Source organism: Amblyomma mixtum, chromosome 5 (genome assembly GCF_055824585.1).
Source record: "Amblyomma mixtum isolate Tamu chromosome 5, ASM5582458v1, whole genome shotgun sequence".
In the NCBI taxonomy this organism is placed as follows: domain Eukaryota; kingdom Metazoa; phylum Arthropoda; class Arachnida; order Ixodida; family Ixodidae; genus Amblyomma; species Amblyomma mixtum.
The window spans coordinates 132,425,141-132,495,459 of NC_143016.1; the positions used below are offsets into that span (position 1 = coordinate 132,425,141).

The 70,319-nt window shown below is 44.5% G+C and overlaps 5 protein-coding genes across 7 annotated transcripts; 3 read left to right on the forward strand and 2 right to left on the reverse strand.

Moving 5' to 3' along the window:
• Positions 1-26,527: 26,527 nt before the first annotated feature.
• Positions 26,528-31,947, reverse strand: LOC149343743 (uncharacterized). Its single transcript, XM_089546043.1, has 3 exons — positions 31,923-31,947; positions 30,385-30,464; positions 26,528-26,876 (listed from the first exon to the last, which is right to left on the reverse strand). The coding sequence occupies exons 2-3, from the start codon at positions 30,452-30,454 to the stop codon at positions 26,611-26,613; spliced, it is 336 nt and encodes a 111-aa protein (XP_089402169.1). The 5' UTR covers positions 30,455-30,464; positions 31,923-31,947; the 3' UTR covers positions 26,528-26,610.
• A 3,046-nt stretch (positions 31,948-34,993) lies between these two features.
• LOC149343744 (uncharacterized) lies at positions 34,994-37,197 on the forward strand. Its single transcript, XM_089542452.1, has 5 exons — positions 34,994-35,016; positions 35,445-35,510; positions 35,899-35,911; positions 36,066-36,109; positions 36,880-37,197. Exons 2-5 carry the CDS (start codon positions 35,462-35,464, stop codon positions 37,140-37,142), a joined length of 369 nt encoding a protein of 122 aa, XP_089398578.1. The 5' UTR covers positions 34,994-35,016; positions 35,445-35,461; the 3' UTR covers positions 37,143-37,197.
• Positions 37,198-48,424: 11,227 nt separating this feature from the next.
• Positions 48,425-50,735, forward strand: LOC149343745 (uncharacterized). Of its 3 annotated transcripts, none has more exons than XM_089542456.1 (5): positions 48,425-48,806; positions 49,223-49,292; positions 49,638-49,650; positions 49,808-49,851; positions 50,377-50,735. In XM_089542456.1, exons 2-5 carry the CDS (start codon positions 49,244-49,246, stop codon positions 50,619-50,621), a joined length of 351 nt encoding a protein of 116 aa, XP_089398582.1. In that variant the 5' UTR covers positions 48,425-48,806; positions 49,223-49,243; the 3' UTR covers positions 50,622-50,735. The 3 variants fall into 3 exon arrangements, with proteins under 3 accessions (XP_089398582.1, XP_089398581.1, XP_089398579.1); XM_089542455.1 differs by having other exon boundaries at positions 48,679-48,806; positions 49,227-49,292; positions 50,374-50,733; XM_089542453.1 differs by having other exon boundaries at positions 48,683-48,806; positions 50,374-50,732.
• A 3,094-nt stretch (positions 50,736-53,829) lies between these two features.
• LOC149343746 (uncharacterized) lies at positions 53,830-59,614 on the reverse strand. Its single transcript, XM_089542457.1, has 2 exons — positions 59,545-59,614; positions 53,830-54,164 (listed from the first exon to the last, which is right to left on the reverse strand). Exons 1-2 carry the CDS (start codon positions 59,612-59,614, stop codon positions 53,899-53,901), a joined length of 336 nt encoding a protein of 111 aa, XP_089398583.1. The 3' UTR covers positions 53,830-53,898.
• A 7,846-nt stretch (positions 59,615-67,460) lies between these two features.
• Positions 67,461-69,583, forward strand: LOC149343747 (uncharacterized). Its single transcript, XM_089547062.1, has 3 exons — positions 67,461-67,500; positions 68,102-68,167; positions 69,324-69,583. Exons 1-3 carry the CDS (start codon positions 67,461-67,463, stop codon positions 69,581-69,583), a joined length of 366 nt encoding a protein of 121 aa, XP_089403188.1.
• Positions 69,584-70,319: the final 736 nt, after the last annotated feature.

Here is a 70,319-nt window from a genome sequence, read left to right on the forward strand (position 1 = left end):
TCAGGTGATAAGAAGACTGGAGACATTCTATTTGAAAGAACTAAAAGGCGTGTTTTGAGGACAGGGTACTCCATAACAGAATAAGTTACCACTGAAATACAGCGAACATAATGAACGCATACAAATGCCTTTCATAGCTTCTAGAAAAAGCATTTAGTCAGTTAAAATTTTATCACAAAAATAGTGTGTATCCAGGCAAGGCATCTGCAAATATGGTAAATAGATAGTTGCACTCTTATATTACTTTGAAACCTACTTTATGGAGCACTGAGTAAGGAGGAATATAAAGCAAAGGTCCACGAAGACGCGTGGCGCATTAGGACCCGTGTAAGCTACACCCCTTCAGCCCGCAACGATCATCCGCAGCCCGCGCCTCCTGCAACCGGATTTTGCCACTATACGCAGCGAAGCCACCATTTCTCCCTGCTTTCTCGAAATTGTTTCTTTGTTCCCTTCGCTCGCTATGTTTCTTGTCTTGGTCTTTTGTATAATATTCGTTAACCGCGTACCGTTGCTCTATAGTTATTACCCTCCTGTTTCCCCCCTGATATTAACAGGTTTGTTGGGATGATAGCTGTGTTCTCTTGATCATTTAGCATCTGGTCAACTGCTGCCATTTTGTTAGGATGGATGTTAAAATATTTTGTTGTTGATTTATTACCTTAAGTACAGTGGTGCGTACTGACCTTGTATGCGTCTCATGCATAAACCCCACCGCTTATGAGGCTGGCTCCTATCGCCGGTAAGCAGTCCGAATGTCTTCATTCGCACGCGGGGAGGAGAAACTTTCTGCTCCGGCTCCTCCACATATACGGAGGGTGGAGCTGTGAGGAGGTTGACTCGAGTAATTATACTTTCGGCGCCAAGCAACATTTTGTTCCCACTGAATTTCTCTCGAAACCCCTCCTTCGTCAAGCGGAAACGGAGCATGACAGCTCGCTGGAGTTTATCATGGTCTCCCATATTTGATCCAGGCATACGGCCTTCCGTCAGGACAGTACTGAGGGTGGTACCTCATTAGTAGAGTGGCCCTGGCGGCTGGTTCAAATCGCGCCAGGTAGGAGTACAAGCTTTCAGTTTTACCGCGTTTTCAGTGTTATCAATTTTGAGTTTTGACACCGTAAAGGTAGGCTATAATTATGCATGTGGCTGGACAGAGCTGAAAGAGGACAGAATGAACAATAATTTGTACCTATTGCTACTCACTAATTTGTCGGCTGTAATAAAATGCAACCCAATGTTAAAACTAGCACTTATCAGGGTCGGGATGAAGAATGGCTAAAGAATTTAGGTTCAGGGCAAGAGAGGGCCAGAGTATTTTGCGTGAAGAAAGGATGAGGGAGGGGAAATAATTTTTTGGTGAGGGTGAGGGAGGAAAGGAGATAGTTAGGGCATGTGCCCACCTCTCCTGAGGTTCTGATTTCTCGTTGCATTGTATTCATGTGTATTCATGCACCCGCCGCGGTGGTATATTGGCTTTGGCATTCTGCTGACGATCCCAATGTCTTGGGTTCGATCACGGTCCCGGCAGCCGTATTTCGGTAGAGGCGACATACAAAAACGCCCATGCGCTGGGCGATGTCGGCGCACGTTAAAGAACCGAAAGTGGTCCAGATTATTTCCGGTACCATCTGTTACTGTGTCCCTCACAGCCTGAGTCGCTACGGTACTTTAAAACTGCAGAATCCATGCAATCGTCTAAAATTAGCCCTCTTGGAATGGCAGCTACCAGAGGGTGGCACGGTTAAACTCGTTGCCATAGCAACCGCCTTAAATTTTCTTTGGCTGTTCGCGCACCGCTGGCCTCCGGTTTAACACACAGCGGCTCTAGGCAGCTTAGAGAACGCTTTTTAGCCTCTGTTCAAGCTCTTTCCAGGAGGTTTTCAAAAAACTCGCTGCTTTTCACATTCAGTTAATATTTTTACTGTCCTTTTAACTCTAGGCGCTCTCAAGGTTTGCAGATATTTCTAGAGCAAGAACGCCTTTCTATAACGACCAATCAGGTTTTCTTTCTTCACCATGGATACAGATGGCCTAATTTGTCCAGCGGCCATAATGCAAGAGAAGATTGGTGAGTCGTTTTCTGATTCCTAGGTAATTTCTTCGGAGTGAGTTGTGGGAGCTCCTTTCAGGAATGGCTGTCCCGAGCTGGCCAGTGCGATGCACAGCAGAAATAAGTGGAAGGAAAGTAGGAGCGGCTTACAGCCATTCTTTGGTCCTTTAGTTTTACGTGACAGCATGTACTGAGAGTTCTCTGGCAGCCTCGCAACTCTCAGTCTTGTGTTTTGTCTCCTGCAATGTTTTACAGATGTCCGAACTGACAACTGCGCTGGTACTCATCGCCTCACTATTGTAGCGCAGCACCTAACTGACCTATCTCAGTAGCTGAGATCTAAGGGCCCGCAGGGACTCTTGACCTTCTGGTCTCAACTGTTGCTGTTCATCCCTCTTATCTGTTGCAGAAGCGCGATAGGGGTTTTCAATCAGAGTGCTGACGTATGTGCACAGAAGAATAGGCTGTGCAACAATAAAACGTGTGCGCTGCATCTTTTGTGGCCGGAAAGTGTGCTTGAAACGCACTTTTTACAAACTGGGAAATGTAAGAACGGTGCACTAGTTTGTGGAAAAAAACCATGAATCCATGCAAATTTCATACCCGTTGTAGATGATGAGATACTTTTCTGCGCGTGGTGCTCTATGGCCACCGGCCAATGAACATATCCAGGAGTGACGTAGTGTTGTGCAGTGGTGCATAGCGGCCAACGGACGCTGCTACAGGACTCCATCATTTCGCCGTGAAAACACGTATTCAGCAAAATATATGCCATTTAGACGACGTCAAAAATTTTTTTATTATTATTCCACGTGCCCTTGAAAGCAGTTTCCAAGTGCCTTCATTTATGTAGCTTTATTTCAGTTTAATTCATTCTCATCTTCACTATTGTTTACTGATATGGGGAGGCTCAACACAGAATAATTTAAATGCTTTGTTTTTACTACAGAAAAAGGCCATACGAGCAATTGCTAATCTAGGCTACTTAGATAGCACGAACCAGTGGTGGAACAGCTTCGGGTTACTGACAATTTTTCATTTGAAAATTCTCCGGCTAGCGTTTGAAACATATAACAGATTTCATCTTGAAACTCATTTTTTTGCAACACCAGAACTACCACAAAACCCATACCCCCTTCGGCACATGACAATAAGAGCGCCAAAAGCAAGAACAAATTACGGATTCCAAACGATTAGATACCAAATGACTACCTTTTTGAATGAAAGCAGAAATTTTCATGGCCTCCTCCATCAATGCAGAACTCAAAAAATATACAAGAAAAAAGTGATTGCACTGTTGACTACATGACTAACCGGTACATCCTATGACATGTTGTAAATTGATAACAGTTAACATGATTCTATATATTTTTTCCCTTTTATAATTCCCTGTAACCCAACAGCACGCATCTGAAGAACTTTGAAGTTACCTTAACATTGTTGTACACTTTTTGTTTTCCTTTTAATATGCCAGAGAGTGTCACGGCGACCGCTACATCTATTGTATTTGCTTCATTTGTTTGTATGAGCCGAATGCAGTTTGCTTACCCCAGGGAGGAAGGCCCTCGTCAGGCACCACATCTTTTGGTCTCCTTCCTGAAGTGTATATAGTGGAATGAAGAAGAGCCGGTCCCTCGCCTCGCTGGTTCCCGGACTTCTTGCGCCAGGGTCTTTATCGCTGGTGCTTCAACGTGTCAATAAACCGCTCTACATTTGGTGGAGGTTGCGGCGGTCACCTTTCCCCATCACCGTGGACCCTCGCAGTCGCACCATCCCGATGTCCAAGGCCGGTCAGCAGCCCCCCAGTCAACAGCCAGCCCCCCCGCCGGAGCCAGTCATCTGCTCCGGCGCCGTCCGGCAGCGGGACCCCGCTGTTTTCAGCGGCCACAGCGACCAGGATGTGGAAGATTGGCTGGAGTCGTATGAACGGGTGAGCCGCCATAACAACTGGGACGACCGCGTCTAACTCACAAATGTGATTTTCTACCTAAGCGACGTTGCGAACCTGTGGTTCCGGAACCACGAGGCCGACATTCCCACCTGGGCCGTTCTGAAGAGCACACTCGCGGAGGTTTTCGGTCGTCCCGCCGTGTGGAAACTGCGCGCTGAGCAAAGCCTGCGTGTCCGAGCTCAGCACACTAACGAGACTTTCACGAGCTACATTGAGGATGTAGTGGACCTTTGTAAGCGTGTTGACCCGGCTATGACCGAGGCTGACAAGATAAAGCATATCCTGAAAGGCATCGACGACGACGCCTTTCAGATGTTGTTGGCGAAGAGCCCCACCACCGTTGCCTCGGTGTACACCCTGTGCCAAGGTTTCGACGAGTTGCGGAAACAACGCCTTTGTGCTCGTCGCTCTTCCCCACCTGCCGACTCCATCTCCGGCCTGGGCATCAACAATGACTTACTCGCTACCATCAAAGACTTCGTGCGGGACAAGGCCGCCAGGCAACTCTCGCTCCTTTCTCACCAACACTCGTCACCGCCCGTCCTCAGTCCTGAGATCCGGCACGCCATCACGCAGGAGGTCGCCGATGCACTTCCTTGTCTTCGGCAACCGGCACCCTTGGCTCCCCAGGCCGGTCTTTTCCCAATCCAGCCCAACCCTGTTGCCGCCCCGCTGAGCTACGATCCTGCAGTAACCGTGCCGCCTGCGCCCGCACCTGTGCCTCTCACCTATGCCGACGCTGTCAGAAGACCACCGCGGCAGCAGGCCTATGCATACGCTCCTCCTGCGGTGTCTGCGCCTGCTGCTCCACGACACCGTTTCGAGCCCGCTGCCTACAATCCTTGGCGCACGGCTGATAACAGACCTATCTGCTACGCCTGCGGTATTCCAGGCCACGTCGCGCGCCTCTGTCGACGTACTATGCCTGCGCCTCTGCACCCCCTGTCGGACTACCCCGGTACGGATCGCACCTTCCGCCCACCTTTAGAACCACCCCATCGGGGCACCTCGCCTGATCGCGCGCTTGGTCGCCAGCCCTACGTTTCACACCGCTCGCCCTCCCCTCGCCGCCGCTCCTTGTCGCCCATGAGGCGTCGCACCGCCACCGCCGATTCGGAAGACTAGCAGCCGCAGTTCCTGGGGCACGAACTGCGCTCTCATCGCCCTGCTCAAGTCCTCGCCTTTCACCGCCGAATCTTCTTGACGTGTTTGTAGACGGCGTCCCGACACTTGCGCTTGTGGACACTGGGGCCACCGTTTCTGTTATTAACGAAAACTTCTGCCGTTCACTTCGAAAAGTTACCACCCCATCTTCTGGACTCTCCCTCGCCGATGTCATCGCCGATGTTTTATATGTTGTCGAATTTTTAGTCCTCCGTGCAAGCTCCCATGACGTCATCCTTGGCTGGGACTTTCTATCCCGCCATAGCGCCGTCATTGACTGTGCCCGTGCGCAGGTCGTCTTTTCTCCGCTTTGTGATGCACTCTTCGACGAACCTCCGATTCGCTGTGATGATAAGCTTGTTGTTGCGGAGGACACCGATATTCCCCCTGAGAGTGCTGTGCTCGTTCCTGTGTGCGCCGCCTCTGTTTCTGACGCCACCGTTCTCTTCAAGCCTTCCCCCCTCCTTGCATCTCGCCGACTTCTCTCTCTTCCTTTCGCCGTCATCGACATTCACCACGGTGCTGCCGCAATCCTCGTCTCTAACACCTCATTCTCTGCGTTTCCCCTGCTTCGTGGCGAGTGCCTTGGTCATTTTGAACCCGCTGACTTCATCTCTTCCTTCGACACCGATGTGCCCTCCTCCAGTCTTGACCTCGCTGCCCTCACCCCACGTCGCGCTCCTCCCGCTCACCCACTGCCTTCGGACATTTTCGACCGCTCTATTGATCCTGCCCTCGACACAGCTCAACACGCGCAGCTTCTTGTCCTGCTCGACCAGTTTCGCTCATCGTTTGACCACCAGTCCTCTTCTTTGGGCCGTGCGACCACTGTCGAGCACCACATTGAAACCGGTACCCATACTCCTCTCCGTCAGCGCCCCTACCGTGTGTCACTTCCTGAACGCCGTCTCATCGCTGAGCAAGTGGACGATATGCTACAACGCGGCGTTATTCAGCCATCTGCAAGTCCTTGGTCCTCCCCAGTTGTCCTGGTCAAAAAGAAGGATGGCTCGATACGATTTTGCGTGGACTATCGCCTGCTCAACAAAATTACGCGCAAAGACGTCTACCCGCTACCCCGTATTGACGACGCCCTTGACTGCTTGCAAGGCGCCGAGTTCTTCTCCTCTCTGGATCTCCGTTCCGGCTATTGGCAAGTCCCGATGTCTGAGTCCGACCGTCCTAAAACGGCATTCGTTACCCCTGACGGCCTATACGAATTCACCGTAATGCCATTCGGTCTGTGTAACGCTCCCGCCACGTTCGAACGAATGATGGACAACATCTTGCGCGGCCTCAAGTGGAACATTTGTCTCTGCTATTTAGATGATGTTGTGTTTTCGCCCGATTTTCCGACGCATCTCCAGCGCTTGCGCCAGATATTGAGCTGCCTCACCCGTGCTGGCCTCCAACTTAACCTCAAGAAATGTCACTTTGGCGCCCGGCAACTGACAATACTCGGCCACCTCGTATCCAAAGATGGCGTCCTACCTGATCCTGACAAACTCCGTGCTGTGGCTGACTTCCCTAAACCGATCTCTACGAAACAGCTGCGCCGATTTGTGGGCCTCTGCTCCTATTTTCGGCGCTTTGTCCCTAATTTCGCCTCTATCGTCGCGCCCCTTACGAAACTCCTCAATGGTCCCGCCGACCTGTCTACGTGGGACTCTGCCTGCGATGAAGCTTTTGCTGCGCTCCGTCGCCTTCTTACTTCACCCCCTATTCTTCGGCACTATGACCCCAGTGCTCCTACTGAGGTGCACACCGACGCAAGCGGAATTGGCCTCGGTGCTGTCCTGGCCCAGCGCAAGCCCGAATTTTCTGAATACGTTGTTGCGTACGCCAGCCGTGCTCTCACCAAAGCCGAGTCGAACTACACCGTGACTGAAAAGGAGTGCCTGGCCGTAGTGTGGGCTCTCACGAAATTTCGCCCATACTTATATGGCCGCCCGTTCACCGTCGTTACTGATCACCCCGCCTTGTGCTGGTTGGCCTCCCTCAAAAATCCCTCAGGACGCCTTGGCCGCTGGGCGCTCCGTCTTCAGGAATTCGATATTACCGTAGTCTACCGGTCGGGCCGCAAGCACTCCGACGCTGACGCCTTGTCACGCTCGCCACTGCCCTCTCCTGCGCCTTCTTCCCCCTTATCTGATTCCCTACTCGCAGCGCTCACTACTACGGACATGCCCAATCAACAACGCCAGGATCCATGGATTTCATCCTTGCTCGATGTCCTTCGTGCACACTCTACGTCCTCCTTCCCTCGGGCCCTTCGTCGCCAAGCTTCCCATTTTGCCATACGCGACGATCTCCTATACAGCCGCAACTATCGTCCGGACGGCCGAAAGTGGCTCCTCGTGATTCCCCGACACCTTCGGTCTGAGATCTGTGCGCACTACCATGCCGACCCTCACAGCGCTCACGCTGGATCGCTAAAAACCTACGGGCGCCTACGGCAGAGGTACTACTGGTGGGGCATGTACAACTTCGTTCGTCGCTACGTTCGCTCCTGCACAGCCTGTCAGCAGCGGAAGTCGCCACCTCGACCCTCGACTGCCCCGTTACGGCCATTACCATGCCCGGCTCGCCCTTTCGATCGTGTGGGCATCGACCTATATGGGCCGCTCCCCTTCACGACCGCCGGGAATCGATGGATTATCGTTGCCGTGGACCACCTCACTCGGTATACTGAGACCGCTGCCCTACCTGCGGCTACTGCTCGCGACGTCGCCTTCTTCCTTCTTCATCACTTCGTCCTGCGTCACGGCGCTCCGCGAGAACTTCTCAGTGACCGCGGCCGTGTCTTCTTGTCTGAAGTTGTTAGAGAGCTTCTCAATGCGTGCCACTCAGTTCACCGTACCACTACTGTTTACCACCCCCAAACCAACGGCCTCACCGAACGATTCAACCGGACTCTTGGGGACATGATCGCCATGTACATTAGCTCCGACAGCTCTAATTGGGATCAAGTCCTTCCGTTTGTGACCTATGCATATAAGACCGCATCTCAGGCAACCACCGGCTTTTCCCCATTCTTTCTTTTATTCGGGCGCGAGCCTTCCTGTCTCCTGGACACAATCCTTCCCTACAACCCCGACAGCTCGGAATATACTTCCCTTTCTGACATTACCCGCCATGCTGAGCAGTGCCGCCGGTTGGCTCGCTCCTTCACCGCCGAACGTCAAGGACTCCGCAAACATGAGTCCGATCAACACACGCCCGCTGCCCAATTCTCCACTGGATCACTGGTCTGGCTCTCTGTTCCGGCTGCGTCCAAATTTTCGGCCAAGCACATTCGTCCTTACCGTATCTTAGAGCGTACGTCACCTGTGAACTATATCATCGAACCGGTGACACCTTCTTTGGACCATCGCCGCCGTGGTCGCGACGTCGTTCATGTCAGCCGCTTGAAGCCTTATTACAGCCCTCTCGTCGTCTCCTCGCCTTGAGTCGCCAGGATGGCTCCCTCTTTCCGCGGGGGCAGTTGGAATGAAGAAGATGATACAGTACTACCAACGACGACGAAGCGCTAGCGCCGAGGTGAAGAAGAAGAAGTCCGTAGAAGGCTCGTGCTGGAGAACTGCCGCTTGTGTGCCGGTCCCTCGCCTCGCTGGTTCCCGGACTTCTTGCGCCAGGGTCTTTATCGCTGGTGCTTCAACGTGTCAATAAACCGCTCTACAGTAGACACACTTCGAATAAATACTTTTCAAACGTTTCAAACTTTTCAAGTACGAGGCCATTTTAACGGTCACAAAAGTCGGGATCAGTTGCCACAGCTTGCATATAATTACTGCCATTAAAATCGTCTTCGAGGCATATATTAGTGCTGCTAAATTCTCATGGTGCGCAATACCTTGCAGAACTTATGCTTCGAACAATTTTAATGACTCACCATTTAGGCTGTCCTCTCACAAAATCTTTCCGGCTTTTCTCACGGCGGTTCCTTATTGGTTGTGAGATGTCACATGACTTAGCCACATCATCGCAACCTGCCCACCATGGCACGTGTCAATCTGCACATCCGATTCTAAGAAACTGCAAACCTTTCTAGGTCGCAGTTAAATTAGTGATTGGCCAAGAGAGGTCACGTGACCTTTCGACGTCATCACAATCTGGCCACCATGGCTGGTGGCAACATACCCATCGGGTTCTAAGCTACCTGCCCCTGTGGCACGTGACAATGAAATGAATTCAAACAAGTGGAATGAAGTTGCCACCATGAGCCTCATGGGAACTCTGGGAGATGAACCTGGGTGTCACAAGCCCCACCGGTGATTGTGTTTGAAAAAGCGACTCCCTGGGCAGTGGCGCACCGCTTAACCTCCGCATCGCTGCGCCAGTAGGGTCGTAGGACACCTGCTATCTAAAAATGTGGTCGAGAGGGTTGTCGTTTCAACACCACATGGTTACCAGTGAATTAATGATGGGGTACCGCAAAATGCGAAAATGTGTGGCCCCTCAATAAGTAGGCCCAACCCCGGAAATAAATTTATGTGGATTAGGGGGATTAGCGGCTAGATTATAGAAGATGAGTGGGCCGAATTAGTATAATCCTATATGTTGATTCCATAGAAGCAAACCCGAACGTTCTAGAAGGTGATGACACATGCATAAGATATACGGGCAATGAAAACGGCTCCAACCAGAGTTTTGGCGGGAATATCTCAAGAAGAACATTCGATGCTCGTTGTAGAAAGCCAGCAACCCAAGCGCTATCGCATGTTCTTCCTTAAGATCGTGGTTAAGAAGGCCCACAAAATTCACCTGCAGCCTGCTATAGGTGCGCAAATATCATTACTCAAGTTTTGTTTTAATTTCTCTAGGTACGCAAAGGTTTGCTGGAGACGGAGAACGTGCCTAAATCTAGTATTTATTTTCCACGTTTGCTCCAGTGCATGCGAAACCAGTGGGTAGCGGTATGTTTCTAGATTCAGGATTAAACGAAGAGAGGACCAGTGAGAGAAATTTTAATGGGCGAATAACAGAAGCAACCGATCCTGTATGTATGTTCCAGAGACAATGCATGCTGTGCTGCACTTTGCTTTAGCCTCTGCCTATCGGCGAAGGGCAAGTCCCATTGAAAACGTAGAAAATTTACGCACCAAAAAAAGGTTTAGTGGCACATCTGGTATCAAGTCAAGCCCCTCACGCCTGAATTATTTTTCATCATTTGACTTGGGTCGTTTGAAGTTCTTTTTAGAAATGAAAAAGAACACCAAAGATGATTTGCAGCGTCTAAGGCCTCTCTTTGAGTGTTCGATTTAAGCCTGAGCAGCCAGATTTAAGAAGAGGGGAAAAGCTTGAACGGTGGTGCTGTAGTATTTGAAACGACGTTAAAAGAACCCATAGCTTTATTGGGTACGTAGAAGTCAGTCAGGCAGCATGTCTATCGAGTAACTACGCTTTTCGAAAGTGACCTCTTTATTGCCAGTAGAAAATCTACTGGCAATAAAAGACCCTTTTATTACGTAATAAATAAAGCAGGCCGGCATGCACCCAGATATAAGCGAACTATCAGCATTATCAGATTAAACTGCGAGGTTTATGACAATAGTCTTTAAAGGACAAAGCACCGGCACGATGGACAAAATATTCGGGGACGACACTACTTGAAATGAACAATTATTGCTTGCACTCAAAAGAACATCTTTGTTCCTTCATGCTTCAAGGCTTTGACTGAGCGCGCATAAAAAAACAACATGCCAACAAGCATTCAACATGTTCTCATTGTGACTGCGCATGGTATGTATGAAATCGTAGATTTCATGATTGCAAAAGCACACCTGCTAAAAGCACGTGGTGTCACCAGCACCACCGAAAGTCATTCACGCCGAAAGTTTCAGGGTAGACGTCGTCAAATTGAGGCACTCAAATCCATTCGCGAATTCGACGTAGTTGTCCGTTTGATGAAGAACAAATCTCTTATTGTTACGGTACGACAACGAACTTGACTCTTCCCGCTTGAAGTAACATTTCTTGCTTTTGTGGGGCGGTTTATAGGCTGCAACTTTCGCAGCCCGTGAAGGGAAAGAAATAAGCATTTTTACGCTCGAAGTATGAGAACACAAGAGCTGCGCGTGGAGGAGTTTTGGTCTATGTTTATTTTGTCACTTGCGGGACTTAATTCTGAACAGGAGAAGCGTAAGCTAGGAGGGACAAATGCGGCCACGGCGTGACGGCATTGAAAATGAGACCTTGCAAACGATATATACATCTGCCATTGAGGTGTATGTAAATTTCAAAGGTTGGAACGAATATTGTGTGCGAAATAACTCGCACTGTTTGTGTGGAATTGAAAGTGTGTCAATACGGATTAAATACTGGTGCATTGAGAGGCGCCCTTGTAGGCTGCGAGAAATGCGTCCAACGTATTGAGAACGCTGGCTACTAAAACATAAACGTTTATCCTAGAAGCGTATATCCAATGCTAGGAATGTTTGCCTAGAGATCAACAGTGGATCTCTGCACTATTACGGCGGCGTCATTTCCTATATTTTAATAGCAGCTCGGAAACTGCTTCCAACATCCATCGAACCTGCTTGAATCTGCGAACTTTGTAAAAGATATAACTGTGAAGACCTTAAATTACTCGCCGTCACTGTTAGCGCTCCTCTCCTACTGACCTCGAAAGTAGTTCTTGTAGGAGCTGTCCTCGTTTTGGACGCATCAGTTGCACTCGTGCGCACGTTATCGCGTAGGGCAGTGGTAAATGTTCTGTACTGCACGAAAGAACAGTCTCCAGAGTAGAACATGTAAAACTGCCATATAGAACAGCGTAGAGCGCAGTCTGTTTAATGGCGACATGGAGGTCCAAAAGTGTATAACAATTTTCCTGCCATCCTAATTACACGAGAAAGCTTCTGTGGGATTACACAGTTTCTCAGCCAGATCTGCCGTGACAAGAGGCAATTATGTTGCCCTGCCGAGCACGCTGCTGCCAGTAGATTTTCTGCAGCTAGAAATGGACGTCATATGATATTAAAAGAATAGCTGTTTTCAGGACAAAATTGTCTGGCGTGTTTTCGATTGTGTGGTTCTTACACGGAGTCGTGACAAGTTTATTTAGTTAGCGCGAGAATTCAGGCTGCAAATACTGTTGAACTAGAGCATGTTGAAGGCTTTCCTTTATGACGGCGCAGGCAGGGCCCCCTCTCTGCAGTACTGGTACTGGTGTCACTTGGCAACCACTAAAGCCATGATCGCGGTGATCAGCCATGAAAAAGTCGCAAATGCCATTTCTTTGTTGCACTGGGAAGATTCAGCGCTGAGTGCCGCTCTTATTTACAAAATATGTCAAGCCAACTGGGCTTCTATGATGGAGTATGGTCAATTAAATCATATGAGAGAGACACTTGCAAAAAGTAAAAACACTTCAAGGCAATGTCTGGGAGAAGCACTACTTCTGGGGCGTGCTATTCAAGTACCATGGACGGTGATAACCGTAATGCACAACATTGTCGTTGAGGCTAGTAATATTCTAAAACAAAAAAAGAAAAAGACCACGTGTTTCTTTTATTGGATACAAAGGCCCCGGAATTTGATTGTCTTCAGTGTTCTCCAGCAATCCCCATTTTGTTTCCTGATTGAAAAAGAAAAATCACATTCAAGCTTTCGTCAGAATGGATGAATTAGAAGCCGTGTCTGGACAACGAAAAACGAAATTGTGAATTTTGCGGCTATGTGAAGGCGGTGTCGTTACACTATGACAGTGTGTCTAAATAAGGAATTTCATATATGGACTGAAATTTTGCAGGAAACGTTTCCTTCTTATGAAGAATGACATAGATGCAGCACTAGCAAATGGCTGGTTTCAGTAGAAAGTGGCCAGCCGCTGAGTTTGTCTAATGAAGCACAGGAAAACAATGTCACCGTAATCAAGACGAAGGTTTATTGCAGCGGAGAAACGATGGTAAAAAGATTCTTTTTATGTCAGGTCTAACCGATCGCGCCAGCAACCGCACCTACAGCTTTGTCGATCACGACCGCCTTAGCGACATTTTCTACAACCCTCCTGATCTTCTTGAAAAAGTACTCTGAGGAAGCTTTTCCTGACAATTCCTCCGAGCCATGAAGCAGTTCCAGAGCGCTGATGATGTCCGCAAATTGGCCAGGACTCTCAATTGGGATATCCTTTCCTTGCAGAATTCCTCCTAGAGTCTCTAAAGCACTGCCCGTCTTTTTTTAGCGATTGGTCTTTTGGTTCTGCAAAAAGAAAAAGAAAACGACAAGGATTGTTTTATAAGCTAGATGGCTCTTGCGATTGGAGTTCTTGTAACGAAAGCGTAGCGATAAGATGCCAGACGGACCCTGAAAGCATTTATCCGCACCTTATTGCTCGTTCGTCTTCTTGTATAACAAACACAAAAAGGCTACTCTAAACACCTAAATCCCAGTAAGCTGCCATTCTTTCAATTCGCTTGTGTCATTATATGGCTGCCGTAGTCAGGTAGGGAATGAATGAGGCTGAGCTGAGCAGCATTGGATGCTTGCCTTCGGCCAAACGCATTAGGTATAATAGTCAGAAAAAAAGAGCACAGCTACCCTTCTCAGAATATTTCTTCGAAGTCTGGGCATACACCGAAAGCACTGTTTTGCCATATGTAGTGCCACGATAATGTTTTAGTTTAGTTTCGCGGGATGCAGCAAACTGAATGGTGCGCATATTTATCATGCTAAGTCGTACGAAAGTACTTAAGAGACAAAGAAGGCGATGTAGAATGAGATTTTACGAAATTACTTTTAATATTGGAATGATTGTCGCCCAAGATAAGCTGAGTAGAAGTGGTTCCAGTTTTAAAAACTGGGACAAATCGCAAAATCCACCTATGACCAGAAAGTATTCCATTAAACGCTAAAAATAGAAAGTCGCCGCCTGCAAGCTGAATTATGTTTACACGAATCCCTTTACATGTGGGAGACAGTACCTTGGAAAGGCGGGCTCATGTAGTCACACGCATTTCTAGAAACAGGAATAGGTGCTAATAAGCAGATCCAGATCACTCATTGCTTTCAGAGTGCATGACTGCAACTTCAAAGCTTTGCCTGAAAATACATCCGTAATCTTTACTCGCAGTTACCACACAGGACGCGAGATCACTGACATCTGTGGTAGTCTGCTGTCAGGAGCCAAGTGCGTAAGCAAGGAGTCCACATCGCTTTCCCGAAAAGTACTGCACTTGCTTGATAACGTCGCCTAAAGTGCACTCTTCACCTTTTCCTTTGTAATAGTCTCTTGTTCGTACAGCAAAACACCTGCATAAGCCGAGTGTCGCAATATAGTGGGTTTTTTGCGACTACCAGTGGCGCCTTCCTAACATCTCGTTCTTCGCCTTGCCGTTCCGTGATGAACTAGTACAAACGCCCTTACTTGCAATACTGTGTAGCCTGATTTCTTACTATAGAAAGGTGGAATGGAAATAAGAACAAAACTAAAGGCCCCAACTACGAGGTTTCTGGGGGGCAAGGCAGCTGTAAGGATTGGTAACACAAGCACGGTTGCATTACTGTCATGGGCCGCCATGCCGATATGGAAGGAAGGCAGTCTTTACAGTCTTCATCACTAACTCAACTTGTTATCGCCGCAGGACAAAGATCTATTCCGTTATTCCATTGGCCTCACATTAGCACTGTCCTGCTCAGGTTGTTTCCGCGCTGTTCCGCAAACATCACATTCTTGCTTCCTATTATCACTCTTTTTGCCCCTGGTACGTTTGCCTTGTTGTCGAATTCACTCTGTTATGTAAGTGACAATGCAGCCATCGGCATTCTGCATCCGCTAGGCACATTCTTTTGATATCTATTTCTTTGTGATTTCAGCTCGATGGGCGAGCTGCTGCGCGATGAAAAAGGGGTTTCGAATGTGCGTCTGCAAGCCAACATCCAACAATTCTTTGGTTCTTTTTTTACTCCTTTTTCGAGGGAAATGCGTAGACATTTAAGGAATAAATAATTGCTTGCTGTCTCTTGGCCTTCAGGTTGTTTCTGAGAATTTAATTTGTTGTTTGAAGCAACTCAAATTAGTTGCATACAATGGACTAGTCCATAATAATTGCTACTTGGCAATTCACATATACATTGAATATTATTGTTCTAAAAAGTTTTGATATTGCCATGTGAATCAAGGTTGAACAGCTAACATAATGAGAAAATGGTTTTCTTCCTTCAATCCTTCGCGATTTCAGCGTTACAGGGTTAAGTTTGACAGAGTGTGCGACCAGTTGTTAAAGCAGCCACTCGTATGCGGCTCGCCGGCATCACCGGGCTCTTAAGTGCTGTGTTTCATGTTGTCTCTGTGCACGGCAAGCATCCAGCGTTTAAAAACTTCGCCTGTTTTTTATCGAAATATGGAAGAACATACGAAGGTGTGATGAAACTCATGGACCAGCTGCGCCTAGCACCAACCTGCACAATTTAGATGTGTCTGCACGTGCCTTTAAATCTGTCCCTGTTCGGACGAAGGAAAACTGGATTCTTTGCAGCGATCCAAGCGTTCAACATTTCTGACCTGAAACAGCAGCAGAACTACTGGCCAAAATTGTGAGTGCCAAGAGAAGCAGTGCCGCTGTGGTCGTCATTGTGTTTTCTCTGCGAATGCAGAAGGCAAGGGATGGGTCGTTATTTAGAGTCATTCTCTGATACTAAGCGAGGCGTTTCTTGCGAACTTGTGCTTGTTATGACAATGGTTATTTTAAATATTACTATATCATGACTAACAGGGTTGAGCACCCAGGAGGAATGCTGGACGGGAATCGAATGCTGTAAATTTGTGAAAAAATGCTGTCAAATTGGGTGAATGGGAACGATCTCTATTTAATCTGTCAGCGATTGTGCGTTAGTAGTGGATTTTCCGCTTTCATACTATCCTAGCTGAAATTTCAGGAAAGCTGTACGAGTCCGAAGTTGAAGAACATTTTCCTGCAATTGTCGAGCAACAACACAGGCAGAGGGTAAGTCGAGGTTTGTCATAAATGAGTTTTATGATCGGTGGCGTATAGGACGCTTTTGGAAACGTGGATTACGAGGACTATTTATGAACTGGGATAAGAGCACAGAATCGACGCCATAAACTGCCGATTAGCATTGATATGCTTCCTTTTAATCAAGCTAATGTGCCTATGTTTCTATATTTAGATATATAAATTGCAGCTTCTTTCAGTCGTGTACCGCGTTCCTTCGTCTCTGATTTTAGATTCTTTAACAGTATTATCTTTACTTCGTTCACGGCTTAGTCATTGCAGTCGGCTATTTTTAATAGACACTGAAGAAAAACCGAAAAGGGTTGTGTAGATAAACTGCGGCATCCTACTCACAAGAGACCACTCTCTTCGGGAACGGAGCTTTATTTAGCTACAAATGAAAAAGAAAAACTAAATTCAGATTCTGCTATCTTCGGCCGATGGCATGTAAACTTCGAACGTCGGCACCATATGTTTTTCAACGGATTCCTGAGGCTGTACTACGCCTCTATGAACAACAAAATGGGCGCCACCAGTGAACGGTATGAATATTGCGAGACGAGATCGAGTACGAAAAAAAAAATTCAGATTGAATTTTGCCCCCGAAGAATTGGTCTTTTGCTGTCGGAGAAATAATAACGCACCCTGGAAGAGCCCGAGAATATTTTTTTATTGAGAAAACAATTGCACGGTGTCATCCTCTGTATGGTCCTAAAATTATTGAATAAATCTCAGATCTTTACAGACGGGCTATTGTTAATATTTGGCAAACAATTCATGCTTCGCGCTAAATATGCCACAAGGTACTTTATACACGCACTGCGACATTCATTAGTCGCAAATTGCCCTTCCAAGAAATCGAAGTTATTTTAGACGAAAAAAAATTCATAATTTTAACTCTGAACAAGGCACAAATAAAGGTATGTAAGGTGCGATATTTTTGCTTTTGGGTGAGAGGCATCCGAGCAGCGAAGAGCTGCTGTACGGGAAGGGTCGGAGTCAGGCCATTTTTATAACGATGCTTCAACCGTGCGCATGCTCATAACCTTGGAAAAACCACTGGATGGTTGCCACGTTGTAAATACCGCAAAACGCAGCATGCGCGTTCTGATATTTTTCTTTATCTGGGAATTACGGCTACTCCAAGCTAGAAACTTCTGCAGTACAATAGGTTGCATACATTGATAAGCTTTCAGCACTCGTCCAAGAGGACAAGCTCTTAGATAAGCGACTATATCTATTTCAAAAACAACAGAGGCATTATTCCAGCAGAGTTATGCTGAATAAAAAGATGGTTCGTACGCGGTCATTGATGATGATGATGAAAACTTTATTTGGAGCAAGGGAGTTTTGGACACGTAGGTCCTTGGGCCCCCGCACGGCCCCACTGCACGCAAACGTTAATGTCCCGTAGGCTCATGGCGCTGGCAGCCCGGGCTGCGGCGATGGCTTGCTTGGCCGGGTCCTCGGAGCGCAGTAGGGTCTCCCAAGCTTCCCAAGTGGTAAGGTGCTCCAGGTCCAGCGGGAGAGGATCCGCCGGGCAGAGGAAAAGAATACGGTCGAGAGTGGCTTTGGGGACATTGGTGTTGGGGCAGAAAAAATGGATTTTTATAACAGTTTAATAATATAACGCTCCTTAAGTTCTCAGTCTCCGTTGAGAAAATGTCCTATTTCATTTTCTTTTTTAGCAAAAGAGAAAAATGGTGAAATAAAATGTTACGAGGTCCTGGTATAATCAGAAGATTGGTAGCAGCCACAGAAATCTTACAGATGTGAGAAAAATTTGCCAAAGATGCATTGTAAGTTCCCACTTAAGCTCTATTTTATTACCTCCGGTAATTCATGATTGCTAGCGCATAAAATATAGCTGCATGTTTCAGAGATTCCTCGATTTGTTGTAAAAAATTAATTGGCAGCCTTTTTGTTTTTTAAGTTAAATTTGTAGAAAATCTCTAATGTGGGTGATCTGGCAACTCAGTTTATTGGAATTAACGGGCAGTTATCTCAACTAGCTTTAGTTTTAATCTCTGTCGCTAGCTGAACTCTGTGAGGTCGAAGAACAAAACGCCTGGTCCTTTATTTAATAACAATCGGCTCTGAGCTCTGATGCAATTTTATTTCAGATACCTCTAAAAATACTTTTTTTGTTAAATTTTTGGCTTACAGTGCAAAAGCGTAAGCCAAGGAGGGGCTGGCAAAAGGCTTTACAAAACACCTGACTAAGGCCTGTCGTCCTAAAAAAAACAAATTCCAAGCGTCTGACAGCGGCGCTTTCTAAAAAAAACAAACAGAAGCTAGAGTCACAAACAACACTTAGCATAAAAAAATAATCAAAACATTTACCTAAATCATGGTGCAGTGCAATCTCGACAACATACCAAACAGCAGCCAGTGTTAGAAAACTTGCATTTTATGCACGAGTCGAATAAACATACAATCACTCTGAGCCTCCAACAGAATCGATCAAAATTTTGGTATCAAAATTTTGGTAAAAGATGGAGGTACGCGTAAAGCAGCTGAAACACAGCCGCCGTGGGGGCTCAGTTGTTATGCCGCTCGGCTGGTGATCCAAAAGACGCGGGTTCCAACCCAGCCGCTGTGGTCGAATTTCGATGGAGGCGAAATTCTAGAGGTCAGTGTACTGTGCGATGTCAGTGCACATTAAAGAGCCCCAGGTGGTCGAAATTTCCGGCGCCCTTCACTACAGCGTCTCTCATAGCCTGAGTCGCTTTGGGACGTTAAACCTCCCTGAACCATAAACTGTATGCCATAATCCCAGGCTGCCAATAAAAGTAGATGTCAAGTAAAAGTTTACAAGACAACAAAATTATGGTGGCGAATATAAATTAGCGATTGGCGACTGAACAAAACAAGCCACGTTGAGAATGTTCTTTGAAAGCACAATTCCGATCAGGCACTGGCCAGACACATGTTCTCCAAGCCTTTGAATTGAGATGAACCAAATGGGCTAAGATGTTTGTGCTGTCCTCTGGTGGCTGGATGTGCACGGAAGAACGGCGCTTCTTCTTTTGAATCCTTTTCTTCTTATATGAGTCACACGTTTACCTTCACATACCTTATATCAGATTTCTAAATTTAACTGGTGTCAGCGACATCTTGACACAGACAAAAGAAAACGCAAATGAGCGAATTACCTTATTGGTTTTATAGCACGCAAATCATGTAAATGATTTGTAGTGAAAGAGCATTACTGCAATTTACTCCTACTGGCAGGTGAAGTTTTACCGAAAGAAGTAGACCTGGTCTTTCAACATAATTTTTTAAAATACACTAAGAGCTGCGTGTTAATGCACCTATATCTGTAAGCACTTTCATCTCGTAATGGATACTTTTTCACATAATTAGGTTCCTTCTCTTCTATAATTAGAGGAAACTATTTCCTTCCTCTCTCTGCAGTCATGAGGGGAAACAGCCAGACCTTTTAGCAGTAAATCCCACCGTTGGCGTTTCTAAGATATCCGCGACATCTGGTTTCACAAAGTTTGCTGAGGAGGGTCAACCAACTGTAATACACTACGGTGTTCACATCGCTGAGATTGTCCCTAACCCTTGTACTTACTAACTTTTTTCCCTAGTTTCTTCATTACATGTTAACATGGCGTTTCCAAAAGTGTTCCTGCACGATGTAAAGAGCTCGATTTAGGGGAGGAATGGCGCGGGCTGCTAGGGTAAAATAAAAACAAAAATTGGATGTCTGTGCAGTCCTCGGTGCATGGTACGACAGCATTCCTATCTCGGCACACTGGACGCAAGTGCGTTGCGCATTGTTCGTGGTTATCCGGAGCTGATATCAGAATGTTTTCCCAACCTACTGCACGTGCAGTCTTTATCACCAATATTCTTGTTTATGAGGTCGTTTTTCAGACTACTAGGACACGCTTATATCCAACCCTGCCTTTGGAGGTAAATTTTAGTTGTTTTATTGCAACGCTGACAACTAACTACTCTTTATGTTACGCTGAAAGATGTCCTTTTTTACGCTAATTTCTAATCATCGTTTTGTTAGAACTTTGGGGTCAGTACTAGAATTTTAGGTTGAAAAGTGACTCTATCACGCCAATTCTTCTAGAAGAGTTTTTGTGAAAAGTGCAGCCGCACTGCGCCTGAGAAAGGCATTAGCACAATACGCGCGCATCACAGCGCCCGTTACGGTTTAAAACTAGATTGGTGCGGTTATTTCAATTTACTTTTGAAGGCAGAATGCGGTTCTGTATTTCTTTAAAACACAATTTTTTGCACTGTATTCAGGTGAGAATTGTTTATCTGCTTGTTCAGAAAGTTGAGGTACACCAAAATATGTTTTTCTTTGTCATGGAAGGTTCACAAGAATCGAAAATGAATGCCGCTGCGGTCATTACTTACTTCGCACTGGCTACTGTTCCGCGTAAGTATCATACAAAACGCCCTTAAGCTTACGCACCGGAATTTTTTCTCAACAAATTTTGGAACAAAGCGCGCAAGGCTCACCTCTTCACGAGTAAATGCGCTTTTTTCGGTGCCAAAAAAAGGAGCACAAGAAATAAAACCGCTTGTCTGCTTAAAAACGCAGAAAACTAGACACTTTATGTTTCATGTAATAGCGTAAACATCCTGCTCTGCTTATTGAAGCGCGTCAAGAATCATGTCTGTTATTGTGCAGAATTTGGTAGGTTAGCGTGTTTCACACGTACATCTCTGGAGTGCGTTTTTCTTGCTTGAGTCTCGAGAGTGCACATCGCTAATGATTGCATTTTTCCATTTCTTTTTCTATAACTTGGATACAGTGGCTGCTAGTCTGTGAGTAACATTTTGTCCTTCTGCCTCTAAACATTCGTTTCATTTGGAACGTTTTCATAATGACATATTTTCCAAAATTAATATGTTTCACTACCAGTTCACTAATTGCGTTTTTATTCAAGAAACAACAAGGTAATATCAAGAATAGTGCTGCGCCAGCAAACAGTAAGTCATAATTGTTGTAATGGATAAGATATGTGGCACTTGGACAGCAACACTGTGAATTCTTGTTCTTAACGAGAATTTTATTTCTCGAAGAAGCATAAGGTAATTTACTCTTTGGCCCGGAGATTTACATCAATTGAAGATTTAAAACTGACATACACAATACATTCTATAATGCATTCAAGAACAAATTAACTACAGGAGGTGGCTACTTCCAGTCCTGTTTTCTTTGAGAGCTTATTGACCAAACAGTATTCGTCCTAAAAGCTGTGCTTTTTACCTGATTTTCTGCGGGGATAATTGGAATAATTATTTAGGGATGACATTTTCGCATAATAATTTAGATCATTTGTAAACAACAATATAAGCGCATAGCAGTTGGAAAGAATTTCACCCTATTGACTTAGAAGCGTTGAAACTGGGCTGCTGTATTCCTGAATAACATGTAATCCTCCTCCTAATACCAGATGAGTCCTTGCGGAAAATCAGTGCTGCCATTGAAGTGTTGGGAAAAGTCCTTCAAGGAAAGGAGCTGCCGGCTGACACGGAGGTGAGGCTAGCCAATGTCGTCGGAGCTCTTCAGCTCCTCAGCGGCTCAGCAGATGGCCAAGTCGACCCTACCTCCGAATACTTCTGGAAGAGGATCAGGAGGGCGGTTGAGAACGTAGCCAAGGTCGTCTGGTCAACAAGGTCGTTGGTGCTGTTGCTAGTAGTATTGGTTAGGATACTAACTACCCTCTAAAAAGTAAATTTATTTCATTTATTTATTTTTGGACATACTGTAGGCTGAGCGCCCAAGATGGAGTGGTATATATTTACATAAAATTCAAGGAAGCATGACAGCACAAGTTACAAAACACATCAACGCATTGCGTAGACCAGTTGAAACGGTTATTACTGCACATAAGATATAAGCACAAAATAACTGACACAATCAAAACCGACACCAGAGAACTGACAGGAACCAACATATCATAGTGCTTTCAAACTTAATTCCAGCATATCTAAAGAGTGGAGGGAAGAAGCAGGCAAACTATTCCATTCTGCAATTGTGTTAGTGAAAAAGGAGAATTTGTATAAGTTAGTCCTTGCAAAGTGAGGCGATAAAGAGAGGGCATTAGTGTGGCGTGTCTGCCTAGTGGTAAGAGGGCAGACGTAAGGGCTAGGATCAAGTACGTGTTTGTGATATAAATTTGATATAAATAAATTTGTGATAAAATTGTGATATAAATAAATTTCATAACGACTAAAAAATGGTACATCTCGTCATTTTGTCTGCTGTTCGCTACAGTAGCAAGGCGGAAGAGTTCGGCGTCTGACAGGTCATCATCCCTGCGACAAAAGTGGCTTTGCTAAGTAAGGAAGAAAATCGAAATGCAATGTGAAATAACCACACGGGAAATATTTCCAGGCTATTTCCTTTCGCAGGAGTGTGGAGTGAAAGCATTGCCCTTTGCTAGCGTGTAGTCTGTTGCCTTGATGAAGAGAGATGTTTTTCAGTGACAGCTGGTAACTTGGCTCTTGTCGCTTTTTTTTTGTTTAGGTGCTTTCAGTACACGTTGCGCCTTTTATACCTTATCGCGCACTTTAAGGCTGCGTCCATTTTCGAAATCACAATATAAACGCCGGTTCAGAGCATACGCGTATTTATTATTTGTTCATCTTATGTTTCAGAGCTTTTTCAGTGAGAAATGTTGGCCTCCAGGCCCTGCGGCGTAAGAATTTAAAGCATTACGTATGACTAATGGGTCCTTGCCAAAAGGACGAACAAGCCTAATTCATAAAAACAGTAAATAGTCTACCTATATGAACCGGAGGTTTCACACTTTTTGGAGCCTTGTGCGCACAGCTAACTTGCCCGCCCATCCGGCCGGGCGGCCGAAACCACCGACGGTAAATAGCGTCCTGCAAAAGTTCAAAGAATGGTGGACGAGGTGCTGGGCACTGCCAACGACAGCACCGAGAGTGCATGCAGCTCGACCGCTTCTCTCGAGCCCTCGCCGGCCGAGGCGGTGCAGTGCAGGAGCGCAGTTTGGAAGAGGTGCCATCAGGAACCTGATTTAGCGGTACACAATTATTCCGGCGCACGCTAAGCGCCCAGTTCTGATATATGGTGCAAAAAAGTGAACCTGATTGATGACCATGATCTATTGAAATTCAAAAGTTCTGTATGTCGTATTAGTCTGTAATCATTGCAGTCTTTCAACCCGAATTGCTATATTGCCCATCTTTTCAAAAGCGTTGGAGAAGTGGTTCTTAAGCAGTTTGAGAGCTTTTAAACAAACATACCATTATTACGCGCTACCAATACGAATCCCTGAAAACCCAACCTAGAGAAGCAGTTCCTTTAGGCCAAAAGGTATACATAAAACAACCTTCCCTGAGATTTTTTGAGACTACCCCGCCGCTGTGGCTCAGTGGTTACGGCGCTCGGCTGCTGACCCGAAAGACGCGGGGTGGATCCCGGCCGCGGAGGCTGAATTTCGATGAAGGCGAAATTCTAGAGGCCCGTGTACTGTGCGAAGTCAGTGCACGTTAAAGAACCCCAGGTGGAGGAAATTTCCGGAGCCCCTCACTACGGCTTCCCTCACAGCCTGAGTTGCTTCGAGACGTTAAACCCCAACAAACCAAGCCATTTTTTGAGACTAGAGTAAAGCACTCAATTGCACTGATCATTTACCTTGTTTTCAGAGCTTGAACGCTAAGGAATAAGTGGCAAAACAATAGTCCTAATTAAGTCGTACCTGTCGTACAGGAAGCAATACGCTCTATTAAGTAACTATAAGTAGACACTATGAACCGTTTCGAGTGGCGTACATGAAAGGAAGAGCCTCAAGCCAGTGCTATAAACTTTTATATCAGTGACATCGTCAGCGTTGACAGTAATACTCATTATATAATTTACGCAGATTACACCGGATTGTTTGCATCTGACAATGCCAGTAGCAAATTAATAAAATATGCGGACAACATCCTGAAAAATAAAAATGAAGTACGGCCTAGCAATATTCTTCTGTCAATGAATTCTGCAAAATCGAGAGCAACCCTTTTTCATGCAAGCGTAGTAATCATGATAGCGCAATTTACAACGCATGAAAGTGAACTGGTAGAGTGCTTAAAGTCAATTAGTGTAATATTTTCTAAAGATATTCAAAGGGACTACCTTATAAACTATACAGCAGTGCTGATTTCAAAAGCTACAGATTTTATGTCGTGGTCCAGAAGTATTAAAAGAACGTCAATTTGGGCTAGATGGTGCATTATTTGAGACAAAAAAGGAAAATAGCGCTGCAAAAACACGTACACAAGAGAGACTGACACAGGACTTGCGCTAACTTCACCGGTGTTTCTATTGCGCATGCCTTGGAATTTTCTATATATTTGCTGGCTTTGCATTAAATAAAATCAGATGAAGTTAGCGCAAGTCCTGTGTCAGTCTCTCTTGTGTACGTCTTTTTGCAGCGCTATTTTCTTTTTCTGTCCAGAAGTAGTCTACCGCAAAGGGTAAGGCTGGTATTTTACCCTGATCATAGCACATTCGTATGAGGCACTGCAACAGAAACCAACCTGGAAAAAGTAGCTGTTTTTGACAAAGGGGCGCTTGTGGTTTTACAAACTTCCAAGAAGACATACAACAAAAACACTCTATTTGAAGAAACAAAATTAAGAAGATATTTCTTCTCTGCGCTTATCGAAAATTGCGCACATGTGAAAACATGCTCAAGTAATATATCTTACTGAGCCCCAATCCGGTTGCTTCACTCCATCTACCCATGGCGACACAAAGCTCAAGAGTACATCTCTACACTATTTCGGCGGTGCCATTCCCTACATTTTTTAAAGCACTAAAAACTGCTTTAAATGTACTTAAGGTGCTATAAGATATCTGGGATCCGGAAGTTTTGTACTGGAAATAATTGTCCAATCTTCTTAAGCACCTCGTCGTCACTTTTTTCGCTCCTTTCTGGCTGATATCTATCACGGTTTTTATAGGAGCTTGTCAGCTTTGTATGGCATCACTCGCTCTTGTGGTACGCCTTCTGTATTGCATGAGAAACAGTTTTATTCAGTAGAATATTGACTCCCTAGTAGAAATGCCTACAGTCGATAACGACGCGGGCGCAGTACGAAGGCGTATCAGAAATTTCCTGCAATCCTAAATAAACGAAAACTCTGATGCGGTTTGTGCGGTCGCTATAACAGTTTTGCCGTGACTACAGGCCATTATATCATTCTACAGAGGCCGCTGTTGCCAATAGAATTTCTGTGGTGAGAAGTGGAAGCTCGTGAATATTACAAGAGTAGCTGCTGTGAAGATCAAATTTTCTCGCACGTTCTTCGATTTTGACCAAATGTTTAGGGGAATCCCCCAAGGTGGAGTAGATTTGTAATAAGGGAGTAATTGCTCATTGACGTCCACCCGAGCGCAGCCATAGGGCTACAGCTTTACTTTGTAGCCGTATGGCTACGCTCGGGTAGACGTCAATGAGCAATTACTCCCTTATTCTTCGATTTCCTAATACATTTGCAAACCTGTGACAAATTTATTTATTTGGCGTGACAAATCAGGCTTCAACTATCGTTGAACAGGGGCGCGAAGATGTCCTTCCCCAATGACGGCGCAAGCGTCTCCCCCTCTCATTATTACTGAAAAAACTGCGGTTTTCAATCCGCCAATACCACGACTGCTGTTATCCGGATTACAGAAGTCAGCGGTGCTCCTTCCTTGTTGAGCTCCGAAGATTCACGACTGTATTCCGCTCTGATTTGCGCGATATTTCTGGTGAACTGCAGCTTTACACGTAATCTGAGAAATGGAAGCCTACGTGACAGACGCTTGTAAAAAACAAAAATACTTCACGACAACGTACAAGCGAATCACTACTTCTGTTGGGCGCAATTAAAGTATCTTGGATGATGATAGCCGTAATCAATATTTTGATTTATGGTGAGGATATTCTGAAACAAAAAGTATTAGATCACTTGTGTAATTATTGACCATCAAGGACCATGCATTTTTTTATCAGTGTTTTCGAGTAAACCTTTTGTTCCCAGATCTAAAAAAAACAAAAATCTCCAGCGACACTCCATCGAGCTTGGCCAGAGAAGGTTTATGGTTAATGGGGATTTTAACGACCGGAGCGACTCAGGCTTGAGAGGCGCCGTAGTGAAGAGCTCCGGAAGTTTCGACCACCTGGCGTTCTTTAGCGTCCACTGACATCGCACAGTACACGGGCCTCTAGAATTCCACCTCCATCGAAATTCGAGTGGAGCAGCCGGTATTGAACCCAAGTCTGTACTCAAATTGTATGCGCAACTTTTCCTGCGCTTGAAGAATGCCACACATTCACCACAAGCATATGGCTAGTCTGGGTGGAATGTCACCAGCTGCTGAGGCATGCGCCTATCTAGCCAAGCACAGGAAAATAATATGGCACCATATTTGAGATCAAGCTTTATTTCAGCTTAGAAAATACATTAGCGTACTCCCAGCCAAAACAGTGAGCTATTTTTTTATTTCAGATCTAACCGATCGTACCAGCAACGGCGCCTACAGCTTTGTTGACCACGACCGCCTTAGCAACATTTTCTACTACCCTCCTGATCTTCTTAATGAAGTACTCGGACGTGTCTTTCTCAAGCAGTTTCTCCGAGCCGCGCAACAGTTCGAGAGCGCTGATGACGTCCCCCAGTTGGTCAGGAGTGTCGAGTGTGATATCCTTTCCTTGCAGAAGTCCTCCAAGAGTCTCTAAAGCTCTACCCGTCTTCTTCAGTGATTGATCTTCTGTGTCTGCAAAAAGAAAAAAAAAAAGCGAAACAGGCTGTTTTATAACATATTCAGCTCTTGTAATTAGAGCTTTTGTAATGATAACGTCTGCATAAGAAGCCATACTCAGGTGAAAGCATTTCACTGCAGGTTTTTACTTTCTCATCTCGCATATCAAGCAATGAAAAATATTTCACGAATTACTGCCAGCAATAGGGGCTGTAACCACCTAAATATCAGTTCACTGGTACTCTTCCACTTCGCCTCTGTAGGATATGCCCGCCGTAGCCTAGCAGCAAATGCATAAACTTCAGGTGAGCAGCATTTGATCCCTGTCATTGGTCAAACGGAGCGGGCATAAAAATAAAGAAGGAAGGCCAGAGCTGCGTTTCCGAGGTTATCTCTATGAAGATTGGGCTTATGACCGCGAGCACTCCTATAATCATTTTGGTGACATGACGATTGTGTTTTAGCTTAGTTTTGTGAGACGCAGCAAACTGTTAGCGTGCTAAGTCACGAATTTATTCATTGACGTGAAGAGCGAGATTACTTCGGAACCGTAGAAGGCGACACAGGAGAAAGCAGCGAGCTGTGGAACGAAAAATGATAGGTGTAACGTTAAGAGATCCAAGCGGGCGGAGTGGGTGAGGAAACAAACGCGAGTTAATGTCACCCTAGTTGTAATCAAGAGGAAGAAGTGGGCTTGGGCAGGGCATGTAATGCGAAAGCAAGATAACCGCTGGTCATTAAGGGTGACGGAGTGGATTCCAAGAGAAGGCAAGTGTAGCAGGGGGCGGCAGAAAGCTAGGTGGGCGGATGAGATTATGAAATTTGCGGGAATACGGTGGCCGCAACTGGCGAAGGACAGGGTTATTTAGAGAGACATGGGAGAGGCCTTTGCCCTGCAGTGGGTGTAGTCAGGCTGATGGTGATGATGATCGTGATGGTTAATTGAAAAGGTTGTTACACGAAGTCAGCTGTGTAGACGACGCCCTGGTTCAAGAAACGGGATAAAATGAAAAAATCGCACGTGCGTGTAGAAAATATTCTATCAAACGTTAAAAATTGAAATTATCCACCTGCAAGCAGACCTCTGTTACATTATATTGCTCTCGGCAGTACTTCACACAGACGGGTTGATGTAAAACGCATTTGAAGAAACATGAATAGCCACTAGGAAGCGAGTAAAGCTCACTTTCCCCTGTTCATTAATCGAGCACTCAAGATCACTGAGGTCGATGCTACTCTATAATCAGGAGCCAAGTGTGTATTCAGGATTCGATCCCGCTTTCTGGGAGAGAAAATTGGTTCCTAAAAGAATTTTGGTAATTTCAAAAAGTACTAAAAGATTCACCGCCCTTTTTGTAGTGCCCTGTTGTTCTTAAAGGAAGAAATGTATGCAAGCTACAGCTGTCAAAAAAATACCCTCGCTGGTAGCGCTCAAACAGCATAGCCTTCTTTACCTCTCGTTCCTTTGCATTGCGTTTCCATGGTGAACACATACAAACACGCCTAACTACCAATGCTCTGGCACACAATTCATTTCTAGTCGATGAAAGCAAGAATGAAAGTATGAACAAAAGCAAAGACCCCAAGTTCAAAGTTTTGCGATGCCGTTCAGTTTTGTTCTCTCAATGCTTTTGGAGCAATTCGGTTCTCCCTATTGAAAACGTAATTAAACACGTTACCCGAGTTCAAGCAGGCATCATCATCGGGAAACCAAGCTTGTTTCAATTCGGGACAAACATCTCTCATATTAGACTGCAATTTACGCTATTCTACTTAGGATGTGACTACGCTGTTCGCGAAAGCAATTGCTCACCTGACTCTGTTGCCCCCTGTGCTTTCATTAACATCACCGTGGAATTTGCACTGTTACACTAGCGACGACGCCAGCACAGATTTTCCGATCACCGCTTGACATGTTCTGTATACGTGCATTTCTTCTTGCTTTCAGCTTGACGATAAATAACTGCCGTCTATTTACTTATCAACTAAGGTGCCTGTCTGCTAACAGTACTTGTACTCTTTCTTTCCATTCCTTGAGTTTCCTTAGCCCCCACGGTTGAGCCCTATATGTGGGTGCTGGCTTGGCACAGCTGTTGATGTGAACATCTATTGCTCATCACCTAACAGGGACAAATGAGCCGAACGGCTGCATTCTTCCTTTATTTGCATCAAGAGCGTTTCAAGCTGAAGAATCTTTTGCTAACGCTGCTTTCTGAAGTTTGTTGCTGATGTACATTGTAGGCAAGGCATATGCCAATATGTTCAAGAGAGCTGATAATTTCAGTAAATGCGACAGTGTACAGACGAGGCAGCTGCACTTAGAAGAAACAAAGTGAGGCTAACAACGAAGTTCCTGCATGCTGCAAACATCGCCATAAATGCGATTCGTGCTATAAGAGATGCGCATCGATCCGATCACTTAGTATTAATGCTGACTACCTTATAGGCTGCAAAGTTTTCACATCTAGCGGTAACATTAGTGCAGCGCTGCTCGGAAACAGAAGCCAACGTATGATAGCTTGTCAGCAATTTCCGAACATGAATGTGTAGGATATATATTTTTTTTGATGTCAGGAGACTCTCCGCCTTGAGTCTAGTTGCTCGCTGCTTCGGAAAAAGGGAGCGGTATCACACGCACTTCAGCGCTTGTTTCCATATTAAACTAATTTCTGCACATCGAAAATTGGCAGTTTTCATCAGAGTGGGTGCACGGCCTGTTTTAACCCTTTACTGCTGTGTGTCGCGAATTCGCGACGTACCGATTTCATGCTGCGTACACGTGGAGCTTGCGCCAAAAGCCTATTGTCAACATATTTTGTGTAGCCAGCACATTCCGGTTAAAAAGTTTGGCGTTGTTATGAGGGTGCTGTATGAAAGAAACAGGGAGCATGAATGTGCAACTCCAAGATAGCGTCGAGAAATTCGTCGTCCTATTTTCTGACCCCTGCTGCGACAAAATTAACTAGGCGTGAATTGAACAAATAATTTCTTGATGCCTCAGGGCCCTCGAGTTGGCTCGGGCCCTTTGATTTCGCGTTAGAAAGAAATAGAACAATATACATAAAATGGACGAAATCCTAATTATTGCTAATGTGCAAGACACCGATTAGTCGAATATTAGTGGAGCGAAGCAGTGATTTATTTAGCACATTACTGTGGGTTGTATAGCCTACATTTTTTCTTTGACGCCTTTGCTTTTGGCGCAATAAAGGGTTAAGCTTGACAGGGTGTTCCACCTTTACATTCAACCATGCATGTGCGGTCGGCCGGCATCGGTAGGCACTTAGGTGTTCAGTTTCAGATTGCTTGTGTGCATGCCAAGCGCACATCGTTTAAAACGTTGGCTGGCATTTCATGTAAAGATGGAAGGGCAAATGAACCCGCTATAAAATCGTGGCCCGAGGGTGCGTAACACCAACTTGTGGCATTTATGAGTGTATGTAACCGCCGTCAGAGCTGTGCCCTGTCCGGACTAAGGAAAATTTTAGGCTGTGCAGTGAACCAAGTGTTCAGCGCTTCTCACCTGAAACGGCAGCCGAACTACAAGCCGTGATTGTAAGCGCCAGGAGAAAGAGTGCCGCTGTGGTCTTCATTGTGCTGTCTCTGCGAATTGAAAAAGCACTTATCTAGTTACTACTTTAAGCAAGAAAATCCTACTGAGCGAAGCGTTTTCTGTGAACGCTTGTGATATGAGGATGGGTACTGTCAAGAATGTTGCATTATAACTGTAACATGGTTTGAGCTCAAACGATGTACTCGACGCAATTCGAATGCTGTAAATGTGTAAAAACAAACTTCGCCAATTAGCCTGAGGTGAAGCGGTCTCCACATCGTCTCTCAGTGCTTGGGGGACTCGAATGGATTTTCAGCTTTCAAAGGATCATATAGCTAAAACAAGAAGGGAGATTATGAGCGAGAAGTTGAAGAATGTTTTTCTGCCATTGTCGACCACGAACACAGGAGGTATGTCAAGGATTTTGCCAGTTGAGAAGTATGCTTGGCGGTCTTTACCGCGCTTTCCGAAACCTGGCATACGTGGACTATTGATGATCGGGGACAAGAACACACAGCTCACGCCATAAACAGACCGGGGCAGCTTTCCCAGTTGCAGGGTGCATCCAGCATTGAAAGTGCGGCGTCTATCTGCATCCTTTTTATCAAGGCACTCTGAAGAATTCTGTACCCCTTTATCTCTTATCCTTCAATTCCAACTCCCTTTAAGCATGTGCTTTTATCCTTTTTCCGTAATTTTAGATTGTTTAATTTTATTATCTATAGCCTCGCTCAATCCTTACTCACTGCAGTTGGATATTTTAAATAGGCACTGAAGGAAAACTGAAGCTGGCTGTCAGTAAACTACTGCATTCCATTAACTGCAGACCACTCTCATCTAAAACGGAACTTTCACCATCTAGAAAAAAGCAAAACACAAAGTACAGATGTTGCCATCACGGGCTCATTTCGCAAATTAGCGGCGTGCGTCGGCAGCAATTTTTTGTTTTTGTTTTTGGTCCCAATCACCGAGGATGCACTACAGCTCCACTCGCTTGAACGCAGCGGCCACCAATCCAAAGTGTGGGCATCACGAGACTGTACCGAGCTCCGAGAACATTTTAATGTCAATTTTATCTGCCATAAATGTCTTGCTTTTTCTCGTCGTAAATAATAACATACCCTGAAAGAGCCAGATAATCATTATACAGTATATGTATAAAAAATGCACCAAGTCGTCATCAGAGGCCTTTTAATATTACTGAAGAATTTTTGCATCTTTACAGTGGGAGTTTGGTAACGTTTGCACTAAAAACACCCGCACACGCGAAAACTCTCACGAAGGACTTTCCATACACGCGCTGCGTATTTGTTTTGTTGCGAATTGTTTGTTCTGAAAGTTTACAAGTACTTTTAGAGGGACAAGAATGAAATAACGGGGCTCTAAAAAAAAAGATATAACTGCGTGCTCACGTTGCAGCTTATATGCAAGCGGCGATATTTTTCCTTTTGAATGAGAAGCATCCGAGCTATCAAACGGACATCAGGAGTGAAAACAGAGGAGCTCACCTTCTCGGAGGCCAAGAGCTGCTTTGAGGGAATGAGCGCGCGACGTTCAACTTTTATAACGATGCTTGAACCATGCGCATGGTGTACTTAGCTGGGAAAAACCCGTCACTAGCGGCGTCGATGGAAATACCGCATAGAGCAGCATGCTCGTTGTGATATCGTTCTTTATCTGGGAATCACGGCTACTGTAAGCTGTACTCCTCTGCAGCACAATAGGTTGCATGTCCCGATAAGCTTTGAGCCCTCATCAGTTAGGACAAAGCTCTTAGCTAATCGACTGTAGCATTTCAGAAAGAGTTAAACAAAATTATAGTAGAGAAATGCTAATTAAAAAGATCTGTATGGTCTAGGGCTGGTGGTGAAGAAAGAAATGAGTTAAATTGCAATTAAAGAATACAGTGCTGCTTAAGTACTTGACCACTGGGGAGCTCATATTCTGCTTTCTGTTACTGCCATGGAAAAACGAAAAGTGAAGACAATAATATGTTACCGGGCTTTCGTTTATTCAGAAGATCGAGAGCAGGCGCACAACTCTTAAACCTCCCAAAAAGATTTGCCGAATAGACAATGTAAGCTTTCAGAGAACGTCTTTTCTTATCTCTGGCATATAATTGTTACAGTGTAAAGTATAGCTCCATCTTTCATAGTGTGTTATATTTGTTGACAAAAAAATAAATTATCAAAACCTTCTAGGTTTGAAGTTTTATTTGCCGAAAACTTCTGATGAGGCTGCTCCGCAACCGAGCCTGTAAAGCAGTAAAGCTGTAAACCAGTGTCCTTATGCGAGGCTATTGGGTTGTTATCTGAACCCCTATTAGGTTTAAATTTACAGCACTACCTGAACTCCGCCATAGCGAAGGCTCTAACGCCTGGTTCTTTGTATAAAAACAATCGAGTAGTAGCACTAAGCGCAGCTTCGTATGAGATTGCTAGAATTTCAAATGGCGTCTAGTTTGCGGCTGTCTTGGCGCGCAAGCGCGCATTCATTCAGAACTCATTCATTCAGTTGATTCAGAAACTGAATGAACTAATTCAGTTTAATCACAGGTTATTCAGAAACATTCAGAACTTAAAATATTTCTCATCATTCCATCTTCTAAATTTAATGTACCCAACGCGGTAGCTGAGCTGTTAGCGTGAGTGGCTACTGAGCCGGAGTATCCGGGTTCAAACCCAACCGTGCGGCCGCGTTTCACCGGAGGTAAAACGGAAGAGGCACCCACGTGCTGTGAAGTGCCAGTGCACGTTAAATATTCCCACTTGATCGAAATTATTTTGGGGCCTTCGACTAAGGCTTTTCCTATTCCTTCGTTCAATGCTAACTTCCTTTATTCCTTCATGGCGTGATGGAGTCAGGCGGTTACTCCTCACTGCTTTTCCACAAACTCATTCATTCAAACTTTCTTGTAGCACTTATTGAAAGCACACCATAAACGCAGTTCTGGTGCGCTATGAAATTGTGCTGTGTGCATCATTTATTCGAATTCAGTCATCTCGGTTTTCGCGCATACAGCCGCTCAAGTTTGGGCCATAATCGCTAGCGGTCGATGAAAGTACACGTGAGATAAAAGTACACAAACAAGAACGTTATAGTGGCTAAAAGAGATCAGAATTTGGTTATTGAAAGAAACAAGCCGCGCAGAGACTTTGTTTGAGCCCAGAAGCGCTTTGTGCAAAGAGTACTCGCGCGACAAATTCGGACCTATGCTGTTGAGTGATGTTTAAGCCAGATTCGCCTGTATCGAAAGCCGAGCGGAAACCTTGGCACGTGGGGTGACGGCTTACGAGTGGTACGAACGGCTTGCGTTTGTCAGGCAAAAAGGGCTGCACCGCGCATAGTGATGTTTCGAGGTGGAAGTGGTTGATGCGACGTCTACGACGAAAAATGGGAAGTGTTTTGTATTGAACGGTATTGCATCATTTTTGGAAAACCCCGTAAAGTATAAACTGACTAATTCCTGTGTAATATGGTGTCTCAAGTTGTCGAGAGTATCCTGCGGCGCCAGGGATGCACCAGCTGCCTTTCATATAGGATGCACACCTATTCCTTGAGCTGCAATGGCGCGCTCATGCGGTGCATTTAAGAATGAGCACGACTTCCCGTACACACACACACACACACACACACACACACACACACACACACACACACACACACACACACACACACACACACACACACACACACACACACACACACACACACACACACACACACACACACACACACACACACACACACACACACACACACACTCACGCACACGCACAAGCACACACACACGCACACACACGCACGCACGCACATATCATTTCTCATTTTGACCGGTACTAAGGGTATCTACTAAGACAAAAAGAAATAAATGAGTGAATTACCTTACGTTGTTTAAAAGGACGCAAAGAAAGTGTGTGATTTGTTATGGAAGTATATTGTTCGAATTAACACCTGCTGACACTTCTGATTTAACTAAAACAAATAGAACTGGCAGAATAGCATCGGGTTTTATGATACGTTAGCCGATGCCTCTCTACGCACGTATACTTTTCCTCCCATTCGGCTCGCGACGGATCTTTTTTGCCAGGTTCCTTCCCTTCGACAGTTAGAAGCATCAATCTCGTTTCTCTCCTGCAGGCATGAAGTGACCTAGTAGTGCATCCCACTGCAGGCGTTGCTAAGACAGCTAAAGACAGCTGATTTCAGAAATTTTGGTCCAGAGACCTTGCACCTACTCATATACTTGTACCTACTTGTACCTACTCATATATTCCTCTAGTTTCGTTATTCCATGCTAGCGTACCATTGTCAAAAGTGGTTTTGTGCTATGTAACGTGCTTGACTCATGGAACGAATGGCGTGGTTTGCTAAGGTAAAAGAAAAAAAAACTTGCTACCTATGCTGTCCTCGCGTCATGGTACGCAAGCCTTCTTATCTGAGTACACTCGACGCAAGTCGCATTGTTCGTGGTTTTCCGGAGCTGATATAGAAGTGTTTTGCCAAACCACTGCGCGTGCAGACTCCGTCACTGATATCTAGGTATATAAGCTCGTTTTTCTGGCTCCTCAGGCAGGCTTGTATCCAACTCTGAATTTGGAGGTATGTCTTCATGGTGCTGACGGCAACGTCGACACCACGCTTCTTTTCTATCACTCTCGAATATATGGAGTTTTCTTTCGAAGTTAATTGCTAATGCATATCATATTTGATTGCATCATTGTGGTCAAATATAGAATTTAAAATTGAAAAGTGACGGAGTCGTGTAGTTATTTGCGCCGTGAGTTTTGGTAGGGAGTATAGCGGAACTTGGCCTGAGAATGCTATTACACAATACGCCTCGCATCGGAGTGCCTTTTATCGTATAAAACTAGACCTATTTTGGTTATTTCTGTTGTTTGTTAAGGCTCAGTAGGGCTTCATATTCTTAGAAATCACTTTTTTTTCTTTTTAATGAAGATGAGAATCGGTTAGTTGCTTGCTCAGGAGGTTACGGTGCAACAAATTGTTCTTTTTTTTGTTCAAGGAAGGCTCACAGTATTTCAACATGAAAGTCACCACTGTCATTTCCTTCTTGGCGCTGGCTGTCGTTTCCTGTAAGTATCATACAAATGGCTTGAAGTTTAGGGACCATACTTTTTTTCATTAAGAAATTTTAGCACGAAGCGTGCAAGGCTCGCTTTTCTACGAGTGAATGCGCTGTATTCTATACATAAAAAAAATGAGCTTGCGGAGAAAAATCCTTTGTGTGATTAAAAACAGAGAAAAACAAAAGGCTTTTGGTCTCGTATATATTCTGCCAACAACTTGCGATGCTTATTGCTGCGCGTCAAGAATGAGGAGAGTTATTATGTTCCATATGTTTTGTTGCCGTGTGTTACACGTACATTCATCTCGGGAGTGCTTCGTCTTGCGTTGAATCTAGAGAGTGCATACTGATCATTACTGCTTTTTTACATTTCATTTCCGATCACATGGATACAGTGGCTGCAAGTCTGTGAGTAACATTTTGTCTTTCAGCCTGTAAATATTTTTTTTTTCCAATTTGAATTTTTTAGTACTGAGACATTTCTCCGAAATGAAAGTATTTAAACTTTTTATTTTTCTCTGACAGAGAATATACCTGTTAACCACTGTTTTTTTTTATTCAGAAAACCAGAAGAAATTAGCAAGAAGACTTCTGTGACAGAAGACAGTAAGTAAAAACTGGTGTAATATTTAAAACTTCCAGCTTTTCCACACGAAGTCTTTTTTGAGTCTCAACATTAATACTGAGCGCTTCGCGAACTTACAGAGCAAGAAGCTTTAATGAAAATTTTTTTTCCAGAGGAAGCCTAATGTCATTTACTCTTTGTCCGAGAGATTTCCAGTGCTTCAAGATTCAAAACACACGTACGCAATACGTTCTCCCCACCGCGGTGGCTCAGTGGTTACGGCGCTTGGCTGCTGACCCGAAAGATGCGGGTTTGATCCCCGGCCGCGGCAGAGCAATTTCGATGGAGGCGAAATTCTAGCGGCCCGTGTACTGTGCGATGTCAGTGCACGTTAAAGAACCCCAGGTGGTCGAAATCTCAGGAGCCCTTCACTACGGCGTCCCTTATAGCCTGAGTTGCTTTGGGACGTTAAAACCCCAATAACCAATAACAATATGTTCTACTAATCTATTCAATTATGGTTGAATTGCAGCAGGCGGCTGCTTGCAGTTCTGTTATTTTTGAGAGCTTATTGACCGAATAGTATTCGTCCTAAGCGTTATTCTTTTTACCTTATTTTCTGCGGTGATACTTCGATTAAATAATTTTTTATTGATGACATTTTCGCCTAATAATTTAGGTCACTTGTAAACAATAATCCAAGCGCTCAGCCGTTGGAAAGAACTTCACCCAATTCGCTTAGCAGGCGCTGAGACTGTGCTTCTGTGTTCCTCTGAAACCAACAAGTAGTGACATGTAATCTTTCTCATAGCAGCAGATGAGTCCCTGCGGAAAACCGGTGCTGCTTTCGAAGTGTTGGGAAAAGTCCTGCAAGGAAAGGAGCTGTCGGCTGACACGGAAGAAACGCTAGCCAATGTCGTCGGAGCTCTTCAGCTGCTGAGCGGCTCAGCAGGCGGCCAAGACGACCCTACCTCCGAATACTTCTGGAAGAAGATCAGGAGGGCAGTTGAGAACGTAGCTAAGGTCGTCGTGGTCAACAAGGTCGTTGGTGCTGTCGCCGGTGCTATTGGTTAGGATACTAACTCAGCTTTAAAAAGTAAATAAACATCTTGTCTCATTGACTAAACAATGCTGCATCTGGTCATTTTGTCCCTGTTCCCTACAGTAGGAAGCCTGAAGAACTCTGCGCCTGACTGGTCATCCTCCCTGCGACAACAGTGTTCTTTTTCTATGTAAAGAAGAAAATCAAAATAAAATATAAAATAACCACACGGTAAATATTTCCGGGCTCTTTTCATTCGCAGGAGTGCGGAAATGAAAGCATTGCTCTTTCCTAGCATGTAGTCTGTTGCCTTTATAAAGAGAGATTGTTTTCAGTGACAGCTGGTCACTTGGTCTTGTCGCTTTTTGCGTTTTTTTTTGTTCAGGTGCTTTCAGTACGCGTAGCGCCTTTTTTAAGGCTGCGTCCATTTTTGTAATTCAAATATAAACGACGTTTCACAGCAAACGCGTATTTCTTTACTGTTTTCATCCTGTGTTTTAAAGCTGTTTGAGTGAGAAATGTTGGCCTCTAGGCCCGGCGGCGTAAGCATTAAAAGCATCACTTATGATTATTGCGTCATTGCCAAGAGGACGAACAAGCCTAATAAATAAAAACAGTAAATAGTCTGCCTATACGAACGGGAGCGTTTCTGACTTCTTGAAGCGAGTCTACACAGCAAAATCGCCCTCCGACTAGGGCCGGGTGGCCGAGGCAACTGACGGCAAACAGCGCACTGCAAAAGTTCAAGGAAAGGGGGATCAGGTGCTGGGCACTGCCAACGGCAGCACCGAGAGTGCATGCACCTCGACCTCTTCTTCGCATCCCTCACGGGCCGGGGCAGATCAGCGCAGGAGCGCAGTCTGGAACGGGTTTCATATGGTACTTTATACACCGGTAAGCGGTTATTCAGGGCGGCTTACGGCAGACGCTTCGCGCCCACTTCCGAAATGAGGTGCGAGAAAGTAGACCTGACTGCTGAAGATCTTGTGGTTTAATGCAACTTTCAAGTTCTGTATATCGGATTATTCTCGAACCAATGCCCATCTTCTGAAAAGTGCTCTAGAAATGGTTCGTAAGCAATTCAAGATATTCTTACACAAGTATAACGTAATTACGGGCTATCAATACAAATTCCGAAAAAACCGACCGACAGCAGTAGCTCTTTGAGATTAAAAGGAATAAAAAAATGAACGCTACGGAATAAAATGCAAGAGAGAACTCTTAATTAAGTCGTACCTGTCGTACAAAAAGCAGGACGTTCTAATTAGGAACCATAAGTAAGCACTATGGATCATGTCGAGTGGCGTGCCCCAAAGAGAACACCCGCAGGTCAGTGCTATTTACTTTTAAATTAGTGACATCATCAGCGTGGACAGTAATGCTCAATTTATAATTTGCGTCGTTGACACCAGTATGATTTACGTCCCAAAGTGACTCAGGCTATGAGGGAAGCCGTAGTGAAGGGCTCCGAAAATTTCGACCCCCTAGGGTTCTTTAACGCGCACTGATAAGGCACAGCACGCGGGCCTCTAGAATTTCGCCTCCATCTAAATTCGCGCGCAGCGGCCGGGACTGATCCCGCGTTTTTCGGGTCAGCAGCCGAGCGCCATGAGCACTAAAAAAATATTAAATTTCTTCGCTACTTGAACTAACGGCAGTGTCGCTACTTAACGGCTGGATGTTAAACTTTTGATGTCGCTTGTGTACTCTAACTGTGGGCGCAACTTTTCCTGCCCATGAAGAATGACGCACATTCACTACGCGCATATGGTCAGCATGGGTGGAAGGCAGCCAGCTGCTGAGGCGTGCGCCTAAATAGCCAAACACAGGAAAATAGTATGTCTCCATATAGGAGATGAAGCTTTATTTCAACTGGGACAGTATATTAGCGTACTCCCAGCAAAAACAACGAGCTTTTTTTTATCTCAGATCTATCCGATTGTTCCAGCAACTGCGCCTACAGCTTTGTTGATCACGACCGCCTTAGCAACATTTTCTACCACCCTCCTGATCTTCTTAATGAAGTACTCGGACGTGTCTTTCCCAAGCAGTTTCTCGGAGCCGCGCAACAGCTTGAGAGCGCTGATGACGTCCGCCAGTTGGTCAGGACTGTCGAGTGTGATGTCCTTTCCTCGCAGAAGTCCTCCAAGAGTTTCTAAAGCTCTGCCCGTCTTCTGGAATGATTGAACGTCTGCGTCTGCAAAATGGAAAAACATAGGTGAGACAGGTTGTTTTATAACAGACTGAGCTCTTGTGATTAGAGCTTTTGTAATGATAACGTCGGTATAAAACGCCAGACGCAGTTAGAAAGCATTTAACTGTACGTTTTCACTTTCTCACCTTTTCGCACATCAAACAAACAAAAATATTGCATGAATTACTGCCTGCGATATCTGTTGTAATTATCTAAATATCAGTTCACTAGCATTCTTTCACTCCGCCTTTGTAAGTATATGCCCGCCGTAGCCTAGCAGTAAATGCGTGAACTTCAGCTGAGCAGCATTGGATCGCTGGGTTTGGCCAAACGCAGCGGGTATATTATTACGAAAGGAAGACCACAGCTACGTCTCCGAGGTTATATCTCTATAAATATTGGGCATATGGCCGGGAGCACTCCTGTGCCCCTTAGCCTTGTTTTGCGGGAAGAAGCAAACTGTTAGAATGCTAAGCCAGGTATTTATTCTTTGAAGTGAAGTGCAAGAGTACATCGGAACCGTAGAAGGCTACATAGGAGGAGAGTTTAGTGAAAAAAAAAATGGCTCTATTAATTGTAACGGTCGCTGTACGAAATCAGCTGCGTAGATGTCCTGCTTTAAGAAACTGTGAAATCGAGAAATCGCACGCGTGTGCAGAAAATGTCCTATCAAACGCGCAAAAAAGAAATTCGCCGCCTGCAAGCTGAATTCTGTTACACGATTCCGTTATCTTGCGCTCGGCAGTACCTCACACAGACGGGCTGTTGTGGTAAAAGGCATTTAAAGAAGTATGAATAGCCACCAGGAAGCGATTCATGCTTAATCTGCCTGTTCACTAATCGAGCACTCTTGATCACTGAGGTCGACGCTACTCTAAAGTTGGGATCCAAGTATGTGTTCAGGATTCCATCCCGCTTTCTGGAGAAGAAAATGGGTTCCTGAAAAATTCTGTTATTTCCAAAAAAATTCTTAAAATTTCCCCTTTTTGTAGTGCCCTCTTGTTTTTAAAGGAATAAACGTATATAAGCCATGGGTGGCAACAAAAATACCTTTGCTGGTAGCGCTCAACCGATATCGCCTTCTTTACCCCTCTTTCCTTTGCATTGCGTTCCAGTGGCGAACACATATAAACGTGCCTAACTACCAGTTTCTAACTACAAATTTCTTGCTAGTCGATGAAAGGAAGAAGGAAAATATGAACAAAAGCAACTCAAAGGTTCAAGTTTTGGGATGCCGCTCAGTAGGAATGATGAGCGACAGAAGCACCGCTGCAGTAATTTCACGGGTCGGCATTTGGAAATGCAAAGGCGGTGGACACGTATTTTGTTCTCTCAACGCTCTTGGAGCAATTCGGTTATCCCCATTGAAAACGTAATTAAATATGTTACCTGAAACCAAGCTGGCGTCATCATCAGGAATCCAAATTTGTTTCAACGCGGGACAAACATCTCTCACATTCGACTACAAATAACACTATTCTACGGAGGCTGTGACCACCCTGTTCGCGGAAGCATTACATACTCTACTGCTCACCTGACTCTGTTACTTCCTGCTGCGTTTGCTAACATCACCGTGGAATTGACTCCATTACAAAAACGACGAAGCAGGCAGAGATTTTCCGCTCTCTGCATGACAAGTTCTATAGATATGGATTTCTTCTTGCTTTGAGCTTGGAGATAAATAATTGTCATCTATTTCTTTATCAACTGAGGTGCCTATATTTTAACAGTACCTGTACTTTTTCTGTCCATTCCTTGCGTTTCCTTAGCCCCTACGGTTTAGCCCTGTATGCGAGTATTCGCTTTGCACAACTGTTGGTGTGCACACCTAGCACTAATCAACCAAGAGGGATGAATGAGCCGAACGGCTGCATTCCTTCTTTATCTGCATGGACACCGTTTCAATCAGAAGAATCTTTTGCTAACGCTGATTTCTGAAATTTGTTTCTTCTGTATTTTGCAGGCAACACATGTCATTTTTTTTTTTCAGGAGAGCTGGTAATTTCATCAAACGGGACATTATTAAGAATGGACAGCTCTACTTGGAAGAAATACTTTGAAGCTAAAACAACGCAGTTCCTGCAAGCTGCAACCATCGCCATAAATACCGTTCGTGCTATAAGAGGTGTGCATTGATCCGATCGCTTAGTATTAATGCAGATTACCTTACCGGCTGGAAACTATTCATGTCTAGAGGTAAACTTAGTGCTGAGCTGCTCGGAAAGAGAAGCCAACGCGTTATAGCTTGTTACCACTTTGCGAACTCGCACGTGTGCCTTTTTTTTTTAATGAGTCTCTCCTCCTTACGTCTAAATGCCCGCCCCTTCGGAAAGCGGGAGGTATCACACGCATTTCCACGCTTGTAAACGTTTTAAACGGCCTGCCTTGACCCTTTACTGCTTTGTGTCGGGAAATCGCGGTGTACCTATTTCATGCTGCGTACTAGTGGAGCTTGCACCAAAAGCCTGTTGTCAACATATTTTGTGGAGCCAGCACATTCCGATTAAAAAGTTTGCCGTTATTATGAGCGGGTTGTGTGAAAAAAAAGGGAGCACGAATGTGGGACTGCAAGATAGCGTTAAACAATTCCTCGTCTCATTTTCTGATATCTACTGCGAGAAAAATAGCCGGGCGTTTATTGAATAAATAATTTCTCGCTCTCTTGGGTATTCGAGTTGGCTCGGGCTCTCTGCTTTGGTGTTCGAAAGAACTCAAACAATTTGCATAAAATGAACCAAATCCTAATTATTGTTAATCGGCAACACACCTATTAGTCAAAGATTAGTGGAGCTAACCAGTGATTTATTGAGCACATGAATGCGAGTTGAATAGCTGATATTTCTTTTCTCTGACTCCTTTGAATTTTCAACAATAAAGAGTTAAGATTGACAGCATAACGGCCGGCCTGCATCGGCAGGCACTTACGTGTTCCGTTTCATATTGCTTCTGTGCATGCTAAGCATGCATCGTTTAAAAAGTTGGCTGGCGTTTCATGTAAAGATGGAGGGGCAAATGAACACGCAATGAAATAGTGGCCCGACGGTGCGTAACACCAAATTGCAGAATTTAAGAGTGCATGCACCCGCCGTCAGAACTGTGCCCTGCCCGGACTAAGGAAAAGTGTATGCTGTGCAGGGAACCAAGCATTCAGCGCTTCTCACCTGAACCGGCAGTAGAACTACAAGCCGAAATAGCGAGCGCCAAGATAAGGAGTGCCGTTGTGGTCTTCATTGTGTTGTCTCTGCGAGTGCAAAAAACACGTATGTAGTTAACACTTTAACTAAGTACTACTGAGCGAAGCGTTTTCTTCGAACCTTTGTGATATCAGGATGGATGCGGTTAAGAATGTTGTATCATAACTGTCACAATCGTTGAGCGCACAAAATATATACTCGACGCAAGTCGAATGTTGTAAAAGTGTAAAAACAGACTTCGCCAATTTGCCCGAGGGGAAGCGATCTCCACATCATATGTCAGTGCTTGGGGGATGCGAGCAGATTTACAGCTTTCAGACGAACATAGCTGAAACAAGAAGAAAGCTCTTTGAGCGAGAATTTGAAGAATGTTTTTCCCTCATTGTCGAGCACTAACACATGAGGTATCTCGAGGGTTGTCGCAGGTGAAAAGTATACTTGGCGGTCTTTACAGCGCTTTCAGAACACACAGCTGACGCCATAAACGGACCGTAGCATCTTTCCCAGATGCGGGGTGGATCCAACATTGAATGTACTGCTTCTGTCTGCCTCTTTTTCATGAAGTCACTCTGAAGATTTCAGTACCTTTATTTCTTATCGACCTAATTAAAATCCACTTAAGCTTGTGCTGTGTCCCTTTATGTCTGCTTTTTAGATTCTTTAATTTTATTATCTTCAGCTTCGCTGGAGGGCTACTCAGTGTAGGTGGATATTTTAAATAGGCGCTGAAGGAAAACTGAACCTGGCTGTGTCGGTAAACTATGGCATTTTATTGCCTGGAGACCACGCTCTTCTAAAATGGAACTTTCATCATCTAGAAAGGAGCAAAAGACAAAGTACAAATGTTGCCATCACCTGCTGATTTCGCAAGTTAGCGGAATGCGTCGGCAGCATTCTTTTTTTTTTGGCCTAAATCACTGAGGATGTACTACAGCACCATTCCCTTCAAAGCACTGGCCATCAATCCGTGGTTTCGTCATCACGAGACTGTACCGAGTGTCGGAAACATTTTAAAAATAAATTTTTCCTGCAAATAGCCTTTTCCCTACCGCAAAATATTACCATACCGTGAAAGACGCAGGTAGTCATACAGTGTGTATAAAAAAAATTGCATTAAGTCGTCCGCAGTGGCCTCTTAAAGTTACTGAGCAATTCTTGCCTCTTTACAGCAGGAGTTTGCTAACATTTGCGCTAAAAAGAGATGGAAAATGATAAGGTTCTCACGAGGGACTTTCAATGCACGCCCTTTGTATTTGATTTGTGGTAGATTGTTTTTTCCGAAAATTTAGGAGTACTTTTCAAGAATGAGTAGATTGGGGTGTCAACAAAATCACAAATATAAGTATGTAAGTGGCAATATTATTGCTTTTGAGTGGCATGCATCCGAGCTATCAAATGGACGACAGGAGCGAAAAACACTCACATTGTGGAAAGCGAAGAGCGGCTTTGAGGGAATGAGCGGGAGATGCACCAATTTTATAACAGTGCTTGAACCATCGTCATGGTGAACTTACCTGGGAAAAACCACTCACTGGCGGCGTCGATGGAAATACCGCATAGAGCAGCATGCTCGTTGTGATATCGTTCTTTATCTGGGAATTACGGGTACTGTAAGATGAAAAATTCTGTAGCACAATAGGCTGCATGTCTCCGATAAGCTTTCAGCCCTCATCCGTTAGGACAAAGCTCTTAGCTAATCGACTGTAGCCATTTGAGAATGAGTTAAACATAATGATAGCAGAGATATTCTAATTGAAAAGACCTATGTGGTCTAGTGCCTGTAGATGAAGAAAGAAAGGAGTTAATTCACAATTAAGGAACACAGTGCTGCTTAAGTACTTGACCACTGGGGAGCTTATATTCTGTTTTCTTTTACTGTCATGGAAAAGTGAGAAATGGAGACAATAATATGTTACCGGGTTTTCGTTTACTCACGAGATTGAGAGCATGCGCACGACTCTTAAACCTTGCAAAAAAATTTTGCCAAATAGACAGTGTAAGGTTTCGCATAAGCTATTTTCTTATCTCTAGAATATGATTGTTACCTCATAAAGTATAGTCTATCTTTCAGAGTTTGTTATATTTGTTGAAAAAAAAGAAGAAATTATCAACACCTTTTATGTTTGCATTTTATTTGCAGAAAAGTTCTGATGAGACTGTTCCGCAACCGAGCCTGTAAAGCAATGTCCTTATACGAGGCTATCGGGTCGCTATCTGAACCCTGATTCAGTTTAAATTTACCGCGCTATCTGAACTCCGCCATAGCGAAGACCTGAACGCCTGGTTCTATATATACAAACAATCTAGTAGCAGCACTAAGCGCAACTTCGTTTGAGATTACTAGAATTTCGAAAGGCGGCACGTTTGCGGCTGTCTTTGAGCGCAAGAGCGAGTTCATTCAGAACTCATTCATTCAGTTGCTTCAGAAACTGAATGAACTCATTCAGTTTAATCAGAGGTTACTCAGAAACATTCAGAACTGAAAATAATTCTCATCGTTCCATCTTCTAAATTTAAGGTACCCAACGCGGTAGCTGAGCGGTTAGCGTGAGCGGCTACTGAGCCGGAGTATCCGGGTTCAAACCCAACCGCGCGGCCGCGTTTTCCCGGAGGTGAAACGGAAGAGTCACCCACGTGCTGTGAAGTGTCAATTCACCTTAAATATTCCCATTTGATCGAAATTATTTTGGAGATTTCGACTGAGGCATCCCTTTACCTCTTCATTCGTTCAATCCCAGCTTCCTCCATTCCCTTATGGCGTGATTGAGGTGTCCACCTAGAAGACAAGCAGTTACTGCGCCACTGCTTTTCCACAAATCCATTCACTCAAACCTTATTGTAGCACTTATTGAAAGCGCACCGTAAATAAAGTTCTGGTGCGTTATGAAATTGTGTTGTATGCATCTTTTATTCGAAGTCAGTCATCTCGGTTTTCGCCCGTACAGCCGCTCAAATTTGTGCCATAATCACTGGCGGTCGATGAAGGTACACTTGAGATAAAAGTACTCAGACAAGGACGTTATAGTGGGTAAATGAGCCCAGCATTTGGCTATTGAAAGAAAGAAGCCGCGTAGAGACTTTGGTTGAGCCCAGAAGCGTTTTGTGCACTGAGTATTCGTGGATAAATTAGCACCTATGCTGTTGAGTGATGTTTGAGCAAGATTCGCTTGTATCGAAAGCCGAGCGGGAACCTGAGCACGAGTGGTACGAACGGCTTGCGTTTGTTAGGCAAAAAGGACTCTACCACGCGTGGTGATGTTACGAGGCGGAAGTGGTTTGATGCGTCGACGACGAAAAATAGGAAGTATCTTGTATTGAACGGCATTGCCTCATTTTTGGAAAATCCCGTGAAGTCGAAGCAGGCGGCTTCCACTGTAATCTGTGGTCTCAAGTTGCCGAGAAAATCCGGCGGGGCCAGGAATGCAGCGGTTGATTTTTCATTCAGGATGTACACCCATTTATTCATGTGCAATGGTGCGTTCATCCCGTGCCTTTAAGAATGGGCCCGACTTAACTGCATTAACTGCATATGCAAAAGGTTCCTTTTAGCGTCGTTGTTCGTAGAACCTCCTTGAGAAAGTTCGTTCATATATATATATATATATTTTTTTTTTTGACTGGTAGTAAGGGTCTCTAAACTAAGGCACAAAGAAACAAACGAGGGAATTACCTCACATGGTTTAAAAGCACGCAAGGAAAGTATGTCATTTGTAGTGGAAGTATATTGCGTGAATTGACTCCTACTGAAACTTCTGGTATGGCTCAACCGAATAGAACTGGCCAAAAAGCATCCTTTTTTATGATACGTTAGCAGGTGCCTCTCTACGCACGTAAATGTTTCCTCACATTAGGGGTCGTATTCTGCCGTGTCGCCTTTTGCGACATGTCGCATATGGGCGGGGCCTAAAAAAGTGCTTACAGTTGCTCGAAGAAACGAAAAAAGGCGCCGGCACTTTCGTCTGCGGTGAATTCATTCACTCCGAGAGGCGACAATTTACCACTGTTGATTCACTAGCAGCAGTAGTTTCGTACTTTTGATAGCAAGAATATTTGCCATCACATGACGTCTAATGTTCAAAAAACATTTGCAAATTTAATATAAACTCGCTTTACTTCATTTAAGTCTATAAAACACCGCGAAAAAGCTCCAAATCTATTTTTGTTTCGTTCCTGATGGTTGTGCTAGGTTTCGGCTGCGTTTCGGGCAGTTGCAGACGGTAGCAGTGTAGCTGAAGGTCCCATTAGGCTTGCGCGCTCCAGAATCGAGAGCGTATCTCAAAAACCAGGCTGAATTGCAGCTTAAACTTTATCGTCGAAGCAAGGTGAGTCATAGCGAAAAACAACAACACCAGTAGTTGCCGGTAAACATGCCGACCGGAATCTCAAGGACTGCTGAATTGGCTGAAGCGGGCGGCTCTCGCTTAGAAGGACGCCGCCATGTTTTCACGCTAAGGGCGCAAAAGCCGCAACTGCCGATTGCGTTCGTACGCTAACGCTCAAGACCATAAGAGTTTCTTACTATTCTCAAGACCAACTGAACTACAGACCTGCACATATGGCATTGCTCCAGCGCGCATGTTCTAGTTCATGCCTTTTGGCGCTAGGATAGAAACATTACGGGCGGCGTGGCGCTAATATACACCTGTTGAGAAAATGGCCTCCTCTATCGTTTCACTTCAAACAAGGCAGTTTTGTCCTTTGTCCACGTAGTCCTTATCCTCCATTTATCTATGCTAGGCAAGGTGGTGCCGGCAAAAAGAAAGCGAACAAAAAGGAAAATGTTTTTTGTACTTTTCTGTTTTTTTGTACTTGTACTTTTCCAGAGCGAAATAAGTCGTTGTTATGGCTATTTTCATTGTTGATGTCAAGATAGCAGAGAAAGACAGAACAAACGTATTAAATAGCGTGCAAAAAATGGCAAACGATGATGATGATAATAGCAGACGAACAGGTCAACCGAGCGCCCTCAACGGCCAAAAAGCTAACGAAAGTTGGCGCACGCTGCTCCATAGGACCCTGCCAAGTTTGCAGGTCTGTAGTTCAGTTGGTCTTGCTAACGCTATTTCCCCATTAGCGTTCTGCGCATGCGCACTCTGGACGTGCTATTCCGCTATGCACGCAATTACGCAAAACCCGCAATACTAAAACTCTCTAATGTGCAGTTGTAGGTTTGTAAAAGTCGTCACATTGCTTTAAATCCTCTTTGGCTCGTGCAGACACTGTTTCGTTGCACTAACGTGAATTAAAACGCCTTGAAGGGTCATGTGGATGCGAGCGCAAGCGCTGCCAGGGCCATCTCGTCGCAGCGGGCAACGTCTGTTTCGTCGTCTGTTTACGACGGTGCAAAGTAAGTTCGCATGGCGAGTGGCAGTCCGGCTCAGCAGATGGTAGCCACAGTGCTGTGCTCTTAGACAGCCGGTAATGCCGCCGACAAGATTCGTCGGCCAAGGCAAACTGGTCGCGATGTGACACGCCACTCTTCTTCGCAACTCAAAAATCAGGCAAGGAGAGCGGGATCCATGGCGTCTAGTGTCAATTTCGTAGCCCGTCGCCCGCGCGAATCGCTTCAGCGCATTCCGTTGTTCGACTAAGCGTAGTAATTTGGGGCGACGTCACGATGACGTAGAAGGAAGGCGGATCCGTGTCGTCACGCCGCCGTCACCGCGGCTCGAACCAATCAGCGAAGAGCGAATGCGACATGTCGCAAAAGGCGACACCGGGAGAATACTACCCCAGGCTCGCAACGGATGTTTTTACCATTATTAGGATCCTTCCCTTGGATAATTAGAGGAACCTATCTTCTTTCTCTCCTGCACACAGGAGGCGACCTAGTAGTGCATCGCATCGCGAGCGTTCGTAAGACAGCTGAAGACAGCTGATTTAAGAATTTTGCTGAAGAGTGCCAATAAACGGCAATTTTCTATTGAGTGCACATCGTTAAGATTTTCTCCGTCACTGGTACCTACTCATTTTTTTCTCTAGTTTCTTTATTCCATGCTAGCGTACCATTGTCAAAAGTGGTTTTGTGCGATGTAACGTGCTTCACTCATAGAATGAATAGCGTGGATTGCAAGTGCAAAAGAAAAAAATACTTGCTGGCTATGCTGTCCTCCCATCATGGTACGCCAGCCTTCTTATCTGAGCACACTCGACGCAAGCGCGTCCCGCATTGTTCGTGGTTTTCCGAAGCTGATAAAAGAGTGTTTTCCTAAACCACTGCACGTGCAGACTTCGTCACGGATATTCGGGTATATAAGCTCGTTTTTCAGGCTGCTCGGGCAGGCTTGCATCCAACCCTGCATTTGGAGGTATGTCTTCATGGTGCTGTTGGCAACGTCGACACTAGGCTTCTTTTCTATCACTCTTGAATATATGGGGCTTTCTTTCGAAGTTAAATGCTAATGCATGTTTCAATGTAACATTGTGGTCAAATATAGAATTAGAAATTGAAACGTGATTGAGTCGCGTTATTTTTGCTACGTGAGTTTTTGTAGGGAGTATAGGGGAACTTGGAATGAATTTCTATTACACAATACGCACGCATCGGAGTGCCTGTTATCGTATAAAACTAGAAGTATTGTGGTTATTTCTATTGTTTGTTAAGGCTCAGTAGGGCATTATATTCTTGGAAATCACTTTTTTTTTCTTTTGAATGCAGATGAGAATCGGTTAGTTGTTAGCTCAGGAGGTTAGGGTGCAACAAATTGTTCTTTTTTTGTTCAAGGAAGGCTCACAAGATTTCAACATGAAAGTCGCCACTGTCATTTCCTTCTTGGCGCTGGCTGCCGTTTCCTGTAAGTATCATACAAATGGCGTGAAGTTTAGGGACCAGATTTTTTTCCGTCGAGAAATTTTAGCACGAAGCGTGCAAGGCTCGCTTTTCTACCAGTGAATGTGCTGTATTCTATTAATAAAAATGAGCTTGTGGAGCAGAACCGTTGCTGTGATTAAAAACACAGAAAATAAAAGGCTTTTTGTCTGCGATGCTTATTGCTGCGCGTCAAGAATGAGGTGCATTATTATGTTATTATGTATTGCACGTACATCTCGGGAGTGCGTTTTGTCTTGCATTGAATGTAAAGAGTACATACTGATCATTACTGCTTTTCTACATTCCTTTTCCGGTCACATGGATACAGTGGCTGCAAGTCTGTGAGTAACATTTTGTCTTTCTGCCTCCAAATATATATTTTTTTCCAATTTGAATATTTTGGCACTGAGACATTTCTCCGAAATGAAAGTATTTAAACTGTTTATTTTTCTCTGACAAAGAATGTAGAAGTTAAGCACTGCTTTTTTTTTTATTCAGGAAACCAGAAGAATTTAGCAAGAAGACATCTGTGACAGAAAAGAGTAAGTTGAGATTGGTGTAATGTTTCGCAGCTTTTTCGCACAAATTCCTTTGAGTCTCGCTGTTAAAGCCAATGCTGAGCGCTTCGTGAACTTACGGTGCAAAAAGTCTAAACCAAAATTTTCTTTGCGGAGGAAGCCTAAGATCATTTACACTTTGTCCCGGAAATTTCCACTGCCAGAAGACTTAAAACACACGTACACAATATATTTTACTAATGTATTCATAATGGTTGATTTAAAGTAGGTGGCTGCTTACAGTTCTGTTATCTTTGAGAGCGTATTGGCTGAATAGTATTCGTCCTAATAGCTGTGCTTTTTGTCAAATTTTCTGCGGCGATACTTAAAATAAGTAATATTTTCGGCGTGACATTTTCGCATAATAATTAGGTATGTTGTAAGCTATAATTCAAGCGCACAGCCGTTGGAAAGAACTTCGCCTTATTCGCTTAGCAGGTGCCGAGACTGTGCTTGTGATTTCCTCTGAAACCCACAACCAGTGACATGTAACCGTTCTCCTAATAGCAGATGAGTCCGTGCGGAAAACCGGTGCTGCCATTGAAGTGTTGGGAAAAGTCCTGCAAGGAAAGGAACTGTCGGCTGACAAGCAGGTGACGCTAGCCGATGTCGTCGGAGCTCTTCAGCTGCTGAGTGGCTCAGCAGATGGCCAAGACGACCACACTTCCGAATACTTCTGGAAGAAGATCAGGAGGGCGGTTGAGAATGTAGCTAAGGCCGTCGTGGTCAACAAGGTCGTTGGTGCTATTGGTTAGGATACAAACTCAGCTATGAAAAATAAATAAAAATCTTCTCTCATTGACTAAAAAGTGCTGCATCTGGTCACTTTGTCTATGCTCGCCACAGTAGGAAGCCCGAAGAACTCTGCGCCTGACTCGTCATCGTCCCTGCGACAACAGTGTTATTTTGCTATGTAAAGAAGAAAATCGAAATGCAATATAAAGAAAAAACCACACGGTAAATATTCCCGGGGTCTTTTCATTTGCAGGAGTGCGGAAGTGAAAGCATTGCCCTTTTCTAGCATGTAGTATGTTGGCTTGATAAAGAAATAATGACTTTCATTCACAGCTCGTCACTGCGCTCTTGCCGCTTTTTTGCGTTTTTTTTTTGTTCAGGTGCTTTCAGTACACGTTGCGTCTTTTCTACCTTAGCACGCTTTAAGGTTGTGACCATTTTTGTAATCGCAATATAAACGCCCGTTCACGGCATACGCGTATTTCTTTATTGTTTTCATCGTGCGTTTTAGTGCTGTTTCATTCAGAAATATTGTCCTCTAGGCTCTGCGTTGAAAGCATTTGAAGCATTACTTGCGATTAATGCTTTCCTGCCAAGAAGACAAAAGAGCGCAATTCATAGAAGTAGCAAATAGTATGCCTATACGAACCGCAGCGTTTCTGACTTTTTGGAGCCAGTGCGCACAGCGCATTTCGGCCGCCATGTCAGGCCGGGTGGCCGGGGCCACCGATGGCAAGCAGCGGACATAACTGCAGAAGTTCAAAGAAAGAGGGATGAGGCTGTGGGCACTGCCATCGGCAGCACCGAGAGTGGACGCACCTCGACAGCTTCGTTTCAGTCCTCACCACCAGGGGCGGCACAGTGGAGGAGTGCAGTCTGGAACGGGTTTCATAAGGATCTTGATTCAGCGGTAAGCAGTTATTCAGTTATTCAGTGGTAAACAGTAGCTTCCGGCACGCGCTATGCGCCCTCTTCCGAAATGAGGTGCGAAAAAGTAGACTTAATTGATGAGGTTCTTGTTTAATGCACTTTGCAAGTTCTGTATATGGAATTAGTCTCTAATCAATGCCCATCTTCTCAAAACCACTCGAGAAATAGTTCTTAAGCAATTCGAGAGCTTCTTCAACAAGCATAACGTAACTGTGGGATCTTAATACAAATTCCGAAGAAACCGACCGACAACAGTAGCATCTTGAGATTGAAAGGTATATATAAAATAAGCTCGCCTTGATAATTTTTTAGCCTACCGTAAAGCAGTCATTTCATTGCAGAGATCGTATACCTTGTTTGCAAAGCTTGAACGCTACAGGTATAATAGTCAAAAAACTTCTCCTAGTTAGGTCGTACCTGTCGTACAAAAAGCAGTACGTTCTAATTAATAAGTAGAAGTAGGCACTACGAATCATTTCGACTGGCGTACCTCAAAGGGAACATCCTCAGGCCAGTGCTATTTACTTTTATATTAGTGACATTGTCAGCATGAACAGTAATGCTCGTTTTATAATTTGCGCCGATGACACCAGTATGATTTACGCCCCAACGCGACTAAGGCTATAAGAGAAGCCGTAGTGAAGGGCTCTGGAAATTTCGACTACCTGGGGTTCTTTAACATGCACCGACATCGCACAGTACACATGCCTCTAGAATTTCGTCTCCATCGAAATTCGAGCGCAGTGGCCGGGCGCGATAACCACTAAAAATTGCCGACGATTACGTTACTTCCTAATGCGAAATTTGAGCGCAGCACATCAGCTGTTCCAGCTTGTCGATAGATTGAGGCAAAGAATTCGAGCAAGATATGTGTGTACAATTACAGACAACTTGTTTTTTTTCACACATATTTCGACCTCAAGACACACTCCGCTAACAGTTCTTGATTGTCAAGAAGGAAGCTTTGTGGTCGGAGAAATAGATAAATATATGCTCGACTTGCTGCACCAATGCCTGGTTCTCAAAGAAGAGGTCAATTCAAGTATTCCGCGAGGTTGTCACAGCCGTGGCGGGCGTTACGAACGAGAGGAAAGGTATGTTCTTCCGCATAAGTGTTAAGAAATTCCTGTTTGATTTCATATCTACATTAAAGTCCTCACCCACCCAGCCACCCTAGCAGGTGGCAGTTAATCGTTGATCGCGGGAGTTTGCTCATGGTTGTCAGCGCTAACGCATGCGGCCCACATCTCTCTCTCTCATCAACACATGCACCTATAAGCGCGATTCATGAGCACTTCCTTGCCTTAAAATGATCGGCGTGTAAAACGTCAACGCCAACGCCAATGAACACAACGAACGCCGAAGGCCTATGGCTTCAGCGGCGCGTTTCTGGCACAACGTTATCAATGCCAACGAATGCAGCGCACATCTGTCACTACCGCCACGTAGCTTGAAGCACGATTGAGGTGTCCACGGTTCCGAGAGGACCTGTTATGCGTCTTCTCTGGAGCAAAATGGTGGTTTCAGCTAGTTGGTACATCTTTAAAATTTCACCAGCGCTGCGACTAGGAACGAGAAACAGAGAAGGAAGACAAGGACAAGCGCTCTTCTCTTTGGTTCAGGTGTAAGCCGAGATGTGTGAGACAGATAGTGAGCCATTTCCTTTGCTCAAAAACCAATTTACCAATTTTGCCCCTTGCTTTCCAAGCCCCCGCTCTATTGGTTCCGTAGCTCAAGGCGCGACTAAGGTGTCCATTGCTGGTTACAATGGACAACGGCGACGCCGCGAAACGCAGAAACGGGCGCCAAAGAGCTGCGCTCTAAAAAAATTGTAAATTTTCTGGCTGCGTGAACTGACTGCAGTGTCGCTACTAAAAGGCAGGATGTTTAATTCTTTTATTCCGCATGCGCACTCTAATAGTTGTTCTCGTTGCGACTGACAGCAGGATGAAACGGAAAGTGAGCTGGTCTGCTGACTGGCTCGTGCCCAGCCACCACCGCTGTCACGTGCAGATAGAGGAGAGCTAAAAGATGAGAGGAAAGAGTGGAAGAAGAGACGCGCGTCGCAATAACCGCGTCCGGTGAAGCGAAGACGCTGGCTGAAACAACACATACCCCTCAGCCCATCCTCTAAATATGCGCGCAGTCGTGCGAGCAACTTTTCCTGCGCATTAAGAATGGCGCACATTCACCACGCACATATGACCTTCCTGGGTGGAAGGTAGCCAGCTGCCGAAGCATGCTCCTATGTAGCCAAACACAGGAACATGATATGTCACCATATTTGAGACGAAGATTTATTTCAACTGAGACAATACATTAGCGTACTCCCCGCCAAAACAATGAGCTATTTTTTTTATTTCAGATCTAAGCGATCGTACCAGCAACTGCGCCTACAGCTTTGTTGACCACGACCGCCTTAGCAACATTTTCGACCACCCTCCTGATCTTCTTAATGAAGTACTCGGACGTGTCTTTCCCAAGCAGTTTCTCCGAGCCGTGCAACAGTTCGAGAGCGCTGATGACGTCCGCCAGTTGGTCAGGAGTGTCGAGTGTGATATCCTTTCTTCGCAGAAGTCCTCCTAGAGTCTCTAAAACTCTGCCCGTCGTCTTCAGTGACTGATCTTCTGCGTCTGCAAAAAGGAAAAAAACAGAGGCAACACAGGATGTTTTATAACATATTGGGCTCTTGTAATTAGAGCTTTTGTAAAGATAACGTCTTTATAAGAAGCCAGACGCAACTAGAAAGCATTTCACCATGCGTTTTTACTTTCACGTCTTGTCGCATATCAAACAAACAAAAATCATTCATGAATTACTGCCTGCAATAGCTGCTGTAACCACCCGCATATCAGATCACTAACATTCTTCAACTCGCATTATTCAATATATGCCAGCCGTAGCCTAGCACTAAATGCATGATCTTCAGCTGAGCAGCATTGGATCCCCGCCTGTGGTGAAACACAGCGGGTATAATAATAAGAAAGGAAGGCGAGAGCTACGTTTTCGAGGTTATCTCTATGGATTGGGTATATGACCGGCAGAACTCCTGTACCCCTTTTGGTGCCATGACGAGTGCGTTTCAGCTTAGTTTTGCGAGAAGCAACTAATTGTTAGCGTGTTAAGCCTCGAGTTTATGCTTTGAAGTTAAGTGCCAGAGTGCTTAGGAAGCATAGAAGGTGACATAGGACGAGATTATATTTAAAAAAAAATGGCATTATTATTTGTGACGGTTCCTGTACGAAATCAGCTGTGCAGATGTCATCCTTCTTTAAGAAACTAGATCAAATCGAGAAACTGGAGGCGTCTGCAGACATTAGCCTTTCAAACGCACAAAACAAAAAAACTAGCTGCCTGCTAGAAGAATTTTATTACCAAATTCCGTTATCTTGTGCTCGGCAGTACCTCGGACAGACGGGCTGATGTGGTTAAACGCATTTGAAGAAACATGAATAGCAACTAGGAAGCGGGTCATGCTCACTTTCCCTCTTCACTAATCCAGCACTCATGATCACTGAGGTCAATGCTACTATAAATTCAGGAGCCAATTGTGTATTCAGCATTCTATCCCTCTGTATGAAAAAGAAAAGTGGTTCCTAAAAAAACGTGTTAATTTCTAAAAAATTCTCCGTCCTTTTTGTAGTGCCGTCTTGTTCTTTTGTAGTGCCCTCTTGTTCTTAAAGGGGGAAAACCTATATAAGCCACGGGTGGCGAAAAATACCTTTCTTCGCAGCGCTCTACCAGTATAGCCTTCTTTACCTCTCGTTCCTCTGGCTTGCGTTCCAATAGCGAACACACACAGACACGCCTAACTACCAATACTCTGGCACCCAATTTCTTACCAGTTGATGAAGGAAAGAATGAAAATATGAACAAGAGCAAAGACCCCAGGTTCATGTTTTCCGATGCCATTCAGTAGGAATGATGGGCGACAGATGCACCGCTGTACTACTGTAACAGGTAGGCATTTGGAAATGCAAACGCGGCGGACACGTTTTTGTTCTCTCAATGCTTTTGGAGCCATTCGGTTCTCGCCATTGAAAACGTAAATAAAATGCACCTGAGACCTAGCCGGCATCATCATCAGCAACCCAGGTTTACTCAACGCGGGACAAACATCTTTCCCATTCGATTACAATTAACAATATACCACTCAGTCTGCGACAACCCTGTTCGCTCAAGTATTGCATACTTGGCTGCTAACCTGACTCTGATTCCTCCTGCTGCATTTATTAACGTCGCAGCCGAATTAACTCCTTTACACAAGCGGTGAAGCGAGCACAGAATTTTCCGCTTTCCGCAGGACATCTTCTATAAATATACATTTGTTCTTGCTTTGAGCTTGAAGGTAAATAATTTCCGCCTATTTGGTTATCAAGTGAGGCGCTTCTAACAGTGCTTGTACTTTTTCTTTCCATTCCTGCAGTTTCCTTAGGCCCCACGGTTCAGCGCTGCATTTGATTGCTGGCTTGGCACGACTGTTGATTTACACACCTAGCACTCATCACCCAAGAGCCGAACTCATCAATGAGCTGAACGGCTGCATTCCTTCTTTATTGGCATTCCTTCTTTATTGGCATCAAGATTGTTTCAAGTTGAAGAATATTTTGCTAACGTAGCTTTCAGAAGTTGGTTGGTGGTGTTCTTTGTAGGCTATGCATACGCCATTACGCTGAAGAGAGCTGATAATTTCAGTAAACGAGATATTATAACGACGACACAACTGCACATAGAAGAAATACAGCGAGGCTAAACAGAGAAGTTCCTGCATGCTGAAAACATCTCCATAAATATGATTCGAGATGTAAGAGATGCGCATCGAGCCGATCGCTTAGTATTAATGCTGATTACCTTATAGGTTGCAAAGTTTTCACGTCTAGCTTTAACATTACTGTACAGCTGCTCGGAAACAAAAGCAAACGCAGGATAGCTTGTCACTACTTGCCCAACGCGTATGTGTGTTTTTTTTATGTCAGGAGTCTCTCCGGCTTGAGGCTAATTGCCCGCCGCTTCGGAATGTGGAGCGGTGTCACACGCACTCCAGCGCTTGTTACCGTTTTAAACTGAATTCTGCACGTCCAAAACTAAAAGTTTTCATCAGAGTGGGTGCCGGGCCTGTTTTAGCCCTTTGCTCATGTGTGTAGCATATTCACGAGGTAACAATTTCGTGCTGCGTACTCATGGAGCTTGCCCCAAAAGCCTGTTGTCAACATATCTTGTCGAGCCAGCACACTGGTCAAAAACATTGGCGCCATTGTGAGCGAGCAGTGTGAAAAAAAAAGGAAGCACGAAAGTGCGACTGGAAGACAGCGGCACACAATTCCTCATCTTATTTTCTGACACCTGCTGCTAGAAAAATAATCAGGCATTAATTGAATAAATAATTGCTTGCTGTCTCTGAACCTTCGATTTGGCTCTGGTTCTTCGATTTCCTGTTAGAAAGAATTCGAACAATTTGCACAAAATGTACTAAATCTCAATTACTGCTGATTTACAACCACCGATAAGTCGAATATTAAGTGAGCTAACCAGTGATTGAGTTAGCATATTACTGTGGGTTGAATACCTAACATTTTTAAGCATGAATTGCGTTTAGCTCCCGTTGTCGGCAGTGTGGTTAGGTCACGCCAAGACCGAAAGACAACATCCGGGCACTGAATTCCACACATCCGGGAGCTGAAACGAGAGCATCCGGGCACCGTACGAGATTTAACGAGACTCCTAAGAGAGAGGGCCGCTTAGAGCAAGAGGGGAGCTCCGGGGCCAGAAGGGTTTTGGGCGGCAAAACTGCTTCCGCGCCGTCTCCAAGGATGGTGCCGTGGTCCCACACTCACGCATGTAGAAGATCGGCCGCTGGGCCTTCAGCTCATGACGTTTCCCCCTTTGGCAGGCAGATGTATACACGCTCGCGGAGTACTCGAACGCCCTGCATATACATTCTTGTCAGGCCTGCGTCTCGTCGTCTCCGCGTACGCTTCTGCATCGTCTTGCATTTCAATGCCGCCACCGTCACAGCTGATTAAGCCTAGCAATGGAGCCCGAAAGAAACCGGATACAGCTGAGGAGGCAGGGCGGATGAGATTCCCCAGACACTCACAGGAAACGATTGCGTCCATATTGCGTCTGTATACGCAATGCCTTGTGACCTCGAGAGAACCAGAAGCTTGGAAGAACGCTAACATTATCTTAATTCATAAAAAAGGAGACGTCAAGGACTTGAAGAATTACAGACCAATCAGCTTATTGTCCGTTGCATACACGGTATATACTAAGGTAATCGCTAATAGAGCCAGAACAACCTTGGACTTCAGTAAACCAAATGATCAGGCAGGCTTTCGGAAAGGATACTCGACAATATACCACATTCACACTATCAATCAGGTGATAGAGAAATGCGCAGAATATAACCAACCCCTATATATAGCCTTCATTGCTTACGAGAAAGCATTTGACTCAGTGGAAACATCAGCTGTCATGCAGGCATTGCGGAATCAGGATGTGGAAGAGTGTTATGTGAAAATATTGGAAGATATTTATAACGATTGCACAGCTACTATAGTTCTCCATAAAGTCAGCAATAAAATACCAATACGGAAAAGTGTCAGGCAGGGAGACATGATCTCGCCAATGCTCTTCACTGCCTTCTTACAGGAGGTATTCCGGGGCCTGAAATGGGAAGAGTTGGGGATAAGAGTTATAGAGAATATGAGTAATTTGCGATTCGCTGATGACATTGCCTTGCTAAGCCACTCAGAACAAGAACTGCAAGGCATGGTCAATGAGCTAGACGGACAGAGCAGAACAGTGGGGCTAAAAATTAACATTCAGAAAACCAAAGTAATGTTCAACAGCCCAGCAAGGGAACAGCGGTTCGCAATTGGTAGCCAGGTGCCGGAAGTAGGAAGAGAATATGTCTACTTAGGGCAGGTAGTGACGGCAGATCCGGACCATGAGAGGAAAATAACTAGAAGAATAAGAATGGGGTGGAGCGCATATGGCAGGTTCACTCAGATCATGAATGGTAGTTTACCAGTATCCCTCAAGAGAAAAGCATACAACAGCCGTATCTTACCGGTACTCACCTATGGGGCAGAAACGTGGAGGCTAACAAAGAGGGTTCAGCTTAAGTTAAGAACAACGCAGCGAGCTATGGAAAGGAAAATGATAGGTGTAACGTTAAGAGATCGGAAGAGAGCGGAGTGAGTGAGAGAAGAAACGCGGGTTAGTGGCATCCTAGTTGAAATCAAGAGGAAGAAATGGGCTTGGGCAGGGCATGTAATGCGAATGGAAGATAACCGCTGGTCCTTAAGGGTAACGGAGTGGATTCCAAAAGAAGGCAAACGTAGCAGGGTCGGCAGAAAGTTAGGTGCGCTAATGAGATGAAGAAGTTTGCGGGGATACAGTGGCCGCAACTGGCAAAGGACAGGGTTAATTGGAGAGATATGGGAGAGGCCTTTGCCCTCCAGTGGGTGAAGTCAGGCTGATGATGATGATGATCTATAACCAATGTGTTATGCCCGTAAACATTTCATGCTTACTCTACTCTCAGTTACATGGGAGAGGCCTTTGCCCTCCAGTGGGTGTAGTCAGGCTGATGATGATGATGATTTATAACCAATGTGTTATGCCCGTAAACATTTCATGCTTACTCTACTCTCGGTTAAAGGAGAGGTAGAGATTTCTTTCTTTGAGTTTGAGCAGTAAAGGGTTAAACCTGACCGGGTGTGCCACATTTAGATACAGCCACGCACGTGTGGTCGGCCTGCATCGCTAGGCACTTCCGTTTCATATTGTTTCCGTGCATGCCAAGCATTCCTAGTTTGAAAAGTTGGCCTGGTATTTCGTGTAAAGATGGAGAAGCAGATGAACCGAAGGTAAAATCGTGGACCGAGGGTGCGTAACATCAACTTGCGGAATTTCAAGAGTGTATAAACCCACCGTCGGATCTGAGCCCTGTCCGGACTGAGGAAAGGTGTATGCTGTGCAGTGAACTAAGAGTTCAGCACTTCTCACCTAAAACAGCGTTAGAACTATTAGCCAAAATTGTGAGGGCAGACAGAAGGAGGGCCGTTGTGGTCTTCATTGTCTTGGCTCTGCGAATAGTGACAGTACGTATCTAGTTACTATTTTAAGTAAGGCAATACTACTGAGCGGAGCGTTTTCTGCGAACTTTTGTGACAGAAAAATGGGTACTGTAAAGAATGTTTAATTGTGACAGTCACAAGGTTTGAAAGTATACAAGGTTTACTCGATGCCATTCTAATGCTGTAAATGCGTGAAAACTGACTTCTCCAGTTTTGCCGACAGGAAGCGATCGCCAAATCACCAGTCAGTGCTTGGGGGGTGACAGGGTATTTTCAGCTTTCAGACCATCACCGCTAAAACAAGTGCAAAGCTCTATGAGGTAGAAGTTGACGAATGTGTTTATGCCACTGTCGAGCACGAACACAGGAGGTATGTAAAGGGTTGTTGTCCTAGGTGAGAAGTATACTTGGCGGTTTTTACCAGACTTTCCGAAAACTGGAATACGACGACTATTCATGATCGGGGATAAGAACACACAGCTGAAGCCATAAACGGCCCAAGGGATCTTTCTCAGATGCGGGGTGTAGCGAGCATGGAAAGCGCAGCGTCTATCTGCCTCCTTTTCATCATTAAATTCTGAAGAATTTAGTACCTTTATTTCTTATCGATATACTGCAGCTCTCTTTGATCATGTGCTGTGTTCCTTCCTTTGTACTTTTAGATTTCTTAATTTTAATATCTTTAGCTTCGCTGAAGGGTCACTCAATGCAGCTGGATATTTTTGAGAGATTGAAGGAACACTGAAGCTGGCTGTGTAGGTAAACACGGCATTCTATTGACTAGAGACCACTCTCACCTAAAACGGAACTTTCACCATCATGAAAAGAGGAAGACACAGAGTACAGATGTAACAATCACTGGCTAATTTCGCAAGTCTGCGGCATGCGTCGGCAGCATTGCTTTTTTTTTTCGTCGAAATCCCTCAGGTTGTACTACAGCTCCATTCGCTTCAAAGCAGTGGCCACCAATCCGGGGTGCGGGCTCCACGAGGCTGTACCGAGTGTCGGCAACATTTTAAAAAAGCAATTTTTCGTGCAATAAATAGCCTTTTTCCTATCGAAAAATATTTACATACCCTGAAAGAGGCATATGATCATACAGTGTAATAAAAAAATGCACTAAGTTGTCCTCTGTGGCCTCTAAAAATTACTGAACAATTCTCAGCCTGTTTACAGTGGGAGTTCGGTAACGTTTGCGCTAAAAGCATGACACACACGCTAGGGTTAAACAAAGGGAGTTTCAATGCACGCCCTGAGTATTTGTTTTGTGGCAGATTGTTTGTTCTGGAAATTTAGATGGTACTTTTACAGGGACAAGAATGAGTAAACTGGGGTCTCAAAAAAATGGCAAATATAAGCATGCAAGTGACAATATTTTTGCTTAGAGTGACAGGTATCTCAGCTATCAAACGGACGACAGGAGTGAAAACAGAGGTACTCACACTATGGAAAGCCTTAGAGCTGCTTTGAGGGAATTGGCGCAAGACGTACCACTTTCATAACAGTGCTTGTACCGTCCGCATGATGAACTTACCTGGGAAAAACCACTCACTGGCGGCGTCGATGGAAATACCGCATAGAGCAGCATGCGCGTTGTGATATCGTTCTTTATCTGGCAATTACGGCTACTGTAAGCTGAAAAATTATAGAGCACAATAGGTTGCGTGTCCTGATAAGCTTTCAGACCCTCATCCGTTAGGACAACGCTCTTAGCTAATCGACTATAGTCATTTCAGAAAGAGTAAAACAAAATTATAGCAGAGATATGCTGAATAAAGAAATAAAAACTGGTATGGCGCAAGAAACGGGGACACAGAAGGCACACAAAACACAGGACTGACGCCAACTTTCAACTGGGGTTTATTGCACCAAGCCTGCCTTTTATACCACAACCAAGCCATATCAACGAAAGCGTAAACGTTGTACATATAAAACGGCAATTCATGCGACCACTGACAATAAAGTAACGCTGATCATAACAATCTAATCTAAACAAGAGCTTGGGAGGCCAACTTATTTTCTGGCCAGCAGAAACACATCAACCAAGGCAAAAAAGAAAAAGAAAAAAGAAACAAGGCAACGAATTATGAAACGCGTGATGAAGGCGAAACAGAGCAAAAAATCGAACGACTATGAGATAAAACCACGTGAAAAAAGATAACCAACAATAACCCGGCAAAAAAACATGACCAACAATAACGCGGAAAAACATGACCAACAATAACAATAAGGAGGAATGAAGTCTGAAGATACAGCACCTAGCGTCAAGTGATAAAAACTGAAGATCATTCCTGAAGAACAGTCGTCTTAGCGTCTAAGAATCTAGAAATTGTAAAACACCGAAAGAAAGGACGAAATAAGAGCACAAAACCAAGGGAAATCGGCGAACTACAAAAAACCTTCTATAAAAGACGTCTCGGCGCTGCTAAGCATAATGGAAGGCCTGCTAACGCATTTGTTGCCAGCTTTATCGATGAAATATGCCTCAACAATTTCTCTCTCAGTTTTATCTTTCCCACTCTTTAAAAATCTAGCTTTCTCGAATTCGGGACGGCAATTAGAACAGCTCTTGCAGTGGTCCACCAGGAAGCTTCTTTCGTTGTTGCGCAAGTTTCGGGAATGCTCACTTGCACGCTCATTAAAACAACGACCTGTTTGCCCGATGTAAACGAGGCCACAGCTAAGCGGTATCTCATAAACCACTTGTGTCCTGCATTGTGTGAACTTTTTTTGGTGTTTTATGGTGCAAGCCGGCCGCTTTTCTCTGTTGGTCATGGCACAAAGTCTTGAAAGCTTACAAGGCGCGGAGAATACAACTTGAACATTATGTCTGCTCGCTATTTTCTTAATGTTATGCGACACCTTGTGAATATACGGTATTACTGTTACTGATGAATGCGATACCGGCTCCCTGATGCAAGTGAGTTGCTTGAGTTTCTGCAAAAGCATTTCGCACACCGCCGAAATTAGACAAGGCGGATAACCTGCCTGTTTTAGCCTTTCAACTTGAGTGCGAAAGCTTGTGGACAACATGTGGGGGCAAGATTTGTTTAAGGCAGATTGCAGGGAGTTAGAAACAATCGCGCGTTTTACAAGCTTTGAATGAGCGCTGTCAAATGGTAGCAAGCCTTTCTTAGAACGCGGGTTGTACAGCCAGCAAAGACCTTTGTCCGGAAACATTAACTTGATATCTAAAAACTGGAGTTGGCTGTCCGTAGGGACCTCCTTGGTAAACGTGAGACCCTGGCCGTGGCTTGAAAAAACGGACACAGTCCTCGTGACGGCAGCGTCTAGATCCTGTTCCGGAATGTCCTCAAGCAACTCACTCCTCAAGAAACTCAAGCAACTCACTTGCATCAGGGAGCCGGTATCGCATTCATCAGTAACAGTAATACCGTATATTCACAAGGTGTCGCATAACATTAAGAAAATAGCGAGCAGACATAATGTTCAAGTTGTATTCTCCGCGCCTTGTAAGCTTTCAAGACTTTGTGCCATGACCAACAGAGAAAAGCGGCCGGCTTGCACCATAAAACACCAAAAAAAGTTCACGCAATGCAGGACACAAGTGGTTTATGAGATACCGCTTAGCTGTGGCCTCGTTTACATCGGGCAAACAGGTCGTTGTTTTAATGAGCGTGCAAGTGAGCATTCCCGAAACTTGCGCAACAACGAAAGAAGCTTCCTGGTGGACCACTGCAAGAGCTGTTCTAATTGCCGTCCCGAATTCGAGAAAGCTAGATTTTTAAAGAGTGGGAAAGATAAAACTGAGAGAGAAATTGTTGAGGCATATTTCATCGATAAAGCTGGCAACAAATGCGTTAGCAGGCCTGCCATTATGCTTAGCAGCGCCGAGACGTCTTTTATAGAAGGTTTTTTGTAGTTCGCCGATTTCCCTTGGTTTTGTGCTCTTATTTCGTCCTTTCTTTCGGTGTTTTACAATTTCTAGATTCTTAGACGCTAAGACGACTGTTCTTCAGGAATGATCTTCAGTTTTTATCACTTGACGCTAGGTGCTGTTTCTTCAGACTTCATCCCTCCTTATTGTTATTGTTGGTCATGTTTTTCCGCGTTATTGTTGGTCATGTTTTTTTGCCGGGTTATTGTTGGTTATCTTTTTTCACGTGGTTTTATCTCATAGTCGTTCGATTTTTTGCTCTGTTTCGCCTTCATCACGCGTTTCATAATTCGTTGCCTTGTTTCTTTTTTCTTTTTCTTTTTTGCCTTGGTTGATGTGTTTCTGCTGGCCAGAAAATAAGTTGGCCTCCCAAGCTCTTGTTTAGATTAGATTGTTATGATCAGCGTTACTTTATTGTCAGTGGTCGCATGAATTGCCGTTTTATATGTACAACGTTTACGCTTTCGTTGATATGGCTTGGTTGTGGTATAAAAGGCAGGCTTGGTGCAATAAATCCCAGTTGAAAGTTGGCGTCAGTCCTGTGTTTTGTGTGCCTTCTGTGTCCCCGTTTCTTGCGCCATACCAGTTTTTATTTCATCATGAACCAACTCGCCCAAACTAGAGTTTTACTTGACCATAATGCTGAATAAAAAGGTTCGTATTGTCTAGTGGCTCGTGATGAAGAAAGGAGTTAATCCACAATTAAAGAATACCGTGTTGCTTAAGTACTTGATCACTGGGGAGCACATATTCTGTTTTCTCATACAGTCATGGAAAATCGAAAAATGAAGAGAATAATATGTTACCGGGTTTTCGTTTATTGAAAATATTGAGAGCAGGCGCAGGGCTCTTAAACCTTCCCAAGAACGTTTGCCGAATAGGCCGTGTAAGGTTTCACATAAGCTCTTATCTCTGGCATATGATTGTTACCGCATAAAGCGTAGCTCAATCTTTCAGTGTTTGTTATATTTGTTGAAAAAAAAAACAAAGTATCAACACCTTTTATGTTTGCAGTTTCATTCATAGTTCTGATGAGGCTGCACCGCAACCAAGCCTGTAAAGCAGTGTCCTAATGCGAGGCTATTGGGTTGTCGCCTGAACACTGATTCAGTTTAAATTTACCGCGCTATCTGAACTCCGCCATAGCGAAGACTCGAACGCCTGGTTCTTTACATAAAAAAAAAATCGAGTAGTACCACTAAGCTTAACTTCGTTTGAGATTACTAGAATTTCCAAAGGTGGCACGTTTGTCGCTGTCTTTTCGCGCAAGAGCGAGTTCACATGGTCAAACATAATTGCGCTTTTGAAAAGACGGGACAAAACAAGGATGACACAAACTCTCGTGCGCAAGAGTTTGCGCACGAGAGAGTCGATTGCGCACGAGAGTTTGTGTCATCCTTGTTTTGTCCCGTCTTTTCAAAAGCGCAGTTATGTTTGACCATGTTAACTACCAACTAGCCCAATTTGAAACCCTCTTAAGAGCGAGTTCATTCAGAACTAATTCATTCAGTTGATTCATAAACTGAATGAGCTCATTCAGTTCATTCAAAGGTTATACAGGAACATTCAGAACTGCAAATAATTCTCATCGTTCCATCTTCTAAATTTAATGTACTCAACAGGGTAGCTGAGCTGTTAGCTTGAGCAGCTATTGAGCCGGAGTATCCGAGTTCAAACTAAACCGCGCGGCCGCGTTTCACCGGAGGTGGAACTGAAAAGGCACCCACGTGCTGTGAAGTGTCAGTTCGCGTTAAATATTCCCACTTGATTTAAATTATTTTGGAGATTTCGACGAAGGCAACTGTTTCCTTCTTCCTTCGTTCAATCCCACCTTCCTCCACCTAGGTGTCCACCTAGAAGCCAGGAGGTTACTGCACCACGGCTTTTTCACAAATCCATTCATTCAAACTTTTCTGCAGTACTTATTGAAAGCGCACAATAAAAGAAGTTCTAGTGCGTTATGAAATTGTGTTGTATGTATCTTTTATTCGAATTCAGTCATCTCAGCTTTCGCCCGTACAGCCGCTCAAATTTGTGCCATAATCGCTGGCGGTCGATGAAAGTACATGTGAGATAAAAGTACACAGACAGGGACGTTATAGTGGTTAAAAGAGATGAGCAATTGGTTATTGAAGGAAAGAAGCGACGTAGAGACTATGCTTGAGCCCAGAAGCGTTTTGTGCACTGAGTATTCGTGGGACAAATTCGGACCTTTGCTATTGAGTGAAGTTTAGGCCAGATTCGCGTGTATCGAACGACGAGCGGAAACCTGAGCACGTGGGATGACGCCTGACGAGTTATACGAACGGCTTGCGTTCGTTAGGCAAAAAGGAGTGTACCGCGCGTAGTGATTTTTCGAGGAGGAAGTGGTTTGATGCGTCTACGACAAAAAATGGGCGTAGTGATTTTTCGAGGAGGAAGTGGTTTGATGTGTCTACGACAAAAAATGGGAAGTATCTTGAGTTGAACGGTATTGCATCATTTTTGGAAAACCCCGTGAAGTAGAAGCAGACGGCTTCCCTGTAATCTGTGGTCTCAAGTTGGCGAGGAAATCCGGTGGGGCCAGGAATGCAGCGGTTGCTTTTTCGTTCAGGATGTACAGCCATTTATTGATGTGCAATGATACGCTCATCATCATGATCATCATCATCAGCCTGACTACACCCACTGCAGGGCAAAAGCCTCTCCCATGTCTCTCCAATTAACCCTGTCCTTTGTCAGTTGCCGCCACTGTATCCCCGCAAACTTCTTAATCTCATTAGCGCACCTAACTTTCTGCCGACCCTGCTACGTTTGCTTTCTCTTAGAATCCACTCCGTTACCCTTAAGGACCAGCGGTTATCTTGCCTGCGCATTACATGCCCTACCCAAGCCCATTTCTTCCTCTTGATTTCAACTAGGATGCCATTAACCCGCGTTCGTTCCCTCACCCACTCCGCCCTCTTCCGATCTCTTAACGTTACACCTATCATTTTCCTTTCCATAGCTCGCTGCGTTGTTCTTAACTTAAGCTGAACCCTCTTTGTTAGCCTCCACGTTTCTGCCCCATAGGTGAGTACCGGTAAGATACGGCTGTTGTATGCTTTTCTCTTGAGGGATACTGGTAAACTACCATTCATGATCTGAGAGATCCTGCCATATGCGCTCCACCCCATTCTTATTCTTCTAGTTATTTCCCTCTCATGATCCGGATCTGCGGTCACTACCTGCCCTCATATTGTGCATTTAAGATTGGGCACGACTTCCATAATGGTGTCAAAGCAGCATTAACTGCATATGCAAAAGGATCTTTCTGACGTCGTTGTTCGTAGAGCCTCCTTGGGTTTTGACTGTTAGTAAGGGTATCTTTACCAAGATGAAAAGAAACAAACTAGGGAATTACCTTACATGGTTTAAAAACACGAAAAGAGAGTATGTGATTTGTAGTGAAAATATATTGCTGGAATTTACTCCTACTGAGACTTCTGGTTTAACTGAAACAAATAGAACTGGCCAAATAGCATCCTTTCTTATGATACGTTAGCAGGTGCCTCTCTACGCACGTAAATTTTTCCTCACATTAGGCTCGCAACGGATGTTTTTGCCATTATTAGGATCCTTCCCTTGGATAATTAGAGGAACCTATCTTCTTTCTGTCCTGCAGACAGGCGGCGACCTAGTAGGGCATTCGACCGTAGGCGTTTCTAAGACAGCTCAAGACAGCTGATTTCAGAAATTTTGCTGAAGAAAGCCAGCAAACGGCAATTTTTTATTGAGTGCACATCCTTGAGGCTCTCTCACTCACTTGTACCTGCTCATATTTTCCTGTAGTTTCTTTAGTCCATGTTAGCATACCGTTGTAAAAGGGTTTTTTATACGATGTAACGTGCCTGACTAATGGAACGAATAGCATGGTTTGCTAGGGCAAAAGAAAAAACAAAAATTGCTGGCTATGCTGTCCTCCCATCATGGTACGGCAGCCTTCTTACCTGAGCACACTCGACGCAAGTGCGTCCCGCATTGTTCGTGGTTTTCCGAAGCTGATATAAGAGTGTTTTCCTAAACCACTGCACGTGCAGACTTCGTCACGGGTATTCAGATATATAAGCTCGTTTTTCAGGCTGCTCGGGCAAGCTTTTATCCAAACCTGCATTTGTAGGTAAGTCTTCTTCGTGCTAATGGCAACGTCGACACCACGCTCCTTTTCTACCACCATCGAATATACGGGGCTTTCTTTCGAAGTTACTTGCTAATGCATGTTTCAATGCATCATTGTAGTCAGATGTACAATTTAAAACTGAAAAGTGTCTGCGTAGATTTATATTTGCTACGTGAGTTTTGGTAGGGAGTATAACGGAACTTGGCCTGAGAAGGGTATAACCACGGTGCAAGTATATTATTCTTACACCGGGGCTATAACGCAATACGATCGCATAGGAGTGCCTGTTATTATATAAAACTGCACCTATTGTGGTTATTTCTATTGTTTCTTAACGTTCAGTAGGTCTTCGTCTTCTTGTAAATGACTTTTTTTTAATGCAGATGAGAATCGGTTATGTGCTTGCTCAGGAGGTTAGGGTGCAAAATTGTTCTTTTTTTTTCATGGAAGGTTCACAAGATTTCAACATGAAAGTCGCCACTGTCATTTCCTTCTTGGCGCTGGCTGCAGTTACCTGTAAGTATCATACACATCGCTTGAAGCTTAGGAACAAGATTTTTTTCGTTAAGAAATTTTAGCACGAAGCGAGCAAATAGATTTCTTTCGTTAAGGAGTTTTAGCACGAAGCGTGCAAGGCTAGCTTTTCAACGAGTGAATGCGCTGTATTCTATACATAAAATAACGCGGAGAAAAACCGTTTCTGTGATTAAAAACAGAGAAAACAAAAGGCTTTTGTATCGTATATATTCCGTCAACAACTTGCAATACTTATTGCTGCGCATCAAGAAAGATGTGCGTTATTATGCCCAATGTATTTAGTTACCGTGTGTTGCACGTGCATATCGGAAGTGCGTTTTGACTTACGTTGAATCTAGAGAGTGCATACTGATCATTACTGCTTTTTTACATTTCTTTTCCGATCACATGGATACAGTGGCTGCAAGTCTGTGAGTAACGTTTTGTCTTTTTGCCTGTAAATATATATATTTTTTTCAATTTCAATGTTTTGGTATTCAGTCATTTCTCCGAAATGAAAGTATTTAAACTGTTTATCTTTCTCTGGCAAAGAATATACCAGTTAATCATTGTTTTTTTTATTCAGGAAACCAGAAGTTAGCGAGAAGAATTCGGTGACAGAAAAGAGTAAGTAAAAATTGGTGTAGCGGGTTAAATTTCTTGCTTTTACACACGAAGTCTTTTGAGTCTCGCTGTTAAAATTAATGCTCAGCGCTTCGTGAACTTACGGCGCAAAAAGTCTTAATGAAAATTTTCTTTCCGGAGGAAGCCGAGGGTCATTTACTCTTTTTCATGGAGATTTCTATTGCTTGAAGATTTAAAACAAACATACACAATATGTTCTACTAACGTATTCAATAATGGTTGAATCCAGTAGGTGGCTACTCACAGTTCTATTTACTTTAAGAGATTATTGACCGAATGGTATTCGTCCTAATCATTGAGCCTTTTATCTTATTTTCTGCGGTGATACCTCGCATAAGTAAAATTTTAGGCATCACATTTTCGCCTAATAACATAGGCCACTTGTCAACAATAATTCAAGAGCTGAGCCGTTGGAAAGAATTTCACCCTATTCGCTTAGGAGGCGCTGAAACTGTGCTTCTGAATTCCTCTGAAACCCACTAGCAGTGACATGTAACCGTTCTCCTAATAGCAGATGAGTCCCTGCGGAAAACTGGTGCTGCCTTTGAAGTGTTGGGAAATGTCCTTCAAGGAAAGGAGCTCTCGGCTGACAAGGAGGCGACGCTAGCAGATGTCGTCGGAGCTCTTCAGCTGCTCAGCGGCTCAGCAGATGAAGAAGATGACCCCACCTCCGAATACTTCTGGAAAAAGATCAGGAGGGTGGTTGAGAACGTAGCTAAGGTCGTCGTGGTGAACAAGGCGGTTGGCGCTGTGGCCGGTGCTCTTGGATAAGACATTAGCAACGCTATAAAATGAAATAAAAAATCTTGTGCCATCTCCCAAAAAATGCTGTATTCGTTGGGCTGCTCGACGCTACCTCCATACTCTGCCCTTTAGTGGTCATCGTTCCTGCGACAACAGTGTCCCTTTTCTGCTTTAAGAAGCAAGTGCAAATGCGATCTGAATTAACCATACGAAAAATATTTGCACCCTTGTTTCTTTCTTAGCAGAGCGGAAATGGGAGTATGGTTGTTTTTTTTAACATGCATTGTGTGTTTCACCGGTAAACAAAGAGGGTTTTCTTTGGCCGGTAGTCACGAGGAGCTTGTCCTTTGCTTCTATCTTTTTTGGTTTAGGTCCTTTCAGTACACGTATTCTCTTTCATGCGTTCTTGCACCCTTTGATGTTATATATAAATTTTACTAAACCCAACATAATCTGCCATTCACAGTATACACCTACGTTTGTATTTTTCATCCTAATTCTTTATGGCCGTCTTTGTACAGAAATATTGAGCGCCAGGCAATGCGGAGTAAGTAGCTCAAGAATTACTTACGATTAAAGCATGGAAGCCAAGAGGACAAAACAGCAACAGTCATCAGGTGTACCCGGTGCGTTTTTATTGCGGAGAAAAGTAGCAAATAGCAAGCTTATATCCAACGCAGCATTTCTATCTTGCTCGAGCCAGTTTGGACAGTGACAATATGCCCGCTGTCGCTATTGGGCTGGCCGAGCACCGGCGGCAAAC

What these genes read in the sequence shown, in the direction of transcription:
- LOC149343746 (XM_089542457.1), bottom strand. Translation starts at nt 59,614, where the DNA reads ATGAAGACCACAACGGCCCTCCTTCTGTCTGCCCTCACAATTTTGGCT. An exon ending in TAGTTCTAACGCTGTTTTAG is followed by an intron (nt 54,165 to 59,544) that starts GTGAGAAGTGCT and finishes TCCTTTTTGCAG; the next exon opens with ACGCAGAAGATCAGTCACTG.
- LOC149343747 (XM_089547062.1), top strand. Translation starts at nt 67,461, where the DNA reads ATGGTACGGCAGCCTTCTTACCTGAGCACACTCGACGCAA. An exon ending in CCTGAGCACACTCGACGCAA is followed by an intron (nt 67,501 to 68,101) that starts GTGCGTCCCGCA and finishes TTTTCATGGAAG; the next exon opens with GTTCACAAGATTTCAACATG. An exon ending in GGCGCTGGCTGCAGTTACCT is followed by an intron (nt 68,168 to 69,323) that starts GTAAGTATCATA and finishes TTCTCCTAATAG; the next exon opens with CAGATGAGTCCCTGCGGAAA.
- LOC149343745 (XM_089542455.1), top strand. Translation starts at nt 49,244, where the DNA reads ATGAAAGTCGCCACTGTCATTTCCTTCTTGGCGCTGGCTGCCGTTTCC. An exon ending in GACATCTGTGACAGAAAAGA is followed by an intron (nt 49,852 to 50,373) that starts GTAAGTTGAGAT and finishes TTCTCCTAATAG; the next exon opens with CAGATGAGTCCGTGCGGAAA.
- LOC149343744 (XM_089542452.1), top strand. Translation starts at nt 35,462, where the DNA reads ATGAAAGTCACCACTGTCATTTCCTTCTTGGCGCTGGCTGTCGTTTCC. An exon ending in GACTTCTGTGACAGAAGACA is followed by an intron (nt 36,110 to 36,879) that starts GTAAGTAAAAAC and finishes TCTTTCTCATAG; the next exon opens with CAGCAGATGAGTCCCTGCGG.
- LOC149343743 (XM_089546043.1), bottom strand. Translation starts at nt 30,454, where the DNA reads ATGAAGACCACAGCGGCACTCTTTCTCCTGGCGCTTACAATCACGGCT. An exon ending in TAGTTCGGCTGCCGTTTCAG is followed by an intron (nt 26,877 to 30,384) that starts GTGAGAAGCGCT and finishes TTCTTTTTGCAG; the next exon opens with ACACAGAAGATCAATCACTG.